Source organism: Nicotiana tomentosiformis, chromosome 6 (genome assembly GCF_000390325.3).
Source record: "Nicotiana tomentosiformis chromosome 6, ASM39032v3, whole genome shotgun sequence".
NCBI classification, from domain to species: Eukaryota; Viridiplantae; Streptophyta; class Magnoliopsida; order Solanales; family Solanaceae; genus Nicotiana; species Nicotiana tomentosiformis.
The window spans coordinates 51,120,978-51,193,066 of NC_090817.1; the positions used below are offsets into that span (position 1 = coordinate 51,120,978).

Below are 72,089 nucleotides of genomic sequence, written 5' to 3' on the forward strand. Positions count from 1 at the left end.
TACCCTTTTGTCCTTTGCCTCTTTTGAACGCTTAGACGTTCCTCTTTTCATGAAATAAAAAGAATCATTTTCTTAAAATATTGCAACTTTGTTTACCGCTTCATATATACTTAGTTTTTCTTTTCAGTAATCAAAATGAAAAAAACCCGCGTTCCGTGATTATGATATGTAACGAAACCGCTAAGCAAAACGAACCAGATTATGAAGAGTATGACGAGAGTATGCTGCCAGAAAATATCCCACAAGAGATCGAATGGCTGGAGAGTCAGAAAAAGCCCAACCTTGAAGAAACGAAAGTGGTCAACCTTTGAAGTAAAGAAGACATGAAAGAAACCAGAATCAACAATAATCTAGAAGCCGAACAGAAGGAAAAACTGGTTGAGCTCCTTCGACAATACATTTATGTGTTTGCATGGTCGTATGATGACATGCCAGAATTAAGTATCGACATTGTCTCGCATCGACTACCTACCAATACTGCCAGACCGCCGGTCAAATAGAAACCAAGAAAATTCAAACCTTATTTAAGTCTGAGGGTAAAGGAGGTACAATTTGAAATTGAATCTGACAAAGTGCACATTCGGGGTCCCTGCTGGAAAACTGTTGGGCTTCATTGTAAGCAGGAAAGGAATAGAACTGGACCCATCAAAAATCAAGGCCATTCAAGAATTTCCACCGCCCTAGAATAAGAAAGATGTGATGAGTTTCCTGGGTAGACTAAAGTATATCAATCATTTCATATCCCAGTGCAAGGTAATCTGCGAACCCATTTTCATGTTGCTGAAAAAAGATGCTGCCACAAAATGGACAGAAGTGTGCAAGAAAGCCTTCGACAGAATCAAGTTGTATTTGTCAAATCCACTAGTGCTGGTTCCCCCCAGCCTGGGAAGCCATTGCTACTATATCTCTCAGTCTTGGATAATTCCTTCGGCTGTGTGTTGGGACAGCATGACGAAACTAGGAGAAAGGAGAAGGCCATCTACTATTTAAGTAAGAAGTTCACGCCATGTGAGGCCAAATACACTTTTATAGAATGCACTTGTTGTGCTCTGACTTAGATCACCTAGAAACTAAGGCATTACATGCCAACATACACTACTCATCTGATATCTCAGCTCGATCCGCTCAAGCACATCTTCCAAAAGCCGATGCCACCTGAAAGCTAGCTAAATGGCAAATTCTCCTCAGCGAATTTCATATTGTGTACATAACTAAGAAATCATTCAAGGGGCAAGCCTTAGCCGACCACCTCATAGAAAATCCGGCGGACGGGGATTACGAGCCACTCACTACGTATTTTCCCGATGACGAGGTATTATTTGCTGGAGAAGATATTGCAGATTCATACCCTGGATGGAGAATGTTTTTCAATAGAGCAGCGAATATCAAAAGAGTTGGAATTGGGGCAGTCCTAATATTAGAATCCGGACAACACTATCCAGCATCGACAAAGATAAGATTCCCTTGTAGTAATAATATGGCTGAATACCAAGCGTGCATCCTTGGGTTCAGAATCGCAGTCGACATGAACGTCAAAGAACTTTTACTTATAGGGGATTCTGATCTATTGATACACCAAGTCAGAGGGGAATGGTCGACCAAAAATGTCAAGATTCTTCCATACCTGCACTGCATAAAATAGTTATGTAAGAAGTTCACAAAGATTGTGTTGAAGCACGTCCCTAGGATTCAGAACGAGTTCGTCGACGCCCTTGCATCTCTATCATCCATGATTCAGCTTCTAGACCAGAACTACATTGACCCTATCGAGGTAGAGATCAGGGATCAACATGCCTATTGCTTCCATGTAGATGAAGAGCCAGATGGTAAACCATGGTATCACGACCTCAGGAGATTCCTTGCAAATAGAGAGTACCCAGAGAATGCTATTAATTGTCAGAAGCGAACCCTCAGGAAGTTTGCGAATCACATTTTCCTTAACGGGGAAGTCCTGTATAGGAGAACCCCAGACTTGGGTTTGTTGAGATGTGGAGATGCCGCCGAAGCAACCAGGTTATTGGAAGAAATACATGCAGGGATGTGTGGACCCCACATAAACGGGTTCACATTAGCCAAGAAGATCTTGAGAGTTGTATACTTTTGGATGACAATGGAAAGTGATAGTATCCGGTATGTACAGAAATGTCACTAGTGCCAGGTTCACGGGGATTTCATCCGGGTTCCTCCAAATGAGTTTAATGTGATGGGTTCACCCTGGTCGTTCGCCGCTTGGGGAATGAAACTGATTGGACCGATAGAGCCCGCTGCGTCAAATGGGCATCGTCTCATCTTGGTAGCTATCAACTACTTAACTAAATGGGTCGAAGCATCTACCTACAAGTCCGTCACAAAGAAGGTAGTCGCAGATTTCGTCTGAAACAACATCGTCTGCAGATTTGGGATACCTTAGTCAATAATCACTGGCAATGCCGCTAACCTTAATAGTGACCTCATGAGAGAAATTTGCGAGAAGTTCAGAATCGTCCACCGCAACTCCACAGCCTACAGACCACAAATAAACATGGCAGTCGAGGAAGCCAACAAGAATATCAAGAGGATTCTGCAAAAGATAGTGGACAATCACAGGCAATGTCACGAGAAACTATCCTTCGCCTTACTAGTTTATACCTGAGTCAATCATCACTGACAATGCGGCTAACCTCAATAGCGACCTCATGAGAGAAATCTGTGAGAAGTTCAGAATCGTCCACCGCAACTCCATAGCCTACAGACCACAAATGAACGGGGCAATCGAGGCAGCCAACAAGAATATCAAGCGGATTCTACAAAAGATAGTGGACAATCATAGGCAATGGCATGAGAAAATATCCTTCGCCTTACTGGGTTATCAGACCACCATGAGAACATCCATTGTGGCAATGCTGTACATGTTAGTATATAGCACTGAAGTTGTAATACCCGCAGAGGTTGAGATACCATCTCTAAGGGTCATTCAAGAGGCCAAGTTGGACGATGCAGAATGGATATGGGTCAGGCAAGGGCAACTCATGCTCATCAGTGAGAAGAAAATGGACACAGTATGCCATGGTCAGCTATATTAGAACAGGATGGCTAGTGCATTTAACAAGAGGGTGAAGCCTCGCTAGTTCACACGGGGGCAGTTGGTTCTAAAAAACATCTTTCCCCACCAGGAAGAAGACAAAGGAAAATTCGCACCAAATTGGCAAGGTCCTTACGTGGTTCACCGAGTATTGTTGGGTGGAGCTCTAATCATGGCCGAAATGGATGGAAGAATCAACACGGAGCCCATCAACTCAGACGCAATCAAGAGATAGTATGTTTGAAGACAAACAGAGTTAGGTTTTTGCTGTAATAGAACTATGTTCAATGTGACTTCCCACAGAGGGATACATAGGCAACCCACATAGGGTTCGATGTTCTCCCTCCTTTCTTTTGTAATAGAAAAACCAAATATCACTTTTGTATATTGCTCTGGAACTATGCCGACTTGACTTCCTTAGGAAGGAATACGTAGGCAATTCTCATCGGATTCAGTCATCTTTTGTAATTGAACTACATTTTGGCCTGATTCTATTTGAATACGTAGGCAGTCTAAATCAGACTCGGCCATTTCATTGTTAATATCATCATTTTTGCATCTATTGTAATCGAACAAACATTAGATGAGGGACAAACATATGTGTATCTATTGCAATAAATGGGTATCTATGTATTTCATTTTTGCAGGACAAAACATCACAACGTGGAACTCTTTCAAAGCAGCAAACCAAACTACAACACTATGAGAGACATCAAACTCATTAGTGGGCCAAGGATCAAAGTTCAGGCACAAAACTACTAGTGGAACTCCGAATCTTCAAATCCTTCAAATCAAGCTGCAAAATTCAAGCTATCATGAGTTCCCGATCCTCCGTCTCACCGTATCATCATAATATGATACTAGGGCAATTCCTGCGAGTATCGCTTCCTAAAAATCTTCACTCCAGAACTACATGAGGCATGATCCTCGTTAAGCGCGATGTATGTAAGCAATTCAAAGCCAGAATTCGGCCCGATTCCCTAAATTTCCTCCAAGGAATTCTCTAAATCTTGCAATTCATAATCATCGTGCCACTCTTGTAATGCATGCCTAAAGTCGGGACAAAATTGGCTTTGGTTCATTTTCTTTGCCCGAAAACTCTTTCATCGTCTCCGGTCAAAGAGGGGCAGTTGTTGATAACCAATTTTGACCCTCCCTTTTAAAATTAATTTATTTATACTTAAATATTTACAATGAATGTTTTGAAAGTATTTTCTATCCATAAATACCTATTTTAAAAAATTGATTAATTATTAGTTTTGAAATTAATAACCTAGTACTAGCATTATGTAATTACAAATATACTTACTACTTTTAATATCATTAGAACAATTTCTAAAACATATCACCTAGGCTTTATAATTAATTTAATTATTTCTCAAATTCCGATTAATTAGATTAATATGTTCAAAATTAGTGTTATAATTTAGAAGACAAAGTATCTTATAAATATTAATTATAATAATTACTAGTATATTTGATGATTATAATTTCTACTACATTTTATTGAAAAATAATTAAGTTTATTTAAATTAATTTCAAAAGGGATTAAAAGGCAAAAAGGCTACAATTGCAAATCTCTAATTAAACACAAGAGGGCCACCTTTCAAATTCATTTTGTCCTAAATGTCAAGCCCAATCCGAAAATATACCCAGTCCAAATGACCCTCTAATCCACTGTGGCAATCCACGTCCCTATCCCTAAACCAATAAGTGCTTTACACATCACTCGTCCCATTCCCTCACAAAACAAACATAAATCATCTCAGTCGTTGATTCATATCATCAACGGATCGAATTTAATCCCATTTTTTATTTATTTTTTAAAGGGCTGTTGTGTTTTATCTCCGCCGTTGGATCACAAGAATCCAACGACCATTTATTTTCCAATTTTTATTATTTATAAAATCCCTAATTATCAAAACAATCAGAGTCGTTGATAAAAAAGATCTAGTGACTCTCGTTCCATCTCCCAATTTTAACTCTGAGACACCCCAAAACCCTACTCATTTCCCATTTGACCAGCCACCTCTCTTTCCTCTTTTCCTCTCTAATCTCTCAAACCCTCCATGCCCATCAGTCAAGAAACCTTGCACAAATCGGCGCAAGGTCATGAATCCGAGCCTTACAACACTCAATTTGTCACATGTTCGCGAATCTCGCATATACCTCCCCCGTTTCATCGCTTAATTTCAAAACGCCTAAAATTTGGAACCCTTGCTTAAGGATGCAACTTCAAATCATTCAAATCCTCTTATGCTCCGTCAAATAGGAGCATGCATGGAGCTTCTTCAGAGATTCATCATGAGAATTCTATACCCAAAGGTCAAACGCAATGACCTCTGGATTTTAGGATTTGTCCATTGGTTCTTTGCCTTCAACGGTCGATTCCTCCTCTTAGGTAAACTTCTTCATCATTTTCCATCTGTTTTCAGTCTGACCCTCCTTCCTATCATTATCCGTCTTTCATAATCTTCCACTATCGATTTGAATCTACTGAAACCCTAATGGCTCAATGGCCACAATAAATAGGGCTTTCAATGCTCTCACCAACCAGACCTAACACACAACAAGATATACCTACCAACTACACTTAGATTATGAAATTTTAATAGTTGTTTGGGAAATCTCGATAAAAGTCTATTTTTTGATCAATTTCAGCTTTTCCTCTCTTTCTGATTCCGATTGTGATACTGATTCAGAGCTTGAGCTCTTGGTTTTCCTAAAGGCTAATTTGAACACTCGATTGGTTTGCTGCCCCCAAAAAGATCTATAAGACCTTGACCTTATTCTTCTTTCACTAGTTCAAATTCCTGAATATGAAATGCTTTACTACCTTTGCCGAATAATGTTATCAAGTAATGTGTTTATTTTTTTTTACTATTTTGTATGTGTACGAATGTTAAGTAGATTCTGCTATTATGAACTTTCATTTTTTTACTATTCATTTTTTTCACTGAAAATGGCAGCAATTTGAGCTGCTGTTTTTGAACCTTTTTAGGGAATGTTTTGGCTGGATTTCGGGGCTAAAAACAATGGTGTTTGGAGCTGATTTTCGAACTGTTTTTGGACGTTTTTGCAGCTGTTTTTGAGGGGGAGGAGCTGCTTTTTGGTGGTGAACTTTATATGGATTATATGGTGTTGTTAGGTATGGAGATGCCTCTGCAATTCTTCCAAGCCCAAACTCTATCCGTTTCCAATCCGATTCGCACCCGAGGCCCCCGGGACCCCGTCCAAGCATACCAACACATCCCAAAACACAATTCAGACTTAGTCGAAACCTCAAACCACATTAAACAACATCAAAATTATGAATTGACGATCAAAAACTCTTAAATATTCTAACTTCGTCGAACGCGTCCGAATCACTCTTAAACTTTTCGGAATGACGCCAAAATTTACGCACAAGTTATAAATCACAACATGAACCTATTACAAGGCTCTAAACCTCAAACGGACATCGATACCACCAAAGTCCACTTCAAATCAAACTTAAGAAATTCTTAAACTTTCAAAAATGTTAACTTTCCATAATAAGCGTCGAAATTCTTCTGGGCGACCCGATACTCAACCCGAACATACGCCCACATCCGAAATCATCATACAAACGTATTGGAACCTTCAAATTCCGATTCCGAGGTCGTTTACTCAAAGTTAAATCATTGAGTATAAGTCATAATACCTGAAGTGAAGCTACTCAAGGCCTCAAACCGCCAGACGACGCACTAGAGCTCAAAACAACCGGTCGGGTCGTTACATTCTCCCCACTTAAACATACGTTCATCCTCGAACGTGATAAGATTTGCCCCGGAGTTGTCCAAAATCATTGTTTAACACCTCGTGCACCTACCCGTTCCATCACAACCCAGCTAAGCACTTTATCTTGAGCCAGACTGAAGATCCTCCTTTTTATTTACTCAATAAGCGTTAGAACCAAATTTCAACCTCCGAATTTCTCTACAAGATCTGATTCAAACATACGAACACCGCATCAGTCACTACACATTGTACCAAAACATGATCATGCACCCATGATGAAGTCACATCACGCACCACATAAGTTGGTTGCCCATAGAAACATCCTCCAACCACAATAGCTGGAAATTTCACGAATCTAGTACCTGCAATGCACCTCATGACGCATATAAGTCCTGTTCCAACTCTCGCAATACTGCCACGACAGAAAAGATGTGTAGAACTAATAACCACCTACCGAAATAACAAATCATGGAGTCTCTCCTCCTGACAAGGACCATTACCTCATTCTGAACTAAATAACGATATATGCTCTTTAATATACCCCACATAATTCCGATCGCACTTATCCCAGGTCCAATAACCTCGTCTCATCCAGTACAAGCTTCTCAGGAAATAAGCCATCTCAAACACTGCCAAAATATCATGTGACCCCAACAATGCGCCAACATGTTACAAACTCGAATGTGATGCATAAGAAAAAAATGAACTCTGGAAAAGAACTACCCAGCCCGCGTAACGAATAAAATGACCGAACAGATGCTATGAACCCTTCTCAGAGAATAAGAAACCAAATACACAAGAATAGATATAGGGAACAGTACTCAACATCTCACTATTGTAGCATGCAACCCGATCTACACATGATACCATTGCAGCGTGCAACCCGATCCAAACATGATACCATTGCAGCGTGCAACCCGATCCAAACAATGTACTCGTGGCGGCGTGCCACCCGATCTACTCATAACAATAAATAAGGACATACCCATCAAGCCATAACACTTCTACCTACGGAACACTGAATATCGGCGACAAGCACGCCAAGTGCTAAAATACAACTTTGGGGAGACGGATAGCGCAACACGCCAAAAAACCCAAGCATAACTAAGGTGCGATAAATGACTTGCATCTCGAGAGCCATCCTGCTCACACAACACCACAAGCTACACGCGACCTCAACACATGCGTGAATAATCAAGCAGTCTCAATTCGGAACAACTCCCACCGTTCACAACCAAATAAATAGAGCGCCTTCCAGGCATAAACTCTCACACTAATGATAGTACCATAATCTCCATGCTTGGTTTCCATCTTTAACAATCAGGTGACTAACATGTCACACTTATATAGATTTCCCCGTGGGATACTCTCCCATGACCTTTCGCACCAGGTATCAAAGTTTGCACCTCCACACCACCAATGACACTAATTCTGCAAGGCCAACCAAGAGTCCGCAATTCAATACACAAAGCCTCTTACAGAGGACACCGTTCTCAGGTGACAGTGAATTGCTACCAACTCTAACCCTCATAGAGGATCATCTTTCTCGAGCCATCAACATTAGAAATACCAATTCGATTCTGAACCGCTTCACCCCGCTATCTCTGACGACTGCTTCGCTAGCGTCCTTTCACAATACCATGCCCAAAGGTGAATTGAAGAAGACCATAAAACATGCAAAATTAATATATTTAAACAAGGACAACGACACCACATCATAGATGAAAATTCCACCACGCTCGAAAATACAAGGTCTTGTTACTCCAACAACCCAAACTTGAACATTCATAGTCCGATTGCCTTTCATTTGCTAGAAATAAACATTGAACCTCTAAATCATGTGCTGAGAAATACTCCTTTCATGTCATTCACTGCCTCGACACATAAACAAATACCCCACCATTACACCAACACTGTGTGATAACAACGTCTAAACATCATAGCAATCTGCGCGTAGCCTCGATCCCATAAAAAATACAGCTACTGAGCAGAAATGACAAAACATCCTTCCGCAAGAAGTCGATCCTTCACGAATAATAACTCAATCATCTCATGATTACCATATACCCATAAAGTGCAACCTAACCCGTATCAAGAAATTCCTTTACTCGAGTTATCCTCGATCTCAACCTTCGTAAGTCACATCTAATTCACAAGTATGCCTCAAACCGAAACCAGCACAACACATAACCATGCAATCAAATCGGTGATAGCAGACTCCCCCACTTGGCTCAAAGCCATATATCAAAATACTTGATAATTCACAATACCCATAATCTATTACTACCATAATACAGCAGGGAGATTCAACTAAATCCTTCATAAGCTCACATAACACAAACCATATAGTACCTCAAATCATCTACTAAGCTCGCATACATCCACGTGACGGTCAGGTCAACTATTACAACCGATCCAAACTCAAATCGCACAAATATACCCCACTGGTAGAAAATAAAGCCTCCATATAACATCATAAGGATTACACATCTGTAGATTACCCCGCAGGTGATAACATATCCCGCTTAGCTTCAAACTAACATCTCTTTATAACCTTTCACAGCCACAACTACTACGCCATCACTTAATCTTCCTGAGTCTGAACTCACAACAAGACATGAAAATCTAATTCGTTCCACAATTAAACTATGAGGCCCCTCAAATATCCTATTAGTCTGAGGCCATAAGCACGCTCACAAGTCGCTCAAATTTCACAAGTGTCGTCTTGCCTTCCATGAGGGGTTTAAGACTATAAAAACATATATGATCATGATATTAAGTGTAGGAGTTGTATTGGATATTGTTGAGGGCCTAAGGAGATCCCTAGAACTAAGCCATGTTGGGAACTATGCAATGGGCTAAAATTTCAGTTAAATTCGCACAAGATCTGGCTTCAAATGTATGCTTCTACCCAACTATAAAGACTTAGGTGGTGATATACAAATCAAATTAAATCCCTTTGAGCTAGTTTCTAACGCATCAAACCGTTTGTCATTTGGATATTTCTACAGAAAGTTATGGCCATTTTACTGGACCTATGAAATATGTGCGGCCGAGCATATTGGTGGGTATTCTGCCTTCTGTGCGCGGCCAGATGCGCAGTCACTTTCCCAGGTGCGTGACCGCGCATGTAAGAATCCTATAACTACCCCCAAGGCCAGGTAGAGAGAGTGGCTAAGTCATTTCTTTGAGCTAGAGCTTGCTCTATCAAGGGGAATCTGTCCTATACTTCCCTCCCATGAACCAAGGTAATGTTTTTGGAGTATTTTGAGTTGATTACTACTCCTAAACACTTACATTAACAAGGATTAATCTTGAAGATCCATAGATTTCCATTCAAATCTGCAAATTGGTCAAGAACACTACAAGTTGGGATTCTCAAGAGTTTCACTATAAGAGGTATGTCTACCATCTCTAACTAATCTATGGTGAAATATGTGTTATGACTTATGGGATGGTGATTGGAAGCCATAAGTGCCTAACCTAGGTTGTGTTGATATTGTAGAGATTGTAAAATTAATTAATTGATAATATTTATGGGTTGGGAGTGAAGTGTTGGGCATGCATGTGCTAATGGAAGTTGTGAGGTGAATCATTGGTGTGGAAGGTGATTATTAGGTGAAGAAATTCCATTGAAAGAGGTTGTAGAAAGATATGCACATTAGATGTTTGATAAAAAGTCTAAATGACTTAAAGTATAGAAATCTTACTAATTTTGGCGCAATTGTGTTGCATTGATGTAGATTGAAGTTGGACCATCGTAGTATTATTAAGGGGCGAATTTCAGGTATGAAGGCTAAACTCTTTTTCTGGTATTTTCTGGTATTGGAATTCCCGTGTTATTACAAAACTCCATCGTGTAAAGTTCGGACATGGAATTCTATTGATGTGGAGTATTCAAACTAGTAGAATTGATGCCCGATTGGCATAACGTGTTAGAACCCTCATGTGTTAATGATTCTCTATTTTTAACTTAATCATGTTATACCCCTTTGGGAAGAAGATCTTGTATGAAATCAATGGTGCTACAGGTATGGATTTGATTTGAGGCAACATTTGGGTAGCGACGAATGAGGAAAGACATAGTGGGAGGTGTCTCGCGGTGGTTGAATTATTAGCAGGTCAAGTATGAAAAGCAGAGGTCGAGAAGTTACTTAAAGAAGATGGTTTAGCCGAAGTAGGATTGATAGAGTAGCACATGGATTCTGTGGTAGGATAGCCACATGACTTGAAAAGTTTAGAGTGATTTGGGATTCATGGTGGATAGTGACGAGGTCTACGGACTTAATTTGGAATGTTGGTTACTATACTGAGGAAGATTGGATACGACAGAAAGGAGTTTGCTTGATATTAAGGGGAATGCAACATGAATTCATATTAGAATGTATTGTCGCACTTTTAGTTGATGTCAATAGGGAGTGAACGGACTTGTACAGTTGGTGAATGAGCACGGACTCGGGAGGGTTTACCCAGTGCAGCATCGTTGGAAGATGTCAGCATGAAATTTCCACAGGTGGGTTATCTCTATGAGCAGGTTAGCGGTTGTGTGGTGTTGATGAAGCTTCTACAAATAATTCTACTAGTTATCCGGTAAGAGGTCGAATATGTGAATGTTTGCTAGTCATTCAGAATGTTCATGAAATGTTTAACATAAGGATTTTGATAAATTTGACGGGTTGATTGTGTGAGATCACGGTAATTGGGAAGGATGAATCTTGGTGGGTTCTAGGGTTATGATATTGTAGCTTCAAGCTAAGTGGGGGAGCCCCACCGTCTATTGTTGGATCACGTGTTTGTCTGCTTGTGTAGTCTCTGGTCATCGGTGTATTGGTGGGTTATTTTGAATAAGGAAAGAAAAATATCAGTGGTAATTCGATAAAAGGATTTGAGGAATGTGTGCTATACTTGGCCTTATCGATTCATGTTCAAGTTTTGGGAAGACACAGAGTTTCTGCTTCTGGCGGGTGTAATGTACAAGGGGAAAAAATTCAGTCAGGTGCTTCTTTGATAAGGTATTCCTGCACTAACAACGCACTAGAGTTTTGGCTTATATTCGGGACAAAGTAAGAGTGCCTAAGGACTTGGGATGTTCTATGTTATCATTGGGTATGTGGTGCAGTATTGGAGTAAATGAGGAAATAGTTTCGGATCCACGGAAGGTCTTGCAGAATGGATGAACTGGTTGGAGATTCTATTGTACGCATAAGGAGAATATGAGATGATTCATGAGTAATAAGACGATGTGGTCTCGTGATGCGGGTCACTCAGGACGAGTGCGGATTTGGTTCGTTACGTTTGAATGGAGCTATTATTATTTCTAAGTCATGTCGAGAATAAATTGGAAGAAGATAGGCTAGTTAGTAATGGTTGAATCAGTATGATCATGGCAGCGATCAGTTTGTTCAGCGTGAAGTTATACATGTAGTTTGTGGTTGTACACTTGGGCTTGAGTGCCACCACAATTTGGTTGATTTGGGGGGTATTTGATTCGAATGGCTTTATTGTGTAAATGGATTTCGGAAGAGTTATGGCAATTTAGATCACGACTCGAAGTTTGTATTTTCTGCGATTTGAGACTTCAGTTGCATGTTGCGTTGGATCTTCTAAAATGAGTTGAGTGAAAAGTTTTCTAGCCAAGAAAGTGTTTATTTTAATAGTAGTTCAGGAGTTATGATAAGTTCTGGTAATCTCGTATAGCGGCATGATTGGTGCAGTAAGTGGCATGGGGATTGGAAGTTGAGAATCAAGGTTGACGTTCATTGCTTACAAGAATGCCACTAGCTCGGATAAGCAGGGGTGAAATTTAAATGTTCAGAGTTAGCTATCATTTTCTTTAGTGTCACCTGAGAATGGTGTTCTGTAGATGAGGTTTTGTTTATTGACTTGCGGATTTTTGAGTCGTTTTACAGAATTTGAACGATTGGTGGTATGGATGTGCGGACCTTGCTACCTGATCGGAAGGTCGTAGGAGCGTACCCCACGGGTGATTTGTATAAGTGTGACATGTTAGTCACTTGATTGTTATAGATTGAAACCAAGTATGGAGGTTATGGTAATATCGCAAATGCGAGAGTTCATGCATGCGAGGCATTCTATTCCTTGGGTTGTGGACCGTGTGAGTTTGTTCTGAATTTGACAGTTGTTCTTACGTGTCATGAATAGGTCATTGTGGTTAATTGAAAGGTTCTCTACACTAAGCCGGGTGGGTTCATTCAGCATAGCGTTTCTTATGGAAGAGTTTTCGGACGTTGGATGTTGTTTTTGTCGTCAGTTATTTCATGTAATACTTTATTGTGCCATGTGTGTTGTGAGACAACTTGATTATTCGCACATGGGTTAAGGTCCCGCGCAGCTATAGTGTTATGTGAGTAGGATGGCTCTCGATATGTAGGTCACATATCGCACCTTAGTTGTGCTTGAGTTTCGTAGCGTATGGCGCTATCCGTCTCCCCAGGATTTGTATTATGCACTTGGCATGTTTGTGGTTGATATTTAGACATTTCGTGAGTATAAGCAATACAACTTGATGTGTGTTTTCTTTAGATTGTCATGTGCGGGTCGGGTGGCACGCCACCACATGTATATTTTTTGGATTGAGTGGCACGCTGCCATAGATATGTTGTGTGGATCGGGTTGCACGTTGCAACATCGTCATGTTTGGATCAGGTTGCACGCCGCAATAGTGAAATGTTAAGCACGATTCTTTATATTCATTTTGGGTGTCCTGTTTCTTACCTCCGAGAACGGTTCATAGTATTTGATGGCCGTTTGATTTGTTACGCGGTCTGGATAGTTCTTTTCCAGAGTTCGTTCTTCCTTATGTGTCATATTCCAGTTGTTTCTTGTAGGCGCATTGATGGCGTCATATGAAATCTTAGATAGTGTTTGTGGTGGCTTATTGCCGGAGCAGTTCGTACTGGGTGAGATGTGATTATTGGACCTGGGATCAGTGCGATCGTATTTATATAAGGCATATTAAAGGGCACATATCGTTATTTAGTTCAGAATGAGGTAATGGTTCTTGTTAGGAGGAGAGACTCAATGATTTTTTGTTTCGGCAGGTGATTATGAATTTCTACATATCCCTTCCGTAGTGGCAATATTGCAAGAGTTGTAACAGGACTTATATGTGTCATGCGGTGTGTTGTGTGCATCAGATTCGTGAAATTTTGGCTATTGTTATCAGAGGATGTTATTATGGTCATGCGAATTATGCGGTGCATGGTGCGAATTCAGTAAGGGTATACAATCATGTTTTGGTACAGGGTGTAGTGACTGTTGTTACACCTTCGTACGTGAAAGTACGCCATACATAAATTGATGAAAGCTCGGAAATGAGATGTTACATCCCACATTTTCGTACGTTAATGTTTCGTCGTAAGTTAATCGACGTATGTTCGGAAATGAGATTTTTTTGAGATTATAAGCATTATGCTATTTCAAACAAGTGATGAGTAAATTCGTGAAGGAGAGAGGGTAAGCAAATCGAAGAAAATAAATTTCGTCGAAGTTTGACATTTTGGGATAAAATACGGCCCGAGCTAAAATGCCCAATATTTATGGACTAATACCATATAAGATACCACATGGCCATGATAGTGAGGTGTATAAAGTGTGTTGAAAGTGAGTAGTATTTTAAATAAATTGAGATAAGTCTTAATTATGTGGATTATTGGTTAGTGAGAGATTAACAAGTTAATTAAGAATTTGTGGATAAGCTTAATTAAGTTATTGGATAATCTTAATAAGCCAAAAACGTGACAGCCACCTAAGACCAACTATGTGACTCTTAAAATCACATAAAAGTTGAAAAAATGTGGAGTAGTCTTTGGCCAACTAGGATACAAAGTGGGGGACCACAAACCTCCAAGATAAGAGGTTATTATAGATAATTCAAGAGGGAAATACATAAGCTAGCTAAGCTTATGGATGAAGCTGCCGAGAAAACCTTACAACAAATAAAAAGGGAATTGTTGTCTTCCTAGTAAATCAAGCCTCCCTAGAAGCTAACCAAACAAAATACTTTACCTTGTATGGAGCTTTGCACTTTCAAATATTCTTTCATGGTTATTTGGAGCTTTACTTGTGGAGCCAAAAATTTTGTAGTACAATAGTGTGGATGAAGCTACAACAAAAAAATCCATACGAGACTACGTAATGTTATAGCAATGTTATTTTACGATTTTAAGAAAGTACGGTGTAACCCTTCTCAAGAACATCACACAGATCTTTCTCTACTCCAGGTATGTTAAGGCTATCCCTTCTTTCTTTTTGCATGATCCAAATGGTACAAATGAAATGAGCGAAATACGCAACTCTCATAAATGACTCTATTCATAAAAATACTAGGGGTGTCTATATTGTTGATTCCCAATGTGTCCTATTATTCTATCATCTGTTCATGGGTCTTAGAAAATACGTAAGTTGATAAATTTATTTTATGACATTAATCAAGGGCATAATGGTCCTATGATGTTTCGAGAGATTTTATTGACGTATTTCATATGCATTTCATTCATTTATACATGTACGTTGACCCATGACTAGATGGCATTATATACGTGTATATGTATGTACATATATGTATAAGGGATATGGGAAAAGGTTACGGCGTTATATATGCACCACCACCTGATCAGCTAGTATACGTTGTTGATGTTGCCCACAGTGGCCGAAATGATATAATGGGATGCCCTCAGAGGCTTGATGATGTTATGAATGCATATACCTATGCATCGTATGACATTTATACGTATACGCATAACATTATAAATATAAAGTGATTTGCAGAATTATTCAGATATACATGTCGAGTCCTTTACTCCATGTTTCTCTCATGTCTATTGTTTACTAATTTTCATTCCTTACATACTCGGTACATTATTTGTACTGATGTCCCTTTTGCCTGGGGACGCTGCGTTTCATGCCCGCAGGTCTCGATAGATAGGTCGAGAGTCCTCCAAGTAGGCGATCAGCTCAGCGGAAAAATATTGGTGCACTCCATTTGCTCCGGAGTTGCTTGTTTGGTCAGTATGATTTAGATATGTATCGTTTGGTATGGCGGGGCTCTATCCCGACCTTTATGACAATTATGTATTCTTAGAGGCTTGTAGACAGGTGTCATGTACGTAAAAGATTGTATGGCCTTGTCGGCCTATGTTCAGTGTACGAGTGGTTATTTTGGTCTTAGAAGCCCATATGTCTGATGTATAAGTTGGTATTACATGTTGTATTCTACCTATCTCACGGCAGCCTATCCGGCTAAGTTATCTATGATAGTATGATATGTTATGTTGGTACTCGGTTGAGTAAGGTACCGGTTGCCCGTCGCGGCCTATCGATTTGGGTCGTGACAGAAGTGCTATTAGAACGGTTCTGTCCTATGGAGTCTAGAAGCCGTGTCTAGTAGAGTCTTGTTTATGGGTGTGTCGTGCACTGCAATTATAAGTAGGAGGCTAAAAGGCATTTAGGACTGTCACTCTTTCTTCTTAATCTAGATCGTGTGGTAGAGCTCAGTTGTAGGAACTCAATTTCCTAAACTCTATCGTATTCATAATACGACGATGTCTGCGTCTAGAAAGTCGGTTGGTAAGAGATTGCATGTGGCTGTGAGAGAGTTGGATAAATGTAAGGTCTTCAGGAGATCATGTCTGTACTAAGACGTGTAAGCTTCTTAATAAGGAGCCTTAAGGAAAGAATGTCTATCCACCCCTATGGTGAAGGGCAATGAGAGATTCATAAGATAGATACAAGTTTCAACAATTAAAAGAAGTAAGGTGAAGAAGGGTACGAGGCGCCCAATTAATGAAGATTATCAGTATTTAGAATTCAAGCAGAGGAATATAAGCATTTTGAGTTACCTTCAATAGTGACGGGGGTATGTACAATTGGCCACACCGATCTCATTTATGCCCTATGAGAGCTAACATATATGGTTTAAGAGAAGGACTGGATATCAGGATCCGGCTGGGATTAGAGTAACCCAAATTATGGATGGATTGTTTGCGTTAGTTGACCTTTCCGAAGGGTATTGCAAATGTGCTAATAGATCTCCTTGTGAGACACCTAGATGGTGCACTCTAAAATAGTACAGTCAGATATGAGTACTACAAAGATAAGCACTGGAATCCTGGAAAGGATAAATATTACCTTAGTGTGGCTCCCATCCCTACTAGAGTGAGAATGTTAAGCAACCGAAAGAGCCACTGGATGGAGCAAGGGGAGCTAAAAGCAAAATAATGTCTTGTTTGAGTTTTCAGAATAAAGTGATAGATATAAATGTTAGCGGAACATAAGAAGAGAGTTAATAAAGCATTATGAGTAAGATATGATACATGGATGACAACAGTAGATCAAAAAGATGACAGTATTACAGAATCTATAGCCAAGTGAAAGAAAAGACAAGAGGTTACAGGCCTTGAGACAACAAAATAGTATAGGCCATAAATTCTTATCCTCATTTCAAGAAATAAGTGCGTGACTCCAGCGCGACTAACAAAAGGAAAAGTTAGACCCCAAAGTAATAGAAATCAGTATGGGCTGGTGAATAAGATAAACTAAACATGAACTATGGACTGAGTAATAGTCGGCATCATGAGAATTTCAGAGATTGTGTTCCGGCGATAATAGAATGGACGACAGAAGAATACCCTTTAAAGGTCATTCGAGAAGACGCTTCCCTAAAGCAAGCAATATGAGCAAAGTTAAGCTTAAGGGACTATATGTGCCAGTTATAGTAAGTGTCACCCTCGCGAGTAAGGAATATTTTTATCCTTGGTACAGAAAGATTACCGCAAGGCGAGTAAGGGTCATCGATGATGTGAAAAGACTCCAAAGATGAAAAGGTAAAACATCTATAGGTAAATCATCGTAGCTCCAACTCTTAGAACTCCCCTAAAGGGGGGAATATGGAGTGATGTGGCATGAAGTCAGAATTAAATGGTTCTAGTAATTATGAAATGGTAAAGGAAGAATGCGATAAAAAATAAAAAAATAAAAAAGGAATGAGCTTGCACTTACCCCAATCCTATAAATATGCTACGATTCCAGAACATTATGTAAGAACGACGTCAAAGAAAGGAAGTAAGGGTTCCTACCCGAGATGTTATTGATAAATAAGGAGCCAGTGCAAGACGTAAGTTAAGAAAAAGGAAATAACCCAAGAGGGATTACGCGAAAATACAGATATGAAAATGAGACCAATGAGTAGTTAGTAGTTGACTCAGGAAGAGCCTAGTTATGGCCAGACAAGAGGATACAGACAAATTAACAGATCGTGCAAGATAAACATAGTGAACCCCAACATGGGGAATTCAATCTCGCAGTAATGTCATTGTAATACTTGAGAAATATTCAGATAGGAGTTGGGGTAGTTAAAGGTACCATGTGAGTATTACGGGAATAAAAGAGAGTACCACTGGAATACAGTTAAAATATCAGTTCAGAACAACCCGACAAGCACAAGGGCGTGGAAGTAAGTAACTACGAATAATTATAGGCAAGGAAGGACATCAAAAGGTCCGTCGAGTACACAATGTAATAAGCCTACAACTTTACAAGAGTTAGAGGATCATCCCTAAATACTACAATGAAAGACTAGCTAAGGAAGTAAGGAAGAAGCCTTCAACCTAAGCTCAGTAACCTAAGGAGGAAATGGTCTTATAACAAGAGTGTCACAAACAACATTGTATGCACTCCAAAAGAAAGTGGCACCTACCATGGCTAATGAGCAGGGAATAAAACCAAAGGTAATATTCAAGACCATATGAGTTGCACAAAAATTTCGGCATGCGTGAGAACTCAGATAAGCTAAGTATGCACCCAACAAGGGGGAAAAAAGACCAGGAAAACCAATTGCTTACGTTTGAAGAAAGCTGAGATGGAACGAAAGGAATTATTCGATTAATGATCAACCGTAGAAAGCGTTGGTATAAGTTAAAAGAAGGAATTGGGTCTAGGTCATAGACAAAGGATTGAATCATTAGAAGATTGTATCATGGTTTTCCATAACGTCCATGAAAGTCTAAAGTAATACCATGAGCAGCAGATCGGAAGATAGCTTGCGCCTACACAAAGGCTGATTAAAAGTAAGAGGAAACTAAAGAGTTACATCAACAAAGTAAATCAGGAGTCTGATTATTGGACCCAGAAAATTATAGAAATCGTGATTGAGGATATTGCAAAATCACTCTTAATATAAGAGGTACAAGAGAGATAGTACAGTAGCCATATTCTATAATGGCTATATGATAAAGCCAGTCAGAAAAGTACCAGCCTTATAAGAAGTCAGTATGAAGCTCTCACCAGATTGTGTTTGCATCAGAGGTGCAAGTATTATAATAGAGCTTCAAGTTGTGAATATAAATTATACCTATGTGAAAGGGAGGTCATGAAAGAGATAGAAGATGTGATGCGAGATTTTAAGGTAAGTAAGGTAAAAGTGAACAACGTACGAGATACTTAAATGCAGAAGGTTGTGAGTAGTCTGTATTGCGGATAGAAGGCTAGAAGTGCGGGGATTCATTATCCATGAATGATAGTGGCGTCGTCAGTGACATATCTTCCAGTCGATGATTTCTAGGTGTTGAGAGGCCTAGTTAAGAGAGTAAAGAAGAGTTTGAGATGATGTGATATCTCGCTTGATGTTTCAGAATAACATAAGGAAATCCAGATTGCAAGCAAGTTGAAGGAAGGTTGCGAGTAGTAATAATAGATATATGTAGATCGCAAGCTAAAGTATGGTAAAACGACATGGTTTTAGCAAGTCAGGAGTAAGGATAAGGAAAGGCGAGTGAAGAGGTGACGAAAATGGATAAGTCCTCGGGATTAAGCCCATGAAAACAAATGAGCTAATGGTTTCTCTATGTTATAGAAAGTTCAGTATAGCCTAAATTAACTCAAAGGAATCTAAGACTAATAGCATCTAGAAGGAATGGAATGATGTCCTGGTAGTGGAATGAGGGTGTAATTATGAAAGATAAAGGATGGCATTTGGGCCTTCGATTGAGTAATGATTTGAAGAGGATTTCGTGAATTGTACGGGATTAAAATACCCACGTAAGTGAATCACATTGGGATGCTAAAAAAATACGGTTATTGAAGTACAATATCACCGCTAAGTGGATCAGGAAAATCACTTCAAATATTCCTCGATGCACGTAAGCCCTAGTGGCAAGGTATTACAAATATTTCAAGTTATTAGTGGTATGTTGTAGATCAATATTGAGGTGAATCAACAATGGAAGGACAAACGTATCAAAGTATGAGATGAGATTAGGTTGTCATTCTTAAACAGTAATTAGGAAGCATTAAAGGACTTAGATTTATACATATGGGATAAGCAACGAAAGTAACCTGGAGTTCAGTAGCAGACTTGAGTAACGATAAATCGAAGTAAGAGTTATGGTATAGGATGACCAACGTAGATGAAGTAAAGTCATACGAACGGATAACCGAATCTATAAAATATTCGTAAGTTCAGCAATGTATCGAGCGAAGAACTTCATTGAACTTATAAATTCCCAAAGAGACATCTTTTCAAGCTCTGTATATATGTTTACAAAGTGAGGTCTAGACATGGGCAAAAATCTGGAGGAAAAAGGAGAGAAGAGTCGCATAGGCGCACTTACAAGGTCAGAATCGTACAGGCTGTATGATAAAAGGTAGCAACAGTTACAAGATTGGAAGGATTCCGACAACGAGTGAATGACTTGGCATTTGGAATTCATTCACCGAACAATTGCCTAGATGGCAAGTGGAGTGCTAAAGTATTTTCAAGAGTTATGGGTTATGAGAATGATAAGTGCATCAGTCAACATTCGAGGACGAATGTTCCAGGGGGGGATGATGTTTCACCCCATATTTTCGTACGTGAAAGTACGCCATAAATAAATTGATGAAAGCTCGGGAAATGAGATGTTACATCCCACATTTTCGTACGTTAATATTTCGTCGTAAGTTAATCGACGTAAGTTCGGGAATAAGATTTGTTTTGCGATTATAAGCATTATGCTGTTTCAAACAAGTGATAAGTAAATTCATGAAGGAGAGAGGGTAAGAAAATCAAAGAAAATGAATTTCGTCGAAGTTTGACATTTTGGGATAAAATACGACCCGAGCTAAAATACCTAGTATTTATCGACTAATACCATATAAGGTACCACATGGCCATGATAGTGAGGTGTATAAAGTGTGTTGAGAGTGAGTAGTATTTTAAATAAATTGAGATAAGTCTTAATTATGTGGATTATTGGTTAGTGGGAGATTAACAAGTTAATTAAGGATTTGTGGATAAGCTTAATTAAGTTATTGGATAATCTGTATAAGCCAAAAATGTGGAAACCACCTAAGACCAACTATGTGACTCTTAAAATCACATAAAAGATGGCAAAATGTGGAGTAGTCTTTGGCCACCTAAGCCACAAAGCGGGGTCCCACAAACCTCCAAGATAAGAGATTATTATACATAATTCAAGAGGGAAATACATAAGCTAGCTAAGCTTATGGATGAAGCTGCCAAGAAAACCTTGCAACAAATAAAAAGGGAATTGTTGTCTTCCTAGTAAAGCAAGCCTCCCTAGAAACTAACCAAACAAAATACTTTACCTTGTATGGAGCTTTGCACTTTCAAATATTCTTTCATGGTTATTTGGAGCTTTACTTGTGGAGCCAAAAGTTTTGTAGTACAACAGTGCAGATGAAGCTACAACAAAAAAATCCATACGAGACTACGTAATGTTATAGCAATGGTATTTTGCGATTTTAAAGAAGTACGATATAACCCTTCTCAAGAATATCATACGGATCTTTCCCTACTCCAGGTATGGTAAGGCTATCCTTTCTTTCTTTTGGCATGATCCAAATGGTACAAATGAAACAAGCAAAATACGTAACTCTCATAAATGACCCTATTCATAAAAATACTAGGGGTATCTATATTGCTGATTCCCCATGTGTCGTATTATTCTATCATTTGTTCATGAATCTCAGAAAATACGTAAGTTGATAAATTTATTTTATGACATTAATCAAGGGCATAATGGTCCTATGAAGTTTCAAGAGATTTTATTGACATATTTCATATGCATTTCATTCATTTATACATGTACGTTGACCCATGACCAGATGGCCTTATATACGCGTATATGTATGTACATAAATGTATATGGGAAAAGGTTACGGCGTTATATACGCACCACCGCCTGATCAGCTGGTATACGTTGTTGATGTTGCCTATAGTGGCCGAAATGATATGATGGGATACCCTCAGAGGCTTGATGATGTTATGAACGCACATACCTATGCATGGTATGGCATTTATACGCATATGCATAACATTATAAATATGAAGTGATTCACAGAATTATTCAGATATACATGTCGAGTCTTTTACTCCGTGTTTCTTTTATGTCTATTGTTTACTGATTTTCATTCCTCACATACTCGGTAGATTATTTATACTGACGTCCCTTTTTCCTGGGGACGCTGTGTTTCATGCCCGCATGTCTCGATAGACAGGTCGAGAGTCCTCCAAGTAGGCGATTAGCTCAGCGGAAAAATGTTGGTGCACTCCATTTGTTTCAGACTTGCTTGTTTGGTCACTATGATTTAGATGTGTATCGTTTAGTATGGAGGGGTTGTGTCCTGACCTTTATGACAATTATGTATTCTTAGAGGCTTGTATACAGGTGTCATGTACGTAAAAGATTGTATGGCCTTGTCGGCCTATGTTCAGTGTACGAGTGGTTATTTTGGTGTTTGAGACCCATATGTCTGATGTATAAGTTGGTATTACATGTTGTATTCTACCTATCTCACGGCAACCTCTCCCACTCAGTTATCTATGATAGTATGATACGCTATGTTGGTACTCGGTTGAGTAAGGTACCGGGTGCCCGTCGCGGCCCAGCGGTTTGGGTCGTGACAACTGTTATATTGTTCGTATGTTGAAAGCAGGCCTAGTAGAGGATTTCGAATGTTGGAATTTGGCTCTAAGGCTTATTTTACTAAATAATAGGGAGGATCATAAAACTGGCTCTAGCTAATGTGCTCAACTAGGTTTTGGTGGCACGGGTAAGTGCACGAGGTGTTAAACAGTGATTTTGGACAACTCCAGAGCAGTTCTTAGCATGTTCGAGGATGAACGTATATTTAAGTGGGAGAGAATGTAATGACCCGACCGGTCATTTTGCGATCGTTGTTCGGCGGTTTGAGGCCTTGGGTAGCTTCACTTTAGGTATTATGACTTGTACGTGTGGTGGATCATGAGTCGCATTTGAGGATCGTGCTATAGACCATGAGGGAGAATAAGATATGTGCAAAATTCTCAAAGTGTGAGTTCTGGCTTGATTCTGTAGCGTTTATGGGTCATGTGGTGTCTAGTGAGGGGATCAAGGTAGATCCGAAGAAGATGGAGTCAGTTCAGAGTTGGCCCAGACCGTCTTCAGCTAATAAGATCCAGAGTTTCCTTGGTTTGGATGGATATTATCGTCGTTTCGTTGAGGGTTTCTCATCCATTGTTGCACCTTTGACTAGATTGACCCAGAAGGGTTCTCCTTTCAGATGGTCTGAGGAGTGTGAGACGAGCTTTAGGAAGCTCAAGACTGCATTGACTTCGGCCCTAGTGTTAGTGTTACCTACGGGTTCAGGGTTTACATGGTGTATTGTATTGAGTCGCATATTGATCTTGGCATGGTGTTGATGCAAGTTGGTAGGGTGATTTCCTACGCATCTCGGCAGTTGAAGGTACACAAGAAGAATTACACTATGCACGACTTAGAATTAGCAGCTATTGTTTATGCAGTGAAGATTTGGAGGCATTATTTGTACAATGTTCCATGTGAGGTCTATACCGACCAGCGGATTCTCCAACATCTATTCAAGGAGAAGGACCTTAAATTGCGGCAACGAAGTTGGTTATAATTGTTGAACAACTATGATATCACTATTCTGTATCATCCCAGGAAGGCTAATATTGTAGTCGATGCCATGAGTAGAAAGGTTGAGAGTATGGGCAGTTTGGCATATTTACCGACAGTAGAGAGGCCACTGGCCATGGATGTTCAGGCATTGACCAATCAATTTGTGATACTAGATGATTCTGAGTATAGACGGGTTCTTGCTTGGGTGGTTTCTCAGTCTTCTTTGTATGAGCGCATTAGTATGACGACCCTCATGTGCTTGGGATTAAGGATATAGTGCAGCACGATGATGCCAATGAGGTTTCTATTGGTGATGATAGGGTGTTGCGGATGCAGGGCCATTTCTGTGTGCCCAATGCGGATGGGTTGCATGAGTTGATCCTTGAGAAGGCCCATAGTTCGCGTTATTCCATTCATTCGGGTGCTGCCAAGATGTATTAGAATTTGAGGCAGCATTATTGGTGGAGAACAATGAAGAAAGATATACTATAGTATGTGGCTTGGTGCTTGAACGACCAACAGGTGAATTACGAGCATCAGAGGCCGGGCGGTTTGCTTTAGAGATTTGAGATTCCCAAGTGGAAATGTGAGCGTATTACCATAGATTTCGTTGTTGAGCTCCCACAGACTTTGAAGAAATTTGACGTAGTATGGGTTATTGTGGATATGCTGACCATGTAGGTACATTTCATTCTGGTGGTGACTACATATTCTTCAGAGCAGCTGGCTCAGATCTATATTTGAGAGATTGTTCGTCTCCACGGTGTGCCGGTGTCCATTATCTCCGATCTACGCACGCAGTTCACATCACATTTTCGGAGAGCCGTGCAGCGTGAGTTAGGCACATGGGTTGAGTTGAGTACAACATTTCACCCCCAGATAAACGGACAGTCCAAGTGCACCATTCTGATATTGGAGGATATGCTACGCGCATGTGTTATGGATTTTGGGGGTTCATGGGATCAGTTTCTACCACTTGCAGCGTTTTCCTAGAAAAATAGTTTCAAATCGAGTATTCAGATGGCTCCTTATGAGGCCTTATATGGTAGGCGCTTTTGTTCTCGAATTGGTTGGTTTGAACAGGGAGAAGCTAGGTTGTTGGGCACTAATTTGGTTTGTGATGCCTTGAATAAAGTCACGTTGATTTAGGATCGGCTTCATACAACCCAGTCTAGGCAGAAGAATAATGCAGATAGGAAGGTTCGTGATGTAGCATTTATGGTGGGGGAGTGTTTGGCTGCGAGTTTCACCCATGAAGGGTGTGATGAGGTTCGGGAAGAAGGGCAAGTTGAGACCTAGGAATATTGGTCCTTTTGTGATCCTAGAGAGATTTGGCGAGGTGGCCTACAAACTTCATTGCTGCCTAGATTATCGACATTTAACCCGGTGTTCCATGTTTCTACGCTCCAAAAGTATTATGGTGATCCGTCCCATGTATTAGATTTCAGCTTAGTCTAATCGGACAAGGTTTTGACTTACGTTGAGGAGCCGGTGGCCATCTTGGACAGGCAAGAGCGGAAGTTGAGATCAAAGAACATTACTTCATTGAAGGTTCAATGGAGGGGTCATCCGGTCGAGGAGGAGACCTAGGAGACTGAGTCGTTATCCTCACCTTTATGTCACTTCAAGTATGTCTCTATGCACGTTCGAGGATGAACGTTTATTTTAAGAGGGGAAGAATGTAACGACCCGACATGTCATTTTGTCTATTTGAGCCGTGTTTCACCTTTTGATTCTTCACACATGTGTATTTGTGGATGTATGACTTGCGAGGTTGGTTAGTTTCATCCCGGGAAGGTTTTAGCGGATCTGGACTCTTTGGTTATTTGTTTAGAAGCCTAAGTTGAAAATGTTGACCGAAGTTTGACTTTTGTTAAAACGACCCCAGAACGGTGTTTTGATCGCTCCTATAGGTTCTTATCGTGATTTTGGACTTGGGCGTATGCCCAAAATGGAATCCGGAGGTCCCTAGGTTGATTTACCTTGTTTTGCCAAAAGTTGGCAATTTGAGGTTTAGAAGCTTTTCCAAGTTTGACCGTCGATTGATGTTTTGGCTATCGGATTCGAAATTCTATTTTGGGACTTGGAATAGGTTCGTTTTTCTATTTGGAACTTGTCTGAAAAATTTTGGTGTCATTTGGAGTTGGTTTGATAGGATTCAGAAGCTTGGTTGAAATTCAAGACATTTATGAGTTTTAATTTGAAATTCATGCATTTTGATGTCTGATTCGTAGTTCTAGATGTTATTTTTGTGCTTTGATCGCACGAACGAGTTCGCATGATGTTTTTAGACATTTGTGGATTTTTTGTTTTGAGCCCTAAGGGCTCAAGTGAGTTTCAGATGTGTTTTAGAATTGTTTTGAGCTGAATCGAGTTGTTGGTGTTCTCGTGTCTCTGATCTCGCAATTGCGAACACCAAAACTGCAATTGCGATCATAGCAAGGGGTATCAGTTGTCGCATTTGCGATGCCTAGATCACAATTGCGAAGTAGTACCTGGGTTGGGTAGGTTCACATTTGCAATACATTAGTAGCATTTGCGAAGGGAGCAAGCTTCGCAATTGTGAAGCCAATGTCCCATTTATGACTTCCCACATAGGCTATCAGTGCAGCATTTGTGACAAATTCTTCGCAATTGCGAGGGTTCGCAATTACGAGCCCAGTGTCGCAATTGCGACATCTGAAACTAAACAGAAGGTTGGAATGTCAGGATTCATCTCATCCTCTCTCATTTTAGAACCCTAGGCTCTGTAGGAGGCAATTTTGAGAGGGGATTTTCATCTAGAATCATTGGGTAAGTAGTTTTAATCAATTTCCAACTATATTTCATGATTATATATAAGATTTAACATCCAATTTATGAGAATCAAAGATATATTTTTGGGATTTTTGTCTAAGTTTTGAAAAATAGAAATTTGGATTTTGAGAGTCGTTTTGGACTCGGATTTGAAAACAAAACACATATATAGACTTGTGGGGTTATGGGTAATCGGAATCTACACTTGGACTGGGTTATGACCTGGCGGGTGCGGGATTGACTTTTGGGGAATTGTGTAAAGATCATAACTTTATTGATTGAAATTGGTTTCCCTTGCATTGTTTGACGATATTAAATCGTTTTTGGTTATATTTGAGCGGTGCAGAGGCAAATTTTAGGGGAAAAGTTATTTTTAAGAGTTGAGTTGGCCTAGCTGAGGTAAGTATCTTGTATAACTTTGTGTGGGGGAACTACCCCTTAGGATTTAGGTTGATTGTGTTATTTGTATTATGTGGAAGACATGTACACGAGGTGATGAGTGTGCACACGGACTTATATGCGGTATTTTGACCGATTTAGAATTTTAGACTTCTTCCATGCATGTAAATGAATTTATTTTAACATGTTATATCTTTTATTTTTGAATTTGTTCTCAAATGCTCTATTTGATGTTGTTAACATAGGTTCTATCTTTTACTGTCATGTTTGTTCTTATATACTTTAGTTGATGTTTTTACCTCACATATTGTCTTGTTACATCTTTATTGTTGAATTATTCTTATTTGAAGTTGTTGATTATTAATATATCTTTCCTCGTTGAGAGTTCCTCATTCATTTGTTATTATTGAGATTCTTGTTCTTGGTTGAGCAGTGGGCTATATGTTGTAGTAACATTGGTATTGTTGATTTTTGGCAAGTATTGTGGCATATGGGAACGTGTGGTGCGAGTTGACTGTTGTGTTGTGATATTGATACACATGTGATGGTATAAGGATAGGGGTTGAAACGCATGCGTTGAGATAAGGTGAGATTGATACGCGTGTTGCAAGTAAGGAAATTACTTAAAGCCACGCGGTGAGATAAGGGGCTAAAACGCGTGTAGCTATTTCGGGAAAAATGCTTTCAAAATATAAATGCAAGGCTCACACGGTGATATAAGGAAGATTGTGATTGTGACTTGTAAAATGAGATTGTGAGGTGTGGTACCTCGTTGTGATTCTTGTTGTACATTTTTTGTTAAAAAGTCTAAACAATTTTTTTTATTTCTTCATTTGTCATACGTGTAATTGCCCGTATTCATTACTTGTTTTTCATATCATATATTCACTCCTTGTTTCCTTTATTGCCTTAAATTCATTTGTTCGTCTTCATTATTGTACTGCTTTGTTATCACTCATTTCCTCGCTTTCCGTTATTGCTTTATTTAATACTCTGTTGAGTTTATCATGTCCTAGTAGGTGTCTTGACATGGCCTCTCCATTACTCTAATGAGTTTAGGCTTGATACTTATGGGGTAGTGTTGTAGTGTACTCATGCTATGCTTCTGCATATTTTTGTGCAGATCCAGGTACATCTGCTTGTGCCGGATGCCGGTGATCATGCAATTATTTTTCCAGATACTTCAAGGTATACCTGCTCGACGCTCGCAGGGCGTGGACTTACCTTCCATTATTTCCTTTACTACTGTTTATCCTATTATCAAACATTATTGTATTAGAGATTTTTGTACATTTCGGTAGAGCTTATGACTTAGTTCCACCGATTTTGGAAATTTTGTTACTGATGTTTTGTTCTGGAGTTATTATGAGCTTTAACGATTTATTCTATTATCTTAGTTTGTTATTTCTGTTAAGCTGTCAATGAATGTTAGGCTTACCTAATCTTAGAGACTAGGTGCCATCTCGACATCCTAAGGTGGGAATGTGGGGTCGTGACAAGTTGGTATTAGAGCTCTAAGTTCATAGGTGTTACGAGTCATAAGAAAGTTTAGTAGAGTCTTGTGGATCGGTACAGATACATCTCTAATTATCTTTGAGAGGCTACAGAAATTTAGGAAATTCCACTTCTTTGATTCCTTTAACGTCTGAATTTGTTGATTTCGAAATTTGAGTCTTTATCTTCTATTCTCTCACACATGATGAGGACACGCACTGCTGGATAATATGATCAGATACCCGCGTCCCCTTCTAGAGCCCCGTGAGGTCCGCGCCAGGGCAAAGGCTGAGGAGGGGCACGTTCTGCAAACAGAGCACCTGCACGAGCAACAACTGAGGAGCCACCCATAGCTCTGGTTGGGGGATATGCACTCGAGATGCCTGTTGTTGCCCCTGGACTTCAGGACCCTAGCATAGTTTTTGAGCATGTTCGGCACTCTAGCTCATGCGAGATTGATTCCCCTTGTACCAGCTACATCTCAGGCTGGGGGAGGAGCTCAGACTCCCTCGGCATGTACCCCAAAGTAGCGGGTCCACACGGATCAGGTCCCTGGTGTCATGCCAGCATAGCCCATTATACCGGTTTAGCCTATGGTCGGGTAGAGGCATCGGAGGAAGAGTATAGGAGACTTGATAAGTTCAAGATGTATGATCCTCCTACTTTTAGTGGCACAACTACCGAGGACGCACAGAGTTATGAGGCTTGACTATCGGACCAGAATTATGAGGCTTGAGTTTCCTATAGAGCCAACCGTTGAGTGGGGGGGGGGAATAATGTTATGCCAAAAGGTAGGATTATTTCTTACCTTAAAGCCACAAAGAGGATCAGGAAGGGGTATATTTATCATTTGGTCCGAGTGACGGACACCACTGTTGAGGTGCCTACCCTTGAATCTGTACCAATTATGAATGATTTCCTCGATGTCTTTCCGGATGAGCTCCCTAGAATGCCTCCAGACAGGGAGATTGATTTTGGGATTGATATGATGCGAGGCACGCAGCCTATATCCATTCCACCTTATAGAATAGCGCCGGCAGAATTAAAAGAGCTAAAGGAACAACTGAGGGATTTGCTAGAGAAAGGTTTCATCTGACCGAGTGTGTCACCTTGGGGCGCACCAGTTCTCTTTGTCATAAAGAAAGATGGATCACAGCGGATGTGTATTGATTACCGGCAACTCAACAAAGTCATAATCAAAAACAAATACCCATTGCCTAGAATAAATGATTTGTTTGACCAATTACAAGGTGCTAAGTTCTTCTCCAAAATTGATTTGCAGTCCGGGTACCATAAATTGAAGGTAAGGGAGCAGGATATTCCGAAAACAGCTTTCAAAACACGGTATGGGCACTTTGAATTTTTGGTAATGTCTTTCGAGATAACAAATGCCCCGGCAGCTTTCATGGATCTTACAAATCGAGTCTTCAGGTAATGTCTTGGGTGTTTATTAATGCAATATGATAAGGTCATAGTATATGCTTCAAGGCAACTTAAGAATCATAAAAAGAACTATCCAACTCATGATTTAGAGCTTGCGGCTGTGATTTTTGCATTAAAAATTTGGCGTCATTATTTGTATGGAGTCCATGTAGATGTATTCATGGACCACAAGAGTCTTCAATACATTTTCAAGCAGAAGGAATTGAACTTAAGGTAGAGAAGGTGGCTTGAATTGCTCAAAGATTTTGACATCGACATTTTGTATCATCTGGGGAAAGCTAATGTGGTAGCGGATGCTCTTAGTCAGAAATCGATGGGTAGTTTGGCTCACTTGGAGGCATGTCAAAGGCCCTTGGCCCGGGAGGTTCACCAGTTGACCGGTTTGGGAGTTCGTCTTACGAACTCTAGTGAAGGGGGGTGATTGTGCGGAATAGGGCAGAATCATCGCTTATGACGGAGGTTAAGGAGAATCAATACAGTGATCCTGTGTTGGTGCAGCTGAAGGAAGGGATTCATAAACATAAGACTATGACTTTTTCTCTTGGCATGAATGACAGTACATTACGGTACCAAGGACGACTATGTGTTCCAAACGTAGATGGTCTTCGGGAAAGAATCATGGCAGAAGTACATACTTCTAGATATTCCGTGCACCCAGGCTCTACAAAAATGTATCATGATCTCAAGGAAGTTTACTGGTGGAATGACATGAAGAGGGGTGTGGCGGACTTTGTGGTAAAGTGTTCAAACTGTCAACAAGTGAAGGCCGGGCATCAAAGGCCCGATGGGTTAGCTCAGAGTATAGAAAAATTTCAATGTGGAAATGGGAAATGATCAACATGGATTTTGTGGTAGGGTTACCGCGCACTCCGCGTAAGTTTGACTCAATTTGGTGATCGTGGATCGATTAATAAAATCAGCTCACTTTTTGCCGGTTAAATCCACCGACATTGCGGAACAATGTGCTCAATTGTATATCAAGAAAATAGTCAGGCTTTATAGCACTCCAGTTTCCATCATTTCCGATCGAGGAGCCCAATTCACAGCTAATTTCTGGAAGACGTTTCAGCAAGGTTTGGGTACGTAGGTAAATCTTAACACGACTTTCCATCCAAAGACTGATGGGCAAGCAAAGCAGACTATTCAGACACTTGAGGACATGTTGCGTGTGTGTGTGCTTGACTTCAAGGGTAGCTGAGATGTTCATGTGCCGCTCATAGAATTTGCTTATAACAACAGCTTCCATGCCAGTATTCAAATGGCGCCGTTTGAGGCCTTGTATGGTAAAAGATGTAGATCGCCTATTGGGTGGTTCGAGGTTGGAGAAGCTGAACTAATAGGACCAGACCTTGTGTATCAGGCTATGGAAAAGGTTAAGATCATAAAGGAGCGGTTGAAAACTGCTCAGAGTCATCAAAAATCCTACTCGGATGTTCATCGCAGAGACTTAGAGTTCAAAGAAGATGATTGGGTGTTCTTGAAGGTATCTCCCATGAAGGGGATCATGCGGTTTGGAAAGAAAGGGAAATTAAGTCCGAGTTATGTCGGGCCGTATAAAATCATTCAAAGGATAGGTCAGGTGGCATACAAGCTTGAACTACCACCTGAGATGTCATTAGTACACCCGGTATTCCATGTGTCCATGTTGAAGAAGATAGTTGGAGATCCGTCCGCTATTGTGCCGGTTGAGACCATCGAGTTTAGTGAGGAATTGTCATATGAAGAAATTCCAGTTGCTATTCTTGATAGACAGGTCCGAAAGTTGAAAAACAAAGAGATTGCATCAGTAAAGGTATTGTGGCGAAACCAGCAAGTCGAAGAAACTACATGGGAAGCCGAGAATGAAATGAAAATGAAGTACCCTCATTTGTTTGAATAGCCATGTAATAGCTCAATAAAGTTGTCCCACGAATGATCTTAAGTGGATAAGGATGTAGATTCCTGCGTTACTATAGTAGAAATTCTTCGCGACGATCTTGCTTGCCACAGTTCGGACCTTTTTGGATTGAACAGTACCCTACGGACTGAGAGGAAAATGTTTCGTAGAAGAACGCATTTCTGCGGCCTATTATGCGGCCGCATAATCACTCTGCGGACTGTATAATGGCCGCAGAGTGAAGTAGTAAGTTTGGCCAATTTGAGGTCAGATTTGCGGTCGATTATGCGACCGCATAATCGATATGCGGACCGCATAATCGATATGCGGACCGCATAATCGATATGCGGACCGCATAATCGATATGCGGACCGCATATCGGTCGCATATTTCCTTTTGGGTTTCTGCTGAGGGGGTTTTGCGGTGCATTATGCGAATGCGAAACAAGTATGCGGACTACATACTGGTCGCATACCTGAGCCGAAAGTTTAGGCCCCTGAGGGCATTTCTGCAGTCACTTTGCGGACCCGCATAACCATTATGCGGTCGCAGATGCGACTGCAGACCTTTGTCGGGACACCATTTTTCTTAATTTAAAACCCGACCCCTATTCCATTAAAGCACCCATTTAGTCTATTTTGAAGCTCATTTCTGATATTTCTAGAGTGAGAGAGAGAGAGAGGGTTCTAGAGGGAAGGCCTAATTTTCATCAATTAATATTCAATCATCACTCAAAGCTTGGAAATATTCAAGTAGAGCACCAAATTCTTCATCCTAAAAGGTAAGGCTTCATCACCCCGGGAAAAAGTGAGTTAGAACTACCCACAATTGCAAAGCATTCAATTTAGGCCATTATTGAAAACGTCAACAAAAGTTAACCCCCGGGCTTGCTTGGTCCAATTCCAAAATTCGGACCAAAACCATATTACCCATTCGCCCCCGAGTCTAGTTATGTAATTTGTTTTGGAATCCGACCTTTATTTGGGGTCTAAATCCCCATTTTATAAAAAACCCTAATTCTACCCAAACCCCAATTTCCACCATGAATACACTAGATTTTAGGTTGAAATCTTAGGAAATGTAGTGAAAAAATGAAAGAAAATGGATTAGGATCACTAACCAATGATTTGGGAAAGAAGAGTTCTTGGCGCCACTAGGGTTTTCTTGTTTTGAACATTTGGAGAATGAACAAAAATCCCGTCTAACTCCCATTTTGACCAGTTGCAGATGTTGCATTTGCGAACTTGGGTTCGCAAATGTGAGCCCCCGCAAATGCGAATAAAAAATCGCAAATGTGAGGTCCCTTCCATTCCTGCTGTCATCGTATTTGCGAAGATTTGTTCGCAAATGCGAACTTTGACCTTCCGCAAATGCAACCGTTTGATCGCAATTGCGATCACTGTACCCCCTGACCCACTTCGCAAATGCGAACTTGAGGTGCTTCAGCTACTCTTCGCAAATGCAATGAGTTGCTTGCAAATGCGAACCAATCAGAGGTCGCAAATGCGAAGCCTGACCTCGCAAATGCGAGAATAGAGGCCTGCACCAGAACTGAAACACACCAGTAATATTTCTAAGTCCAATTTCACTCTGTAGCCTATCCGAAATTCACCCGAGCCCTCGGGGCTCTAAACCGATTGTGCACACAAGTCTAAAAATATCATACGAACTTGCTCACATGACCAAATCGCCAAAATAACACCTAGAACTACGAATTTAGCATCAAATCAAAGGAAATTTGAAAGAAAACTCATGAACTTCTAATTTCACAAACGGGCGTCCGAATCACGTCAAACCAACTCCGTTTCTTAGCAAATTTGACAGACAAGTCATAAATGTAGTATTGGACCTATACCGGGTTCTGAAAGAAAAATACAGACCCGATATCAATAAAGTCAAATATTGGACAAACTTTCAAAGTCATTAAGCTTTCAAACTTTCAAATTTCAACAAAGTCCAGTAACTCAGGCTAGGGACATCCGAATTCAATTTCGGGCATACGCTCAAGTCCCAAATCACGATACGGACCCATCGAAACCGTCAAAATACGAATTCGGGTCTGTTTGTTCAAAATGTGGACCAAAGTCAACTCAAATTGATTTTTAAGGCAAAAATTTCATATTTTCTAAGTTTTTAACATAAAAACTTTTCAGAAAAACACTCGGACTATGCACGCAAATCAAGAAAGGCTAAAATGAGGGATTTAAGGCTTCAAAGAGCAAACTTAAGTTCTAAAATATAAGATGACCTATCGGGTCATCACAGCGTAACACCGATCGGTGGTTACCGATCGACACACCCTTTCATCCATTGAGATTAAAAGGCGAGGGTAGTGCAGTAATGAGTAAGTATAGGAAAGTCACCAGTGCTGCTGGACTAGAGTCCTCCTCACAGGCAGCCCTGCCTCAGGGACCATTTAGGATGTTGAACTCACAGCTTGTCTCCATCCGTGACTTAGTGTCACAACTCCTTAGTGGGCCCTCACACTCCCAGCCTACGCCCAAGTATTTTACCGGGGAAGAAATGAAGACCTATCTGGAGAACCAGAAGAAGCAAGCAGAGTCATAGGAGAAGTTGGCAGCTTCTGTTAGCAGGCTCGAGGCAGCCTATGGCAACATGGCCAAGGCACATGTAGATCTTCAGGCAGATTTCCACAAGGCGAAAGAGAAAAATAAGAAGAATAGCAAGTTCATGATAAATATGTGGAGAGGCATCAAGGCCGTCTTCAAATGGGGGTAGCCGAACAGAAAGATACCGGTCGAGGACAAAGATGATAGTGAAGAATATTCCTTCCTATCGTGTGCTGCTGATGATGATACTGATGCTACCAATGATGATGAGGCTGAGAGCTCCACACGGCAGTGATTAGCTTTTCCCCGCAGTCTGCTAGTCTGATGCAGATATCAGGGAGACCCTAAAACTACTCTTATTGTATCTTGATATTTTACAGTGAAGGCACTGGAATGTTTTTAATTGGGGGTGGCTTTACGGAATATACTTTATTTGCACATTGATGCTTAACTTGTGCCCATGTGGAGCTTATGCTTTTGTATGGATATTGTGTTCCCTTGCCGGGCTTTTATATGAATATTATGTGCCTTTGCCGGGCTTGTTCTACTATTGTTTATCATGTGCCTTTGCGGGGCGTAGTGTGTGATTGATGATATAATTGCGGATTAGTCGCTTTTGTTATTCTATTTTTTTTTTCTTTTTACTTATTTTTTTGTCTTTAGTAGTTTTTAGTTTATGTTATTTTTGTTTCTTTAGTATTAGTTGCTTTTATTATTCTATTTTATTTTATTTTATTTACTTATTTTCTTTAGTAGTTTTTAGATATTTTATTTTTATCCCTTTAGTTTTTATTCTATTTTCTTTAGTAGTTTTTAGTTTATATTATTTTAATCATTTTAGTAGTAATATACTTTTCAATAAATTTCCTTGTATTTTCTTTATGCTACGGTTCTTTCCCGAGGAATATTTTTGTGTTGAATCGAGTGACTTTTTCCTATGATGGATAGCGTGAAAACATTCTTAAGTGAATTAGTCTTGTTTTGGTATGTAGAGACTTTTGGATTGTCTGGTACTAATAAAATTAGTCTCTTGTATGTGAAGTGTGAATTAAGAATACCCCTCCGAATTTTGGTTGTAACTTGAAAAAGTAAGTTGCATGGGGAAGAATAAGTTTTGTGATAACTTTTTGGGCTTATTTTGTGACTCTTTACCCACTAGTTGGCATGATATTGCTCAAATTGTTCTTATTAAGAAGTGAAATTGATCCGTCCTGATTAGTTCATGTGCCACGTGTGTTAGTTTTTGTTAAAAATAATTCTTGTATTTACTTTTATCATCTAGAACTTGCCCGGTTGGTCTTTCAATGCTAATGTTAATTATGTTTGGTTAGAGGTATGACCATAGGCATTCTTTATGATCTTTGAAAAAGCCTCTTTAGCCTTTCGAGCCTACCATTGCATAAATACTATTAATAGTTAACCTAATTTGAGCCTTTAACCATTTCTTTGGCTACCTCATTACAAACCTTTACCCTTTTTGTGAAATAATTCCCTCTTTTGAACTCGTCCCTCCTTGAATGTTAAGAATGAGGCTAAAAGCCTAAGTTGGGGTGTTGGTGTTAATTGGAAAATGGTTAAGATGTACATTATGTGTAGAAACATATACCTCAAAGTTGTTTATATGAAGATACTCAAGATCCAAAAGAAAATAGTTGTATAAAAGAAATATAGAGTCTTGAGAAAATTATAGAGGTGCTTTAAGGCGGTTCTATGTTGGTAACTAGATGTCAATAAGGGCTATGTAGTTTAAAAAGAAGCAAAGTGCAAAAATAAAAGACAAATGTGAGTAGTGTTCAAGGAGGGTGTAGTCACTTGTATCCCAAATATTTATCCTACCCTTCCTTAAGCCTACATTACAAGATTAAAAAGTCCTTATGGGATCTCCAACTGAATGTTCTTGAATAGGCAGCGAATTAAAATAAGGGCAAGCTTATGGTATGATATTTTGTAACACTTAAAATTCTTTGTTGAGAGTAAGTGTCTTTGTGCATTTGTCCTTTGTGTTGTTATTATAAATATGGTGATTTTTTAACTTTCTTTATTGTGAGGGCACATGGATTATAATGGATTGGTGATAGTGATAGATTCTGAATTGAGTAAATTGAACATATGCAGTAGACTAGTGCTTTTGAGTCACTACTTGAGGCTTGGTTGTTGTCACTTAATTATTTTGAAACTCCATTGCATTCTTGAGATTGTTCTAAATGAGGTAGTTGTTTGGTTGAAGTTCACATGCTTGAGCATAATTATTAGTACCAACCAAAACCATAAGTGTTGTGCTTAATTGGAGAATGTGATTTGAAGATGATAGCGATGCTAGTTGAGCTTTAAATGTTAGAGCCTCATTGAATTTTTGGTTTTGATTTGCTTGAGGACAAGCAAAAGCTTTAAGTTGTGGGTGTTGATGAGTGGTGAGTTTACCACTCATCTTAGTCTCTTTTCTTTAGTTTTTGTGTCGTTTAATTATAAAATGAGGTGATTTGTTGATTGCATTGCTAGATTTTCAGGTACCATGAACCTTGAAGAGAGTTGAGATCAAATAAAGTGAAATTGTGCAAAAAGAGTAAAAGAAGTGAAAATATTTCCAGTGAAATCGCATCTACGCAGGCAGGTCCGCATCTGCGTTAAAAGGTCTGCATCTGCGGAATGAGACTTGCAGGACAGAAATCGCATCTTCTATAGATAAACTGCTTCTGCGGTTGCTCTTCTATGCTTCAAGACTGCTTCTACGGTCGCTCTTTTGCGCTTGAAGACCGCTTCTGCGTCCTTTTGGCCGCTTCTGCAGAACAACCATTCTCCACCAATCATCGCTTCTGCGAGCAGGCATCCACATCTGCGAAACTGCACCTACGAGGATTCTTCTGCAGGTGCGGCCAACGGGCTTCAGCTCTGGACAGATTTGGCAATTCACATTTTCCCTATCCCAAACCCACAAATACACGACCTAGATTATTGGAAACACATCTTTTGGCTTATTTTTAGTCTCTTGTCTAGAGAACACAAGTTTTGGAGCTAGGGTTCTTGCACACACACTTAAGACTTGAAGATTTGAAGCTTTTGGTTGAGAATTTCATACCCATTTATGTTCATTTCTTCATTTCCATGCTTTGCATTGTATATCTAAGTGTGTAGTATATTTTCCAACACTTGAATCTTGTTTATGGAAATATTCGTATTTAAAGTGTGGATTAAATATCTTGTTGTGCTTGTGTATTGAATGATTTTTATTTATTATGAAGTAAGTTATTATTTCTTTAATTATTCTTGTTCTTTAATGTTTCCAAAGGGATTAGCTAACCCTAGGACTCGTCCATTCACTTAGAATTAATTTTGGGAAAGATAATTTGGGGTTGGAAAAGATTAATTAACAAGAACTTGAGGCATTAACCCTCACTTTACAGATTCTGCCTAAAGATAGGATTGAACTACTTGTAGCCGCATCGGGTGTCCTTAATCTCTTAATTGTTTTAGGGATAATTCAATTAGGAAGTCTTGTTAGTCTTAGGAAGAAGCTAATATAGAATTATTACCCGAGGCTAATTAACATAAACTCGCTCATATTTATAAAATCATGAAATACATCGGATCATTACTTGAGTGTAATTCCCAATGCATCCATGCTTGTAGCCATTGATCATTTTACTTGCTTTCTAGATTAGTTTATATTTTCGCAATTAGTTATAAATACTTTCTCAAAACCTTTCTAAGTGTTTGGCTTAGCATAATAAGTGATAATTCTCTTACACGCCTAATCGCCTACATATTGTTCTATGTGGTATTCAACCCCGACTCATTGTTGGGTAAATTATATTGCATGCGACAGTGTCCATTTACTTTTTAGTAGTGGATTTGGACGTCATCAGCATGTAGCCCGATAGGGATGTTGATTTTGATATTGACCTGGTGTCGGGCACCCATCCTATTTCTATCCTACCATATCGTGTGGCACTAGTGGAGTTGAAGGAGTTAAAGGAACAACTTCAGGAATTGCTCGATAAGGGTTTCATCCGGCTGAGTGTTTCACCTTGGTGTGCTTCGGTTCTATTTGTGAATAAGAAGGATGGTACTATGCGTATGTGTATTGATTATAGACAGTTGAACAAGGTTACAATGAAGAATAGGTACACACTACTACACATTGATGACTTGTTTGATTAGCTTCAGGGTTCTATAGTGTTCTCGAAGATTGATTGGAGGTCAGGGTATTATCAGCTAAAGATTCGAGATCCGGACATCCCGAAGACTGCTTTCAAGACTCAGTATGGTCACTACGAGTTTTAGTGATGTCATTTGGGCTGACTAACGCCCCAACAACATTTATGCACCTGATGAACAATGTATTCTAGCCATATATTGATTCATTCTTCATCGTATTCATTAACGACAGTTGTATTCTCATAGCCGAGAGGATCATGAGCAGCATTTGAGGATCGTGCTATAGACCTTGAGGGAAGAAGTTGTATGCAAAATTCTCAAAGTGTGAGTTCTGGCTATTCTGTAGCATTTTTGGGTCATGTGGTGTCTAGTGAGGGGATCAAGGTAGATCCGAAGAAGATGGAGGCAGTTCAGAGTTGGCCCAGACCGTCTTCAGCTACTAAGATTCGGAGTTTCCTTGGTTTGGATGGATATTATCATAATTTTCGTAGAGGGTTTCTCATCCATTGCTGCACATTTGACTAGATTGACCCAGAAGGGTGCTCCTTTCAGATGGTATGAGGAGTGTGAGACGAGCTTTAGGAAGCTCAAGACTGCATTGGCTTAAGCCCTAGTGTTAGTGTTGCCTACAGGTTCAGGGTCTTACATGGTGTATTGTGATGCGTCGCGTATTGGGCTTGGCGTGGTGTTGATGCAAGTTGGTAGGTGATTTCCTACGCATCTCGGCAGTTAAAGGTACATAAGAAGAATTACACTATGCACGACTTAGAATTAGCAGCTATTGTTCATGCATTGAAGATTTGGAGGCACTATTTGTACGATGTTCCATGTGAGGTCTATACCGACCAACAAAATCTCCAACATCTATTCAAGCAGAAGGACCTTAAATTGCGGTAAGAAAGTTGGTTAGAATTGTTGAACAACTATGATATCACTATTCTGTATTATCCCGAGAAGGCCAATGTTGTGGTCGATGCCTTGAGTAGAAAGATTGAGAGTATGGACAGTTTGTCATATTAACCGACAGCAGAGAGGCCACTAGCCATGGATGTTCAGGAATTGACCAATAAATTTGTGAGACTGGACAATTCATAGCCTAGCTGGGTTCTTGCTTGGGTGGTTTCTCGGTCTTCTATGTATGAGCGCGTTAGCATGACGACCCCCATTTTCTTGTGCTTAAGGATACAATGCAGCACGGCGATGCCAAGGAGGTTTTTATTGGTGATGATGGGGTGTTGTAGATGCAGGGCTATTTCTGTGTGCCCAATGCGGATGGGTTGCATGAGTTGATCCTTGAGAAGGACCATAGTTCGTGGTATTCCATTCATTCGGGTGCTGTCAAGATGTATTAGAATTTGAGGCAGCACTATTGGTGGAGAATAATGAAGAAATATATACTAGAGTATGTGGCTCTGTTCTTGAACTATCAGCAGGTGATTTATGAGCATCAGAGGCCGGGCGGCTTGCTTCAGAGATTTGATATTCCCAAGTGGAAGTAGGAGCATAGTACCATGGATTTCGTTGTTGATCTCCCACAAACTTTGAATAATTTTGACGCAGTATGGGTTATTGTGGATAGGCTGATCAAGTAGGCACATTTCATTCCGGTGGTGACTACCTATTCTTCAGAGCAGCCAACTCAGATCTATATCCGGGAGATTGTTTGTCTCCACGGTGTGCCGGTGTCTATTATCTCCGATCAACGCACGCAGTTCCCATCATATTTTTGGAAAGCCGTGTTGTGTGAGTTAGGCACACGGGTTGAGTTGAGTACAACATTTCACCCCCAGACAGACGGACAGTCCAAGCGCACCATTCAGATCCTAGAGGATATGCTACGCACCTGTGTTATGGATTTCGGGGGTTCATGGGATCCGTTTCTACCGCTTGCAGAGTTCGTATATGGAAGGCACTGTAGTTCTCCAATTGGTTGGTTTGAGAGGGGAGAAGCTAGGTTGTTGGGCACTAATTTGGTTCGGGATGCCTTGAAGAAACTCAAGTTGGTTCAGGATCGGCTTCATATAGCCCAGCCTAGGCAAAAGCGTAATGCAGACAGGAAGGTTCGTGATGTAGCATTTATGGTAGGGGGAGGGTTTGGCTGCAGGTTTCATCCATGGAGGGTGTGATGAGGTTCGGGAAGAAGGGAAAATTGAGACCTAGGTATATTAGTCCTTTTGTGATCCTTGAGAGAGTTGGTGAGTTGGCATGCAGACTTGCATTGCCTCTTAGCTTATCGGCAGTTCACCCAGTGTTCCATGTTTCCATGCTCCAGAAGTATTATGGTGATCCGTCCTATGTATTAGATTTCATCTTAGTCCAATCAGACAAGGATTTGACTTATGTTGAGGAGTCGGTGGCCATCTTGGACAGGCAGGTCCGAAAGTTGAGATCAAATAACATTGCTTCAGTGAAGGTTCAATGGAGGTGTCATTCGGTCGAGGAGGAGGCCTTGGATACCTAGCAAGACATGCAGAGTCGTTATCCTCACCTTTATCTCACTTAAGGTATGTCTCTATGCACGTTTGAGGTCGAACATTTGTTTTAAGAGAGGGAAAATGTAACGACCAGACATGTCATTTTGTGTATTTGAGCCTTGTTTGACCTTTTGATGCTTCACACATGTTTATTTGTGGATTTATGACTTGCGGGGTTGGTTAGTTTCATCCCAGGAGGGTTTCTGATTTGGACCTTTTGGTTCTTGGTTTAGAAGCCTAAGTTTAAAATGTTGACCGAAGTTTGACTTTTGTGAAAACAAGCCCATAATGATGTTTTGATGGCTCCGATAGGTTCTTATCATGATGTTGAACTTGAGCGTATGCCCGGACTTGAATCTGGAGGTCCCTAGGTTAATTTATCTTGTTTTACCAAATGTTGGCAATTTGAGGTTTAGAACTTTTTCCAAGTTTGCCCGTATGTTGATATTTTGGCTATCGGATTCAAAATTTGGTTTTAGGACTTGGAATAGGTTCGTTTTTCTATTTGGAACTTGTCTACAAAATTTGGTGTCATTTGGAGTTGGTTTGATAGGATTCGGAAGCTTGGTTGCAATTCAAGAGGCTTTTGAGTTTTCATTTGAAATTCATGCATTTTGATATCCGATTCGTAGTTCTAGATATTATTTTTGTGATTTGATCATATGAGCGAGTTCACATAATGTTTTTAGACTTGTGTGAATGTTTGCTTTGGAGCCCCGAGGGATGCTGAATCAAGTTGTCGGTGTGATCGTGTCTCTGATCTCGCGATTGCGAACAGCAGCATTGCAATTACGATCTTAGAAAAGGGTATGAGTTAACGCATTTGCGATGCCTGGATCACAATTGCGAAGTAGTACCTGGGTTGGGTAGGTTCGCATTTGCGATACATTAGTAGCATTTGCGAAGGGAGCAGGCTTCGCAATTGCGAAGCCAATATCGCATTTTAAGACTTCCCACATAGGTTGCCAGTGCCGCATTTGCGATGAATTCTTCACAATTGTGAGCCCACTGTCGCAATTATGACATCTGCAACTGAAAAAAAGGTTGGAATGTCGGGATGTCATCTCATTCTCTCTCATTTTTGAACCCTAGGCTCAGTAGGAGGCGATTATGAGAGGGGATTTTCATCTACAATCATTGGGTAAGTAGTCTTAATCAATTTCCAACAATATTTCATGTTTATATATAAGATTTAACATTTAATTTATGAGAATCAAAGATAGATTTTTGGGATTTTTGTCTAAGTTTTGAAAAATGAAAATTTGGATTTTGAGAGTCGATTTGGACTCGGATTTGAAAACAAAACACATATATAGACTCGTGGGGTTATGGGTAGTCGGAATCTACCCTTGGACCTGGGTTTTGACCAGGCGGGCGCGAGATTTACTTTTGGGGAATTGTGTAAAGATCATAACTTTATTGATTAAAGTTGGTTTCTCTTGCATTGTTTGATGATATTAAATCATTTTTGGTTAGATTTGAGCCGTGCGGAAGCGAATTTTAGGGGAAAAGCTATTTGGAGGGTTGATTTGGCCTAGTTGAGGTAAGTATCTTGTCTAACTTTGTGTCGGAAAACTACCCATTAGGATTTGGGTTGATTGTGTTATTTGTATTATATGGAAGACGTGTACACAAGGTGACGAGTGTGTACACGAGCTTATATGTGGTAGTTTGACTGGTTTAGACTTTCAGACTTCTTTCATGCATTCAAATGAGTTTGTCTTAACATGTTATATCTTTCATTGTTGAATTTGCTCTCACATGCTCTATTTGACATTGTTAGCATATGTTCTATCTTTTATTGTCAAGTTTGTTTTTATATGCTTTAGTTGAAAATGTTACCTCTCTTATTATCTTGTTACCTCTTTATTTTTGAATTATTCTTATTTGAAGTTGTTTATTGTTAAGATATCTTTCCTCGTTGAGTATTCCTCATTCGTTTGTTATTATTGAGATTCTTGTTCACATTGTTGGTTGAGTCGTGGGCTATATGTTGTGGTAACAATGGTTTTGTTGATGTTTGGCAAGTGTTGTGGCATATGGGCATGTGTGGTGTGAGTTGATTGTTGTATTGTGACATTGATACGCATGCAATGGTATAATGATAGGGGTTGATATGCATGCACTGAGATAAGGTGGGTTTGATACGCATGTGTAATGAGCCAAAATGTCATCTTATGTTTTAGAACTCAAATTTGCACTCTTAAGCCTTACAAATCTCATTTGTACCCTCCTCGATTTGCGTGCGTAGTCCCGGCAGGTTTCCAGAAAGCTTTTATGTTGAAAACTAATCAAAATAAGAATTTTTTCCTTAAAAGTTGATTTTAGTTGACTTCGGTCAACATTTTTGCTAAACGGGCCCGGATACATGTTTTGACAGTCTCGGTAGGTCCATATCGAATTATGGGACCTGGGCGTATGCCCGAAATTTAATTTGGAGGTCCCTAGCTTGAGTTATGAATTTTTTATGAAAATTAAAAGTCTGGAAATTATTTATTTTTAAGAATTGATTGATATTTGGCATTATTAGTATCGGGTCCAAATTTTGGTTCTGGAGCCCGGTACAGGTTCATTATGATATTTAACACTTGTCTGTGAAATTTTGTGAGAAACGGAGTTGATTTGACGTGATTCAGACGTCCAGTTGAGAAAATAGAAATTTTAAAGTGTTCTTGAGAATTTCATTTGATTTGGTACAAAATTCGTAGTTCTAGGTGTTATTTTGGTGATTTGATCGCGCGAGCAAGTTCGTATAATATTTTTAGACTTGCGTGCATATTTGGTTTGGAGCTCCGAGGGCTCGGGTGAGTTTTGGATAGGCAACGGAGTGATTTGGACTTAGAAAAATAGCTGGTGTGCTTCAGCTATCTTGCAGGCCTCAGACCTCGCAAATGCGAGGTCAGGGTTGGCATTTGCGATCACTGTTGAGGTCACATTTGCGAACTTCTCATCGCAAATGCGAAGAGAAGCTGGGCCAGCCTGTGTTCGCAATTGCGAACTTTTCTTCGCATTTGCGAAGGGAGTCTAGGAGGGGTATGAATCGCAAATGCGATCTTTTGTCCGCATTAGTGAGGTCAGTGATCGCAATTGCGACACTTTCCCCGCATTTGCGAAGGGCATCGGGATTGTGAAGGCTTCGCAATTGCGATAGCCCCTTCGCAATTGCGATGTTCAGGTCAGTCACAAATGCGGCATCTGCAGCTGAACAAAATGACTTTTGGACGGGAATTTTCATTCATTTCCCAAATTTTCAAGGCCTAAAACACAAGAGGCGATTTTTCAAAGACCATCTCTTCTCCAAATCATAGGTAAGTAATTCTAAACTGGTTTCTTTCAATCTTTCACTACATTTTACAAGATTTCAACCTAAAATCTAAGGTTTTCATGGTAGAATTATGGGATTTGGGTAGAAACTAGGGATTTCGAAAATTTGGGGATTTAGACCTCAATTTGAGGTCGGGTTCCAAAACCAATTATATATTCGGGCTCGGGGGTGAATGGGTAAATAGATTTTGGTCCGAACCTCGGGTTTTGACCAAGCGGGCCCGGGGTCGATTTTTGACTTTTTGGAGGGAAATTTAGGAAATTTAATTTATGTAATATAATTGATTCCTTTTGAAATATTTGATATTATTGAGTCATCTTTGAGTAGATACGAGTGGTTTGGAGGTGAATTCCAAAAGAAAAGTTGTGATTGAGAATTTAGTGGCCTTCAGAGTGAGGTGAGTGTTGTGTCTAACCCTGACTTGAGGGAATTAGGAACCTTAGATTACTTGCTAAATGAAATTTATGTAAGTGGCGTATATGTGAGCTGACGAGTACTTATGCGCCGCCAATTTACCTATTTTTCATGTTTCTCAGTTTTTCTTATATTGTCTCATTCCTATGCCTAATTGCGATGTGTTATACAAGTGTTGTTCAACTGATCGTCATTATCATGTTTACGGATTTTCTGGTGATAATTGAGTTTTTATTTCAAATTTGAGATTGATGTTATGGAACCAAATGTGGAAGTAAGGGTAAGCACCGACATCTATTTAAAGATGCAGCGCCCCCGGCAAAAAGGATGTTATTTCTGCCGAATAGTACTAGTATGTATAAATAAACACTATCTCAATAGAATGAACAATAATACATGGGGAGACAGTCAAAAATGTAATATGAGCTTTAAATAACACTAAAACATCAAATTAAGGATCACATAGATTTTTAATTTAATTCTTGCATTATTAGGTAGGATGGTTTTTAGTACCAATATGCCACAATCCAGAATACCACCGTGTTCTTACACGGAGTCTGATCTCTGCCCGATCGGCTAAGCCATATCATTTAAGACATCAACCATATTCACTATTTCATTCAAAATACCACTGTGTTATTACACGAAGTCCGATCTCGGCCCGATCAGCTAAGCCATCTCATTTGAGACATCAACCATGTTCACAATTTCACTCACAATACCAGTGTGTTCTTACACGGAGTCCGATCTCGATCCGATCGGCTAAGCCATCTCATTCGAGACATCAAACATTTCAATCGATCATCTTACTTCATATTTATTTCCCATCTTTTCAGCACATTGGCACAAACGACTTTAATTATAAAGTCGTTCTTCGCACTTGGTCTTATTTCACAATTTAAGTTTTGTTCCATAATAAAACATTATTATTATCATCGATAACAACACGGTTTTCATTCAAGACTCTTGATTTCACATGTGAGCAATTTAGAATTCAAGGCACATAGAGGCTTTTCACACAATTTGGCATAACAATCTTTAATTGAATTTGACGTGAAGTCTAGGTATATTAGCACATATTCTAAGTCTTGAAAATTTCCTCAGATGACGAGATAGCATGATGAAAGCATGGGAATACATATTACACATATATTTGCAAAGCAAGCACATTCAGGATAGCAATTTCTAGGACGTTCAATTTGGGACTTACGTCAATTGCATAAATATTGTGGGAGAAGAGGGAGTTTAGCCAACATACCTCAATTGAGCCTCTTAAAACTCTAAGATGTTCTAGAATATTAGCAACTTCAATCTACTTTAGCAATATAGCAAAATTGAACCCAAAATTAGGAAAACAATTATAATTCTAGCTCACTTGAGCATTCTATCAAACACTATGTGTGTATTAAGGTTTCATAGCCCCTTTTTATGAAAGACTCCACTAACCCACACCCCATTCTTTTCTATCTTTAACTCCCAAACTCCCCACATACCTTAGGAACACATGTATGCAAGGTAAGCACTCCCATCCCCATGAATTTCCTTACTAATGGCCCATTCTAGTTACATTTTGAAATTAAGAGTTTGGGTGATAGAATCTTACCTCTTAGGAAGAAGACCTAAGTGCCTCTCTTGATAATCTTCAAGGTTTTAAGTGATAATTGAAGAGAAATTTGATGAAGATCGCTTCCTCCCTCTAGGACCCTCTCTCTCACTCTAAAAATATCAGAAAATATGTTCAAAATGGTCCATGGTAGGTGTTTTAACGAAATAGGATCGGGTTTAAAAACCCCAAAAATGAAGCTCCAGAATAGGTTCTGCGGTCGCATATGCGACCGCATAATGATTATGTGGTCCGCAAAATGACCGCAAAATTTGGGTGCCAAAACTGGATAGGAACTTACCAGGTCTGCGGTCACTATACGGCCCGCAAACCTGTTCTGCAGTCGCATAATGCACCGCAGAACGGTTCTGTGACAAAATTCCAAAGAGGTATATGCGACAAGAGTGCGGCCCGCAAAGTTGTTATGTGGTCGCATAATGGCCACAAAATTTAAAATCAAGATGACCCATAAAACTGACCCACTCTGCGACCATTCTGCGGTCCGCAGAGTGGTTCTGCGGTCGCAGAATAGGCTACAGAAATGCCTACTTCTGCCCAACATTTTCTTGAACTCTTCAGCATGTTGTTCAATCCAAAAAGTCCGAACCTCGGCGAGCTTGCGAGCCGCGAAGAATTTCTACTATTATTAACCTTTACGCCTACATCGGCATCATGGAAATCCGGGTTTTTTAGGAAACATTTTACGGGGCCTTACATCCTCCCCCACTTAAGATCATTCGTCCTCGAATGAAGGTCAGGGTCCATTATTAGCACCTTATACAATTTAGGTTTTCATACCCCACACCAGTAGCCCCAAATTTAACTAACTCCCAAAATTTCTAAACAATTCGCTAGAGTTTCCTTTGTAACTAGGCCTATCCACCTGTCAGAGAGCCCCAGAATCACATCCTAAAAACGTGTACGCAATCCAACGATATAGCATAACTCATAACAATACCAACCGTGGCCTCATGTAAATAACATATAATCAAAAGGAACACCTTTACATCAATTGAACAAGTCATATAAATATTCATAGACAACAAGTTCATAAAAAGAAAGGATTACACAGCTATTCAAACAAGTAAGGATACTTCTTCTTCATTTCTTCCTCGGCCTCCCATGTGGCCTCTTCAACCGGCTTGTTCTGCCATGACACTTTCACGGAGGCAATCTCTTTATTCCTCAACTTTCGGACTTGTCTATCAAGAATGGCAACTAGAATTTCTTCATATGATAATTCTTCATTGCCCTCAATGGTCTCAACCGGCACAATGGCTGATGGATCCCCAACTACTTTCTTCAACATAGACACATGAAATACTGGGTAGACTAATGACATTTCGCGTGGTAGCTCAAGCTTGTACGCCGCCTGGCCAATTCTTTGAATGATTTTTTACCGCCCGACATACCTCGGACTCAATTTCCCCTTTTTCCCAAACTGCATAATACCCTTCATGGGGGAAACCTTCAAGAATACCCAATCATCTTCTTTGAACTATAAGTCTCTGCGACGGAAATCCGAATAGGATTTTTGGCGACTCTAGGCATCTTTCAACTACTTCTTTATGATCTTAACCTTCTCCATAGCCTGATGCACGAGGTCTAGCCCTATCAACTCAGCTTCCCCCAATCTTGAACAACCCAATGGGAGATCTACATCTCATACCATACAATGCCTCAAATGCCATCTGAATACTCGCATGAAAGCTGTTGTTATAAGCAAACTCTATAAGTTGAAAATGGTCATCCCAGCTACCCTTGAAATCAAGAACACAAGCACGCAACATGTCCTCAAGTGTCTGAATAGTCCGCTCTGCTTGCCCGTCGGTCTGTGGGTGGAAGGCTGTACTAAGATTTACCCGAGTACCCAAACCTTGCTGAAATTTCTTTTAAAAATTGGCGGTGAACTGAGCCCCTAAATCGGAGATGATAGAAACTGGAGTGCCATGCAACCTGACTATTTCCTTGATATACAATTGAGCATACTGTTTCGTTGTGTCGGTAGATTTAACTGGCAAGAAATGTGCTGATTTCATGAGCCGATCCACAATCACCCAAATTGAGTCAAACTTGCGCGGAGTGCATGATAATCATACCATAAAATCCATATTAATCATTTCCCATTTCCACATTGGAATTACTATGTTCTGTGCCAACCCACCAGGCCGTGGATGTTCGCCCTTCACTTGCTGACAATTCAGACACCTTGCCACAAAGTCCGCCACATTCCTTTTCATGTTATTCAACCAATAGACTTCCTTGAGATCGTGATACATCTTTGTAGAACCTGGATGCACGGAATACCTAGAAGCATGAGCCTAGGTCATGATTCTTTTCCGGAGACCATTTATATTTAGAACACATAGTCACCCTTGGTATCTTAGTGTACCATCATCCATGCCAAGCGCAAAAGCCATAGTCTTATATTTATGAATCCCCTCCTTCAACTGTACCAACAATGGATCGTTGTATTACTTCTCTTTGACTTCCACAACAAGCGATGATTCAGCCTTATTTTGCACAATTACCCTTCCTTAACTAGAGTCCGCAAGACGAACTCCCAAACTGGCTAGCTGATGAACCTCCCTACCCAACGATGTTTGACATGCCTCCAAGTGAGCCAAACATCTCATAGATTTCCGGCTAAGAACATCTGCCACAATATTGGCTTTCCCATTAAATACGAGGAGGAACAACGAGGTTCGAGGTTTGGCTGGAATTATTCAAGAATCCATCAACGGTCTGAGCATAGTATTTTATGAGGTTATATATCCTAAAAGACATGAAGGTTACTACCAACAGTGCTGACATTGTTAATCATTGTGATGACATCATTGATTCGACACATCAGGCATAGAGCTGCCTAGTAGGCATTGATAATGTAGGAACCATGTTCATGATTCTAAGATGTACTAGAAGTGAGTCATTTTATACATGTGACATATGAGAGGCATAATCGGAAGGATGAAGACATTGGTGTCAATTATTCTTGGAAGGCTATAAGTCATGAAGAGGACAACAACAATTGTTTCATTCCATACGTGCCTTATTTGGTAATAATAGGCCTCAAAGAGAGATAGCACTTATGTGACACCAGTCGCCTCTTGGAATGTAGGGAAAATTAGTTTAACTCGTAATGAGAATATTTTGGCACCCCGAATGTGATATGGGTTTCAAAATACATGAAGTTGCATTATGCTCTTAACAGTACCTAGCACAAGGAATCTATGCCACAAGCCTACGAGGATGAAAAAAAATTGAACACTTTTGAGATTATTATCATTCTAACAGATTAATGTTTAGATGAAATAATGTATTGGTTAGTGAGAATGTACACTTTTCTATGAGCTAGACATGTTTCTGCCATAATAACTCTCAGGATGCAATACCAGGCCACTTCATGGAAGACTACAATACTAGGTACAAAGTGAGCTACTTACTGTGAGGCAATTTAGGTGAACATGAAAGTCATACTGAGATGGGTAAGCAACAAGATCTTCCTGTGAAGAATTTGTGATAAATCTCAAATTTCTCAGAAACTTTATGCGGACTAGTGGCCCCTTTCAATTGACATGTACGCGCATGATAGGTGCTGGGATATACTCTTATGATACTAGATAGTGGAAAGGTTCCATGATAATACTCACAAAGGAGTAGGGTGACTGTTCAAGACATATGAGCCACATACGTGAGAGAGAGAAAGAGTGGCTTAAGAAGGATCTCAACACTAGGCTTACTTACGTTGGATATGATATCACATAGGTAAATATTATGATGGTGCGTGCATAGGCACAAATGACCAGATGTTATTCATTCGAATCAAAAGGTTCCGTAAGAAATTTATCAGGTATATTCCCTTGTTGAGATTTTAGGGAAGCAGTGGGAAGTACTAACCTAAGGTTATAACCCAATTCAAGGAACTTATTATAGAACTCAATTTCTCAAGAGGTTATAAATATAAGGAATTGTGATAAAGAGGCTTCCAGAATACAGTGTCTCGTTCAAAGAGTAGATATAGAGAACGACTGATAAAGTTATTCCGGTTCTATCTCAACTTTCGTAGTAGCATAAGGAGTGACGTATGACAAAGTGGAACCGGGATCAATAAGAGCATACACATCATGAGATTGGACAGTCAATATACCTGTAACCACATCTGGAGAAGCCGCAAAATTTTGACATCTCCTCATAGCATAAAACCTGCTGGGCCCTCCTGAGCTCTGAATACCACCCCTAGTTGCTCCACACCCTGCAGGCGGTATAGTGCCTCTAGCTGGGGGAGGCGCAGTGGATGTAGTAGCTACATAACTGGATAGTTGTGTCGCACCCCCACCCATGCTTTGGCGAAACGAATGACAATTTCTTTGAATGTGACCCCACCTACCACACTTATAACCTACATTGGTACCAAAGTGACATACTCCCTGATGATATCTCCCACACTTCACACAACGGGGGTGAGGTCCGCTAAACTGACTCGTCCCACTGACCGGATATTTATCCTTTTTGCATACATCATAAGAATCCCCCTTATCCTCTCTCAAAGATTTCAATGCAGTTGTAACAAACTCCGTACCGGTTTGCTGTGTGGGCCTTTGGAATTTCCCAAACCTGCCACCCCTAACATGCTGCTGAGCATACTCACCACACAATGCCAAATGTTCCTTCGCGCACATCGGGCAGACCAGGATGGGTGTACCCAACCTAGGGCATTTGTTCTTCTTATGCCCCCTCTTTCCACAACTGTAACATATTTAAAGAGTCATCTAACATCTCCCCAAGTGATGTTTCTTGCAAACCAAACAATCCGGTTCATTAGTACCAACAACCCTTTTTCATTTCTCAGATACACTCACCACACGATCCGGTGGTGCGGTAATAATGGTATGAATAATGATACTTCCCCTAGTAACAAGTTCTTCCAATCCCTCCACGGATCGACGCATTCTCCCAATGAACTCTTGTGTAATCTCCACTAGATTTAATGGTGTGGTCATTCCCTTTTCGCTACTTCAAACTCGTGGATTACTCATCTAGAAAATGAGACATGGCGAGGAAATTAGCTTCCTATCTTGAGCTCTATCGCACGATATGGAGTATCAAAGAAGCGTGAAATTCCTAAATGTCCAAGTAGCCTCCTCATTATAGATGTGGTCGACAACACACCGATTAGAAGGAATCTACTAGACATAGCTCCGAGACATCCTAGGACACTTTAAAACCTTAGGCTCTGATAACAAGTTTGTCACGCCCAACCTCGGGAAGCATGACCGACGCTCAATCAAGTGAACCCGGCCGAGCAAGCCTGTTATATACTTTCTACCCAACTCACCCATGATCAAGAAAAGACGGGATTTCATTAATTATACAGTAGGAAGCTCATTCATGAAATACTAAATTGTTTCATTAGCTATTTCTCCTTTCAATCTCAAAATACACATATTCTTATAGTCTGAGTGGAACAAGCGATGAAACACAACATAACTTTCTTAACATTCCCAACTCCCATATACAACCTACATAGTGTCTACGAAGCCTCTAAAGATACAAAAGAGTGTAAAGAAGGTGCCGGCAACAAGGCCCCGGCTATACCTCAAAAAGTATAATAATATAAGAAAAAGGTACAATACATGACCCCGAAATAAAATAGAACTCACCGAGTCTGCTGAGAAGAGGATGCAACACTATCTGTGATCAACATTGTCTGCTATGTAACCACCTGCATCCATTTAAAGATGCAGCGCCCCCGGCAAAAGGGACGTTAGTACTGTTGAATAGTACTAGTATGTAAAATTAAACACTATCACAATAGAATGAACAATAATACAGGGGGAGACAGTCAAGAATGCAATATGAGCTTTAAATAATGCTAAAACATCAAATTAAGGATCACATAGATTTTTAAGTCAATTCCCGCATTTTTAGATAGGATGGTTTTTAGTACCAATATGCCACAATCCACAATACCACCGTGTTCTTACACAGAGCCCGATCTCAGCCCGATCGGCTAAGCCATCTCATTTGAGACATCAACCATATTCACTATTTCACTCGCAATACCACCGTGTTATTACACAGAGTCTGATCTCAGCCCGATCAGCTAAGCCATCTCATTTGAGACATCAATCATGTTCACAATTTCACACACAATACCACCGTGTTCTTACACGGAGTTCAATCTCGGCCCGATCGGCTAAGCCATCTCATTCGAGACATCAACCATTTCAATTGATCATCTTGCTTCATATTTATTTCCCATCTTTCCAGCACATTGGCACAAACGTCTTTAATTATAAAGTCGTTATTGGCACTTGGCCTTATTTCACAATTCAAGTTCTGTTCCACAATACAACATTATTATTATCGTTGATAACAACACGGTTTTCATTCAAGACTCTTGATTTCACATGTGAGCAATTTAGAATTCAAGGCACATAGAGGCTTTTTACACAATTTGGCATAACAGTCTTTAATCGAATTTGACGTGAAGTCTAAGTATATTAACACATATTCTAAGTCTTGAACATTTCCTCAGATGACGAGATAACATGATGAAAGCATGGGAATACATATTGCACATATATTTGCAAAGCAAGCACATTCGGGACAACAATTTCTAGGACGTTCAATTTGGAACTTACGTCGATTGCATGAATACCGTGGGATTCAATTCTAAGAAGAGGGTGTTTATCCAACAAACCTCAATTGAGCCTCTTAAAACTCTAAGATGTTCTAGAATATTAGCAACTTCAATCTACTTTAGAAATATAGCAAAATTGAACCCAAAATTAGGAAAACGATCATAATTCTAGCTCACTTGAGCATTCTATCAAACACTATGTGTGTATTAAGGTTTCATGGCCCCTTTTTATGAAAGACTCCACTAACCCACACCCCATTCTTTTATATATTTAACTCACAATCTCCCCACATACCTTAGGAACACATGCATGCAAGGTAAGCACTCCCATCCCCATGAATTTCCTTACTAATGGTCCATTCTAGTTACATTTTGATATACGACAAGAGTGCGGCCCGCGGAGTGGTTATGCGGTCGCATAATGGCCGAAAAATTTGACATCAAGATGACCCAGAAAACTGACCTACTCTGTGACCATTCTGCGATCGCAGAATAGGCCGCATAAATGGCTACTTCTGCCCAATATTTTCTTCAACTCCCCAGCGCACTGTTCAATCCAAAAAGTCCGAACCGTGGCAAGCTTGCGAGCCGCGAAAAATTTCTACTATTATTAACCTCTACGCCTACTTCGGCATCACGAAAATCCGGGTTTTTAAGGAAATATTTTATGGGGCCTTACAGAAGCTACTGGCGGCTCCTCAACTGATGCTCTGGCAGGTGCTCTGGCTGCGGTGCGTGCCCCTCTTTCGCCTCTACCTCAGCCCCGACCTCTCACTGCTCTAGCAAGGCGCGCAGATGTCTGCTCAACTGATCTGGTAGTGCACGTCCTTACCATATGTGAGAGAATATAGATACAAAGGATCAAATTTCAAAATCAACAAATCCGCATGACAGGAATGAAAGAAATGGAATTTTTCTAATATTTCTATAGCCAGTCAAAGATAAGTACAGACGTATCCTTACCGATCCGCAAGACTCTACAAAACTCATCCGTGACTCGTAGAACGTATGAACCTAGAGCTCTGATACCAACTTATCACGACCATCATTTACGTCTGTAGGATATCGTGATGGCACCTAGTCTCTAAGACTAAATAATCTGATTACTTACAATAATATAAGGCAATTTAACAATGACAATTTGAAACATAGTTTAACATAAATACCAACCAGAAGCGAAATAGGCCTACGCGGCAATAATCATAATGACCTCCCAAGATTTTTTGTAATACAAAGTCACAAACTCTAGCTAAGTACGTGGAAAGATCTCAAAGATCAAAATACAATACAGTTCAAATAAAAAGCTGACAGTACAATGAAAGGAAAGAACTCTAAGGGACTACGATGACTAAGCAGCTTTACCTCGAATCCTCGCGACCAATAAACTAACTCTGCCCGAGTCTGATATCTCCAATACCTGGTTCTGCACAAAAAATGTTCAGAAGTATAGTACTAGTACACCACGGTCAGTACCCAGTAAGTATCAAGACTAACCTCGGTGGAGTAGGGGGGAGGTGCAAAGAAAGTCACGTGCCAATATCTGAATCCCCTCGGCATGATCACATGCTCACATTCACAATCCGCCCGTCATGGTCACTCACTCACAATCACAATCTGTCCGGCGTGGTCACAGGCTCATAATCACAATCACATGAAAATAGATAATACAAGGACACATGGGCATGATCAATAAATTTCAAGTTTCATACTCCTGAACTAGTATAAGTGGCATTCTACGGTGTATGCTTGTGTGAGTGTACTACTGCTACCAAAGTCAACAAGCAATATCAAATACATTGAGTAGTTTGTAACGACCCGACTGGTCATTTTGAGTATTATTGTAAGGCCCCGTAAATTTGCATATTTGACTCGGGCTATTTATGTAATTAAGTTTAAGAGGGTAATAGAGTCAATCTCGGAGTTCGTGCGAACCCACTAGGGGATGGTGGTGATTAGATCATGGTAATGTATGTAAAGTTCATGTTGATATGGTTGGGAGTTTCAAAATAGCAAAAGGAAGTAAAAATATTAAGTTTGAAAAGTTGGTTGAAATTGGTAAAAACAACGCATTTAGGCCCTAACGTGCGCTCAACGCATGAAAGAAAAACAGTGTTGCAAGGAACAAACTAGTGCATTTAGTTTGTAATGCGTGCTTAGCGAGCACTAGGAAATGTTGCCTGAGCAGTGATAGCACACGTTACGCGCGCGCTGCATGCCTGCCGTGGGGTTCCCTACAATATAAAAGTACATGAGCAAGTGAAGAGTGGCTAAGTCATTTCTTTGAGCTAGGGCTTGCTCTATCAAGGGGAATCCTTCCTATACTTCCCTCCCATGAACCAAGGTAATATTTTTGAAGTATTTTGAGTTGATTGCTACTCATAAACACTTATATTAACAAGGGTTAGTTTTGAAGATCCCTAGATTTCCATTCCAATCCCCAAATTGGTCAAGAACACTACAAGTTGTCATCTTTAATGAATGCAAGTGGTTCTACAACAAGTGGAATTGATCAGTGATAGCAGTACACCCTCTTCCCCAGCAGATAATGGTGAGCCTGCTATAGTTCTAGTAGGTATTCAAGTCTTGTTTGTTTTATGTACTTAGGTATCTATTGTCATAGAATCTCCATATAATTAAAGATTTGAGTTTTGTCATGTATTTATGTTCACAGTATTTATGAGGCTACGCACCCATCATGAGAATGATTGTAGGCCATTGAGCCAAATGTATTCAATTTAAATGTCATGATCTAATGATGTTTTGATAAATCATGAATGAGTTATGATGAGATGTTGATATAAAGTAGGTTGGCTCGACCGGGTTTACTCGATTGAGCGCCGGTCATGCTCTCCAAGTTTGGGGCATGACAATTGGATCCCCGTTCCCCCATTTATTGCTTATTATATACTGATTTGTTGTTATGTGACTTATTGGGGTAGTTGGTTTTGTTCCAGGGATGTTTCGAAATGAACTAGGACACTTAGTCCCAAGGTTGGAAGCCTTAGTTGAAATAGTTGATCGGATATTGACTTATGTATAAATAACTCCGGAATGGAGTATTGATTGTTTCGATAGCTATGTATGGTAATTTTGGACTTATGAGTGTGTCCAGATATTGATTTGGAGGTCGGTAGATGATTTTGGCTTGAATTGGCGAAAGTTGGAAAAGTTTAAGTTTGGATAGTTGAGAAGTTTGACCGAGATTTGACTTTGTGGTTACCAGGCTTGGATTTTTGTTCCTAGTGTTGGAATAGGTCCGTTGTGTCATTTATGACTTGTGTGCAAAATTTGAGGTTAATTAGAGTTGGTTTGATAGGTTTCGGCATCAATTGTAGAAGTTGAAAATCCATTAAATTCATTAAGCTAGAATTGGGGTGCGATTTGTGTTTTTTGATGTTGTTTGATGTGATTTGAGGCCTCAAATAAGTTTATATGATGTTTTTGGATGTATTGGTATGTTTGGACGGGGTCCTGGGGGCCTCGGGAGTGATTCGGGTTGAAATCGGAATGAGTTATGGACTTGAGGAATTTCTAGTGTGCTGTTGGTCTGGTGCGTTCGCACCTATGAAGAATTGATCGCAGGTGCACGACCGCAGAAGCGAGCATGGCACAGCATGTGCGGATTTCATAGGGGTTGAGGGGATGCAGAGGTGCAAGTTTTGTCCGTATCTGCGGGATCACAAATGCGGGAAGTGTAGGACAGGTGCGAATGTGGCAAAGGGAAGGAGTTTCCGCAGAAGCGGAGCGGAGGTCGCAAGTACAACTCTGCAGAAGCGGGTCAGTCTGCAGATGCAGAGGTAGGGGGCCTTCATGGAAACAGCAGAAGCAGAATTTTTGGTCGCGCCTGAGGAACCGCAGATGCGGTTAAGTGAACAGTAGGTGTGAAAGCACTGGCAGTGTATTAATTAGAAAGGGTTTCGAGATTTCTTCATTTATGGACTTTGCAAGCTCGGCTAGAGGCGGGTTTTGAGAGGGGTTTCACTAGATTTCAAGAGGTAAGCAACTTTTGATCTTTTTTATTCATTAATATTGAATACCCATTGATTTTCCCCAATAGATTTGATGTTTTTGAGGTGGAATTTGGGGGATTTTGGACTAGGGATTGGAGAGTAAGATATGGAGATTGGGTGACGATTGTTTTGTCAAAATTGGATGATTTTTAGTATGGTTGGACTCGTTATTGAATGGGTGTTTGGATTTTGTAAATTTTGTTGAATTCCGAGACGTGGGCCCGAAGTTGACTTTTTTACTTTTGTTAAAGAACATAGATTTATCATATGGAATTGATTCCTATATCTTATATTGATTGTATTAAGTCGTTTGTGGCAAGATTCGAGTCGTTCGGAGACCGATTCGCGAGGCAAAGGCTTGTTAGAGTAGGGATTTGCACGATTTGAGGTAAGTAACACTTCTAAACTTCATATTGAGAGTATAAATCCCTAAACTACGTGTTATGTGGTGGGTGTTGAGGTGACGCACATGCTAGGTGACGGGCATGTGGGTGTGCACTGTAGTAATTATGACTCCGTTGATTCCATGGAACTGTGTAGTTACCTGATCTTGTTATTATTCATGTAATCTCCATGATTTAGAGAAATTGAGTTGTGATTCATGTTGGTAATAATGTTTAGGCTATATGCGGGTACTGTTGGGACCCAGAGAGGTCGTTTCTATTGTTGAGTTATTTGCTTAAATTACAGTTATGTACTCAGTGGCATCTATCATTTGCATATCATATCTCAGTCACTGTTGCCATTTGTTGTTACATCATATTATCATTGTCTGAGTTGATTATCATGAGATTTGTGAGCCCGAGAGACTGGAGAGATTGATGACTGAGTGAGGCCGAGGGACTAATTGTGAGTGATATTTATTGGATCGGGTTGCACGCCACAGCAAGCTTTATTGATTCATGATGGGATCGGGCTGCACGCCGCAGCATACCATATTGGCTTATATTAGTGCGTTGGCAAGATCCGCCCTACCGAAGTCTGAAATACTAGCAGTGAGCCCTGGTACCGTTGAGTGCTGAGTGCGAGTGTTGAGTGATTGAGAGTGTTGAGTGATTTTGAGTGCTGAGTGATTGAGCATGCTGAGTGAGGTTGAACTCAGACTACACTCTGCACTTCTTGTGCAGATCCAGGTGCATCCGGACACGGCGGTTGCTAGATTTGGAGATTCATCTGTTTGGAGACTATTTGAGGTAGCTGTTTTGGTGTCCGTAGACCTCAATTCTTATTCTTTTCTGTTTATTTAGCACTATTCTATCTTTCTAGATAGTTGTATTAGTAGTTTGACTGTGTTTAAATTTTAGTAGCTCATGTACCTTGTGACACCCGAATTTGGGGATTTTGTATTGTCGTGGTATTTTTTTATCAGATATTTATCTAAATATGTCACTGTTAAACTTATTTTACCATGTTTTCAATACAAAATGCATAGTACATTGTGATTGTCATCTTGCCTACTTTTGTGATAGACTCCATCACAATATGTAGAGTTTTGGGTCGTGACAAGTTGGTATTAGAGCCTAGGTGACATAGGTCTCACGAGTCATGAGCATGTTTAGTAGATTCTTGCATTTCGGTACGGAGACATTTGTACATATCTTCGAGAGGCTGCCGAACCATTAGAAAAACATCACTTTCTTGTATTATTGTCGTGCAAATTTGTTGATTCCAGAAACTAAACTTCTATAATTCTATTCTCTCATAGATGGTGAGGACACGTGCTACCGGATCAGGCAGATGGCCACCAGTACCACCATCTAGGGCCACGAGAGGAGGGGCCCAAGGTAGAGGCTGAGGTGCAACTCGTACAGCAGCCAAAGCAGTACCTGTGGTGCCACTAGTTGCTCCAGCTCAGGAGTAGATTCCATATGAGGTTGAGCCGGTGGGACCAACTCAGGCACCAACTATGCCTATTGTGATACTAGGCCTTTGGGAGGATTTCACGCAGATATTGACTGTATGCACTAGCCTTGCTCCGACGGTTTCAATTCAGTAGCACTAGCTACTTCTCAGGTCGGGGGAGGTGCTCAGACTCCCGCCGCCCGTACTCTAGAGCTGGTGGTTCAGGGACTTCAGACATCGGGGGTACTACCAACCTAGCCGGTTACAAGTGCTCATGCCCATGTGGGTCTACCTATGAGTGACGAGTAGCAGAAGAGGCTAGAGCAGTTTGGGAGGCTCAGGCCTTTATCATTAAGTGGCGCTGAGTTAGAGGATGCTCAGGACTTTTTAGATAGGTGACAGCTGATTCTTCACACGGCGGGTATTATGGAGACTAGTGGGGTCTCATTTATTACTTTTCAGTTAGCATTCAGATGGTGGGAGGCTTATGAGTTGAGTAGGCCAGCCGGCGCCGCACCATTTATGTGGCACGAGTTCTCCGTTCTCTTCTTGGAGAAGTTTGTTCCACAGACCCACAGGGAGAAGTTGCGTAGGTAGTTTGAGAAACTACACTAAGAGGGTATGTCCGTGACCCAGTACGAGATGAGATATTTAGAGTTGGCTCGTCATGCAATTTGGTTGGTTCCCACAAAGAGGGAGAGGATTAGGAGGTTCATTGATGGCCTCAACACTGGACTTAGCTTTGTCATGACTAAGGAGATTGCGTCAGGTGCTAGGTTTGACGAGGTGGTTGATTTTGCTAGGCGGCTAGAGCAGGTCCATAGTCACGAGCGTGAGGAAAGGGAGGCCAAGAGGCCTCATGTTTCCGGTGGTTTCAGCGGTATGGTTTGTCTGGTTCATCATGGTGCGTCAGCTAGTCATGGTTCATACAGTGCTTGTCTGAGTCAGTCATCTCTCAGTGCCCTCCCAACTCAGAGTTCATCTCGTGCTCCATTAGTGCAGGGTTCATCTGTACCAGGTTCATCTAGCAGTTATTCTTGTTCTCGGGGTCCAATTCAGTTTCCACCACCTTTGGCGGATCGGAGTTGCTTCGAGTGCGGGGAGTTTTGACATGTGTGGATGCAATATCCCCATCATTTTGGAGGTCCAGTTCAGCAGAGGGGTCAGGTTATGACTTCCGCACCAGTTACTTCACACCCGCTCAGCCAGCTTGGGGTAATGCTCAAGCAGCTAGAGGTCGCCCTACAGGGGGAGGCCGATCATGTAAGGCCCCATAAAAATTTGCCAAGGATTTTAAGGTTTTGTGGTGCCGAGGTAGGCTTATGTGTTTGAGGATTGTAGAAAATCTTTACGGCGAGCTTGCTCGCCGCGGTACGAACTTTTTGGTTTGAAGAATGCATCGATTTTTTAGTGGGAAATATTTGCTAAAGAGCCAATTATGCGATCAAATTTGCAACCGCATATCCATTCTACGGGCCGCATACCCGTCGCAGAGTTGAGCAAAAAAATGGTTGAATTTTGAAGGTCGTTTTGCTGTCCATTTTGCGATCGCATATCCATTTTGCGGTCTGCACTTCTGTCGCAAATTTTGTATGAAGAATTTTGTTGAATGATTCTGCGGTCCACTATGCGGTCTTCTATGTGGTCTGCAGACCGCAGAATTGTCACAGACCGGTCAAGACCAGCCCAGTTTTTGGCATCATTTTTGCGGGCCGCATATTTGTTATGCGGTCCATTCTGCGACCGCAAACCTGAGTTTGGAGGGTCTATTTTCCTATTTTTATAACCCGACCCAATTTTGATAAATAGCCTTATGGGTTTATTTTGAAGAAAATGTCTGATGATTTTAGATAGAGGTAAGAGTATTTTAGAGAGAGAAGGAGGAAATATAGTATTCTAATCACCCATTCTTGCACCAATCTTTAAGAATCAAGGAAGCCAATCACTAGATTATCATCTATCTAGGTAAGTCCTACTCCTAAGCTTTCATGCAAGAGGTTATGAGTTCAAGTATATTGTGGGGTTGGAAATAGGCTATGCATATGACAATAGGTTGTAATATGTGGGGTTAATGAACCATTTTGGTTAGTTTCTTGTTGAAATTGGTTGAGGGAGGAAGGGATTACCATTGTAGAGCTTTGTAATCTATTTTGCATACAAGGTGTTTGACAAAATTCCTAAGAGAGTTACACCATTAGAATCCTTCTAATTATTATCCGAGTTTTGCTATCTTCCTATAGATTGTTATTGCTAGAAGTGTTGGGCGTTGTAGTAACCTAAGGAAAGCTCAAACAAGGTATGTTGGCTAAAAATACTCTTTTAGAATTAAATTCCATGATGTTCCCGTATGTTTCAAGTATGGTTGGCTCAAGTTCCTTATTCCAATGTTCCGAGGTGTGCCCAATAAATTCGATTGTCCCGAGTAAGCAAGTGTCGAGAATTATGTATTCAAAATGTGTTTTGAATGTTCTTATCACATTATCTTATCCTTCGGGAGTGTGTTCAAGAATGATATGTGTATTAAAATGTTATGGCTTGAGTCGTGTTTCAAATGAAAGTCCATTATGCTTAACTTGGAAAGAATACTCCATGCATCTAAAACTCCAATTGCTTATATGTTTACCTAAAGTCTTGATTTGAAACGCGTTGTTGTTGAAAATCTATAAGGATGGTTGTAAGTGAAAAAAGTGGTTTGGAGACGTAAAGAGTGGCCACCGTGCCAATAATGAAAGTTATACTTGTGGCCAATGGTACCAAGGAAATGAAATAATGTGAGAAAGGTTATGAAATGAGCCTTGATTCAACTGTTCCAAATTAACTTTGAAAATAGATTTGCCAAAAAGCTTATGTACTCAAGTCATGCCCAAATGTGGCTGTTTTAACCAATGCTTTGCTTTGTATGTATTTCCAATGTGTTTTGAGCTCTTATATCTTCATGAGTTGAAATTGTGTATTCCCCTTTTGGGGAAATGTATTTCAAGAATAAATGATGTGTTACTCGTTTATGATTTTACTTGTGCTTCGATTGCCAATCATTTTACTCCATTTCTTGTAAAGAAATCCATTGTTTTTAAAGTCTTCATTACTAATAAACCTAAAGTTGTGATTTCTGGAATATTCTATTTGTTGATATTTATGATGATGATCCATGAAAGTACAGAAATGAAAGTGTGGAATATGAGATACGGCCACCGCGCCATGAATTAAGAATCATAAGTATGGCCAAAAGAGCCAAGGAAATAACGGTGTTGTGAATGGTTGAAAGTTGTTACAACCCATGTTTTCGTACGTACGAGTACGTCGTAAGTCAATTGATATAAGCTCAGGAATGAAATCATATTTTAAAAGTATATAAAGTAAGATAATCATGTTACCTCTGAGGTTACAAATATTTAAGATCATGAACAACAAGTACAAAGAGGGTTGGACGGTTCAGAAGCTAAAGCAATTGAAGAAAATAATGTTTCGTCGAAAGTCGACAAGTTGGGAATGTTATAACATGTACCTTTGGGGTGAGACTAGGGTGCTTAACATGATAAGGAGATTATGTTATGATTTATATTAGTCGTATGACATCCGTGTGTTATGTTTTGAAGTCAAGCGAGTTGTGGAACAAAAGTCGATGAAAGTCATCACAAGTTACATTCATAAGTTTTACTGAAACTTTGGGTCCAATGTAACTGCAATTTTCTCCCAATATACTTAGAGTTATGGGGTGTGCTACCCATCAAATTAAAGATCTATGAGTCTATTTTCCAACTCATTAAACCGTTGGTCAATACGACATCGGAGTAGAGAGATATGGTCATTGTTGCGATACTGCGCAAGCTGCTAGGTGACAAGTAGGTGTGTCACCTACTTGCTTAAATGAGAGCTTAAAAATGGGCCATTTTGGGTCGTCCAAAGAGGCCTTTTAAAGGCCTATTTTCTTCATATATTAGACTTAAAACAGAGCATAATAACCAGACATAAGCTCTGCAAAATTCCTGCCAAAACTTTCCCACAAACCCTAATTGATTTTCTCTCCATTTCAAGTTCTAATTGGAGGTAAAACCTAGAGTTTGAAGAACCAAGATAGGAGCTGAGTTATGCAACAAATAAGATTAAGGTGCAAAGAGGTGAGTTCAACTTGGTGATTGGAAAGATTGTGATAAGGTATGTTAAGGCTAAACCTTTCTTCATTTTGGCATGATCTTGTAACTACATGAGTTTGATAACGAAGCATAAAGAGAAGTTTTTATTCCTGAATTTATTCACATTATCCTAGTCTCAGAAGTTATAGTATTCTCCCTTATCGGGACTTCATATTATGTTTAGTATTGGCTTATTTCAGCCAATAGAGCATAGAGTGTATATATATATACAGTGTTACAATATTTTTACCACCATCGAGTTATAATCGGTGGGCAGGCCCCTATTGGGCAACCTCTGATCAGATGGTAAGTTATATACAGAGCCTACTGTGGCCGAGCGCCTATGAGCGAGCCCAGAATGGCCGAGATACAGAGCCTAGTATGGCCGAGCGCCTATGAGCGAGCCTACTATGGCAGGGCAGTTACACATACCGAGCCTTATAGGGCCGGACAACTATTTTACATACTATATGGAGAGAGTTGAGTCAGTATCAACAGGTAAGCATATCTTCATATTATTTTTGAATCCCAGTTACATTCAGTTATTATATCATCAGTTCAGTTTTAGCTTTCAGTTATTCTGTTGCCTTACATACTCAGTACATTATTTGTACTGACGTCCCTTTGCTGGGGACGCTGCATTTCATGCCTGCAGGTCCTGATAGACAGCTGGATAGACCTTCCCAGTAGACAGAGCTAAATGACAGCTTGGTTGGTAAGCTCCACTTCCCCGGAGTTACCAGGTCTAGACCTTGGAGTCTGTTTTATATATACAGGTTTGATGGGTAGGTCGAGGCCCTGTCCCGACCATGATACAGTTCAACTATCTCTAGAGGCTTGTAGACAAGTCCTGTATAGTTTGTATATCAGTAGATATTCATGACGGCCTCGTCAGCCTGCATATTTATATAAAGATATATATATTTAAATATATATGAGTTTTTGGGTATGTTTACCCCTCAGATGAGAGAGACGATATTTTCAGATGATTTAGAATATTGCCTCATCGACCTAGGTTGAGGGTTACCCCTCTAGAGTTCATAGTTACAGAGTGGTACACTCGGGTCGAGTATGGTACCGGGTGCCGGCCACGTCTCTTCAGGTTTAGGGCATGACAAACTTGGTATCAGAGCAGTTCTATCCTAGGGAGTCTACAAGACGTGTCTAGTAGAGTCTTGTTTATCGGTGTGTTGTGCACCACACTTATAAGCAGGAGGCTACAAGGCATTTAGGAGTCTGTTACCCTTCATTCAAATCCAAATCGTGCTATAGAGCTGAGTCATAAGAGTTCAAGCCAAAGCTTATGTTTGCTAATGATATAGCGATGCTTTCAATTAGAATAATTATATCTAGCTAAATGTCTAATACAACAACAGGTAAAAGCATTAGTAGAGAGAGAATTCTTGACTACGTGGCCCTGTTTGAAACCCTATTAGATTGTGCTTACCATATGTGCGAATTTCCCATTTACCCTAAGACAGGAATATCTAACATACCCCATGAATAGCAGGCCATGGGAGTATCATAAGGTAAAACTATAAGTTTCAACATGTAACAGAAGCATGGTGAAGAAGGGTACGAGGTACCTAGTTAATTAAGACTGTCCGAATTTCCACATCAGGCAGAGAAATAAAAGAATTCTAAGTTACCTTCAACAGAAATAGAGGTATGTACAATTGGCGACACACATCTCAGTTATGCCCTATGGGAGCTAACATATAAAGTTTAAGAGAAGGATGGGATATCAAGATCTAGCTTGGGTTAGAGTAACTCGAAATGGTGGATTGAGCCAGGGGAGCTAAAAGTGAAACAATGTTTTGTTGAAGTTTTCAAAATAATGCGATAAACAGAAGTATTAGCAAGAGAATAAGAAGAGAGAAATGAAGTATTATGAGTAAGATGTGATAAATGGGTGATAATGGTAAATCAAAATATGATATGATGACAGAGTCTATAGTCAAGTAAAAAAAAAAACAAAAAAAAACAAGAGGTGACAGGAGGTCTTGAGACAATAAAAGAGTATAGGTCAAAAGTCATATTCTAATTTCAAGAAATGAGTTGGTGCGTCCAACGTGATTACCAAGACAAAACAATTTAGACCCCCGGAGTAATAGAAATTAGCATGGGCTAGTGAACAAGATAAACTGAATATCAATTAGGGATCGAATGAGGTGATGATAGTCGACATCAAGTGAATTTCAAAGATCGCATTCCGGCAATAATACAATAGACAACAGAAGAATAACCTTTAAAGGTCACTCAGGAAGACGCTTCCCTAAAGCAAGAACTTTGAGCAAAGTTAATCTTAAGGGACTAAGTGTTCCAGTTACACTAGGTATCTTATACCGTCGTGTGTAAGATATTTAATTATCCTTGTTACATAAGGGTTACTGCAAGGCAAGTAAGAGTCAATAAAGACGTGAAAAGACGTCGAAGATGAAGAGGTAAAATATTTATAAGTAAGTTTTCATACCATTACATGTTAATACTCCCCTAAAGGGGGAAAGATGGTGTAATATGGTATTAAGTCAGAGTTAAGTGGTTCAGGTAACTATGGAATAGTAAAGGAAGAATGCAGTAAATGGTGAAAGGAATGATATTGCATTTATTCAGATCCTACAGACATGATACGAGTCCAGAACATTATGCAAGCACGACACCAAGGGGAGGCAGTAAGGGTTCCCACACTAGATGTTATTGATAAATAAGAGCGAATGAACACTTGATGCATTAGGAGCCAGTGCAAAAGTTAAGTTAAGGTAGAAGACATAACCCAAGAGTGGTTACCCAGAAGGTAAATATGAGCATGGACCGACGAGTAGTTAGTAGTTCATTCAGGAATTCAGGAAGAGCCTAGTCATGGCTAGACAAGAGGTTTAGATAAATCAGTAGATTATGCAAGATAAACGAAGTGAAACCCAGCATAGGAAATTCGATGTCGTATCTATAAAGCCAGATTAAAAAAAAGTACCAGTCTCATAAGGAGTAAGTATGAAGCTCCCACCAGATTGTGTACGCACTAGAGCTGCAAGTTTATAGTAGAGCTTCAAGTTGTGGATGTGAATTCTACCTATGTGGAAGAGAGGTTATGAAAGAGACAGAAGATACAATGCGAGATTAAAAGCTAAGTAAGGTAAAGGTTAAGACGGTACGAGATGCACAAGTGTAGGAGGTTGTGAATAGTCCATACATCAGATAGAGGGCTAAAAGCACCGTGATTCAGTATCCACAAATGATAGTGGTGTTTTCAGTGGCATATCTTCTAGCCTATAGTTTTCAAGTACCGAGAGGTATGGTTAAGAGATTAAAGAAGAGTTAGAGATGGTCTGATGTCTCGCTTGAAATTCCAGAATAACATAATGAAATGTATGGTGCTTGAAAGTTAAAGGAAGGTTGTGAGTACTATAAATAAATATGTGTAGGTTGCAAGATAAAGTATGGTAGAGCAATAGGGTTTTAGGCGGACATGAGTAAGGATAAGCAGAGGTGATTGAGAAGCTAACGAGAATAGGTAAGGCCTCGGAATTAAGCCCATCAAAATAAGAGAGCTGATGGTTTCCGTAAGTTATAAAAAAAAAACTCAGTATAGCCTGAATGAACTTAGAGGAGTCTAAGACTATGAGCAATTTGAAGAGATGAAATGTTGCCCTGGTAGTAGAATAAGGGTGTAATTGTGATAGATAAGAGGATGACGTTAAGGCCATTGATTGGTTAATGATTCAAAAAGAAGGGATTTCATGAATTGCATGAGATTAGAATACCCCTCATAAGATGAATCACGTTGGGATGCGATAAAATATGGTTATTGAAGTATAGTATCGCCCCTAGGTGGATCGAGCAAATAACTTCAGATGTTCTCTGATGAGACGTGATCCCTAAGGACAATGTATTACCTAAGAGGTTTCAATTTATCAGTGGTAGATTATAGATCAATATTAAGATGAATCAACAATAGGCAGATAAAGGTTCCAAAGTATTAGATGATATTAGGCCGTCATTCTTAAGATGAACAGTAATGAGGAAGAACTAAAGGACTTAGATTTATACATATAGGATAAGCAGCGAGAGGGTAACCTGGAGTTGGGTAGCAAACCTCGACAATAATAAAATGAAGTAAGTGTGATGGTGTAGTATAACCTACCTAGATGTAGTAAAGACATAAGGATATATTTATAAGGCTACAAAACAAGATATCGCAACAGTCGTAAGTTTGACAAAGTACCGAGCAAAGAACTTAACTACACCTATATATACCGGGGGGAACAACTTGTCATAGTTCTATATATGTTCCCAAAGTGAGGCCTAGAGATTGGCTAAAAGCTGGAGGAAAAGAACAGAAGAGTCGCATAGGCGCACATACAAGGATAAAGTCGTACAGGCTGCATGACAGAATGTCGCAATAATTACGAGGTTGGAAGGATTCAGACCAAAAGTCGTGGTGTCAGAAAGAGGCCTAAAGTGGGGAATGCCCTGGCCTATGGATTTATTCATAGAATAGTTGCCTAGATGGAAAGGCCAGCAATAAAGTATTTATGAGAGCTATAGTATATGAGACTGATAAGTGCACCAGTCAACATTCGAGGACGAATGTTCCAAAGGGGGGAATGATGTTACAACCCATATTTTCGTACGTACGAGTACGTCGTAAGTCAATTGATGTAAGCTCAGGAATGAAATCATATTTTAAAAGTATATAAAGTAAGATAATCATGTTACCTCTGAGGTTACAAATATTTAAGATCATGAACAACAAGTACAAAGAGGGTTGGACGGTTCAGAAGCTAAAGCAATTGAAGAAAATAATGTTTCGTCGAAAGTCGACAAGTTGGGAATGTTATAACATGTACATTTGGGGTGAGACTAGGGTGCTTAACATGATAAGGAGATTATGTTATGATTTATATTAGTCGTATGAAATCCGTGTGTTATGTTTTGAAGTCAAGCGAGTTGTGGAACAAAAGTCGATGAAAGTCATCACAAGTTACATTCATAAGTTTTACTGAAACTTTGGGTCCAATGTAACTGCAATTTTCTCCCAATATACTTAGGGTTATGGGGTGTGCTACCCATCAAATTAAAGATCTATGAGTCTATTTTCCAACTCATTAAACCGTTGGTCGATACGACATTGGAGTAGAGAGATATGGTCATTGATGCGATACTGCGCAAGCTGCTAGGTGACAAGTAGGTGTGTCACCTACTTGCTTAAATGAGAGCTTAAAAATGGGCCATTTTGGGTCGTCCAAAGAGGCCTTTTAAAGGCCTATTTTCTTCATATATAAGACTTAAAACAGAGCATAATAACTAGATATAAGCTCTGCAAAATTCCTGCCAAAACTTTCCCACAAACCCTAATTGATTTTCTCTCCATTTCAAGTTCTAATTGGAGGTAAAACCTAGAGTTTGAAGAACCAAGATAGGAGCTGAGTTATGCAACAAATAAGATTAAGGTGCAAAGAGGTGAGTTCAACTTGGTGATTGGAAAGATTGTGATAAGGTATGTTAAGGTTAAACCTTTCTTCATTTGGGCATGATCTCGTAACTACATGAGTTTGATAACGAAGCATAAAGAGAAGTTTGTATTCCTGAATTTATTCACATTATCCTAGTCTCAGAAGTTATAGTATTCTCCCTTATCAGGACTTCATATTCAGTTTAGTATTGGCTTATTTCAGCCAATAGAGCATAGAGTGTATATATATACAGTGTTATAGTATTTTTACCACCATCAAGCTATAATCGGTGGGCAGGCCCCTATTGGGCAACCTCTGATCAGATGGTAAGTTATAAACAGGGCCTACTATGGCCGAGCGCCTATGAGTGAGCCCAGAATGGCCGAGATATAGAGCCTAGCATGGCCGAGCGCCTATGAGCGAGCCTACTACGACAGGGCAGTTACACATACCAAGCCTTATAGGGCCAGACAACTATTTTACATACTATATGGAGAGAGTTGAGTCAGTATCAACAGGTAAGCATATCTTTATATTATTTTTGACTCCCAGTTACATTCAGTTATTATATTATCAGTTCAGTTTTAGCTTTCAGTTATTCTGTTGCCTTACATACTCAGTACATTATTTGTACTGACGTCCCTTTGCTGGGGACGCTGCATTTCATGCCTGCAGGTCCTGATAGACAGTTGGATAGACCTTCCCAGTAGACAGAGCTAAATGACAGCTTGGTTGGTAAGCTCCACTTCCCCGGAGTTACCAGGTCTAGACCTTGGGGTCTGTTTTATATATACAGGTTTGATGGGTAGGTCGAGGCCCTGTCCCGACCATGATACAGTTCAACTATCTCTAGAGGCTTGTAGACAAGTCCTGTATAGTTTGTATATCAGTAGATATTCATGGCGGCCTCATCAGCCTGCACATTTATATAAAGATATATATATTTAAATATATATGAGTTTTTGGGTATGTTTACCCCTCAGATGAGAGAGACGATATTTTTAGATGATTCAGAATATGGCCTCATCGACCTAGGTTGAGGGTTACCCCTCTAGAGTTCATAGTTACAGAGTGGTACGCTCGGGTCGAGTATGGTACCGGGTGCCGGCCACGTCTCTTCAGGTTTGGGGCGTGACAAAAGTACTAATGAAGATATATATAGTGTGAAAGATAATGAGGTGAATATAAAATATATTTATACATTTGTTTCCCTTATGAGCAAAACAAAATGTTTTTAGGAGTATCGTTAGCCACCGAAGAAGGGTAGGTTGAAATAGCCTAACCCTGAAACAACATGTGCCGATGTAGGAGTGCGTTGTGATTATTCCCCTTATTTGGGATGAGATTGATGTGATGAGAATATTCCCCTTAGTTGGGATGAGATGATTTCTAGAAAAGGGTGATGTCGATCCACACGACATTATGGTAAGATGGCCTAGCCGGTAGGGTCGTGATCGGATGCCATGCTGCACACATGGTGGTTATTGTGCTGAAAATTGTAACTGAAATTGTGATTGAGATTGTGATTGTGATTACACCTCCAACCGCACACATTGGGGTGAGGTGGCGGGATCGCTTTGTATAGATCGAATGTCTTTGGGTGAGATGGCCTAGCCAGTCGGGCGGAGATCGGACTCCGTGCTAATAACATAATGGTATATCGGTGCTAATGATCTCCCAACCAAACATATATATTATATTCTTATTTTTTTTAAATTGTTATGTTTTAAACTGGACATTTGGAAATCATTGATTGTTACTTTTTGCTTCCATGGTGTTTCCCCTTCTTATATTGGCATTTTATTCCGAAATAGGACATTTAGCTTCACATACTAGTACTATTCCACATGTACTAACGTCCCTTTTGCCGGGGGCGCTGCATCTTCAATGGATGCAGGTGGTTCGTCAGTGAGCAGCTTTGATCCTCGTTAGCAGTTACTCTATACTCAGCGGGTTTTGGTGAGCCCTACTCTATTCCGGGCCTTATGTCACTTGACGTTGTATTTGTATTTTGAGGTATAGTTGGGGCCTTATCGCTGGCATTTTCATAATACTCTTCTGTTGTACTTAGAGGCTTCGTGTACATGTTGTGGGTGGTGTACGATGTTGGGTAAGGAGTTAGAAGTGTTGGTATTTGGAAAATATGTTTTTCCTTGTAATTATGAACTTGTAATATTTTGGAAATTGAAAAATGAATATCCTTTGAGTAATTGAAAAAGAATGTGGAACATTTTACCCTTCTCATGCTTATCTTTTGTTAAGGGTCCTCTTATTGTTATTGGGTAAGGATGGGTAGAATGCATCAAGTAGGCTTGCTTGACCAAGGTATCTCGATTGAGCGTCGGTCGCGCTCCCGAGATCGGGGCGTGACATATCAGGTGGCGGCTAGGCTCGTTGCTATGCTTTCCTTGCCAAGTTAGAGGCTATTTCTTCAGATACAGTGATCACAGAGATTGTCTCAGTATGCCACATGGTTGCTTCCACATTATTTGACCCTGGTTTGACTTATTCATATGTATCATCATATTTTGCTCGTTATTTGGAGATGCCCCGTGATTCCTTAGTTTCTCATGTTCATGTATCTACATTGGTGAGAGATTCTATTATTGTGGACCGTGTGTATCGGTCATGTGTGGTGACCATTGGGATTGGAGACTAGAGTTGATCTCTTATTGCTTAGCATGGTTGATTTTGAAATGATTCTGGTAATAGATTGGTTGTCCCCATGTCATGCTATTCTGGATTGTCACACTAAGACCGTGACGTTAGCGATGTCGGGGTTACCTAGGATTGAGTGGAGAGGTTCTCTGGACTATGTTCCCAGTAGGGTGATTTCATATTTGAAGGGCCAATGGATGGTTGGAAAGGGGTGTTTGTCATACTTAGCTTTTGTGAGGGATGTTAGTGCTGATACTCCTACTATTGATTCTGTTCCGGTAGTGCGAGACTTTCCAGATGTGTTTCCTAGAGACCTGTCGGGCATGCCACCCTATAGGGACATTTATTTTTGTATTGACTTGGTGTCGGGCACTCAGCCCATTTCCATTCCTCCATACCATATGGCACCAGCGGAGTTGAAGGAATTGAAAGAGCAGCTTCAGGAGCTTCTTGATAAAGGGTTCATTAGGCCTAGTATGTCGCCTTGGGGTGCACCGGTTTTGATTATGGAGAAGAAGGATGGTACCATGCAGATGTGCAGTGACTACAAGCAGTAGAACAAAGTTACAATTAAAAACAAGTATCCTTTTTCGCGCATTGATTACTTATTTGACGAGCTTCAGGGAGCTAGAGTATTCTCTATAATTGATTTGAGGTCTGGTTATCACCAGTTGAAGATTCGGGACTCGGATATTCTGAATACGGCATTCAGGACCCACTATGGTCACTATGAGTTCCTTGTGATGTCTTTTGGGCTGATCAACACCCCAACAACATTCATGCATCTGATGAACAGCTTGTTCCAGCCATATCTTGATTTGTTTGTCATAGTATTTATTAATGATATTCTGGTGTGCTCACATAGCCAAGAGGAGCATGCACAACACTTGAGGAATATACTACAGACGTTGAGGGGGGGAATCTTTATGCTAAGTTCTCCAAGTGTGAGTTTTGGCTCAGTTCAGTGGCATTCTCGGGACATGTGGTGTCCAGTGAGGGGATCAAGGTGGATCCAAAGAAGATTGAGGCGGTTCAGAGTTTGCCCAGACTGTTTTCAACTAG

General features: G+C 40.1%; 3 protein-coding genes across 3 annotated transcripts; 2 read left to right on the plus strand and 1 right to left on the minus strand.

Annotated features, from left to right (window-relative positions):
- The first annotated feature begins 40,322 nt into the window (after positions 1-40,322).
- Positions 40,323-40,933, plus strand: LOC138893980 (uncharacterized). The gene is made up of 2 exons (XM_070178652.1): positions 40,323-40,576; positions 40,684-40,933. Exons 1-2 carry the CDS (start codon positions 40,323-40,325, stop codon positions 40,931-40,933), a joined length of 504 nt encoding a protein of 167 aa, XP_070034753.1.
- Positions 40,934-47,360: 6,427 nt separating this feature from the next.
- LOC138893981 (uncharacterized) lies at positions 47,361-48,708 on the minus strand. Its single transcript, XM_070178653.1, has 5 exons — positions 48,681-48,708; positions 48,388-48,578; positions 47,958-48,048; positions 47,701-47,756; positions 47,361-47,588 (listed from the first exon to the last, which is right to left on the minus strand). The coding sequence occupies exons 1-5, from the start codon at positions 48,706-48,708 to the stop codon at positions 47,361-47,363; spliced, it is 594 nt and encodes a 197-aa protein (XP_070034754.1).
- Positions 48,709-59,425: 10,717 nt separating this feature from the next.
- LOC138893982 (uncharacterized) lies at positions 59,426-59,893 on the plus strand. The gene has a single exon (XM_070178654.1). The coding sequence runs from the start codon at positions 59,426-59,428 to the stop codon at positions 59,891-59,893; it is 468 nt and encodes a 155-aa protein (XP_070034755.1).
- The last annotated feature ends 12,196 nt before the right edge of the window (positions 59,894-72,089 follow it).

Bases quoted from the DNA above. Each gene is read 5' to 3' on its own strand.
- LOC138893980 (XM_070178652.1), top strand. From the start codon at position 40,323: ATGGATTTCGGGGGTTCATGGGATCCGTTTCTACCGCTTGCAGAGTTC. The intron at 40,577-40,683 runs GTTTCATCCATG...GTTGGCATGCAG, and splicing joins GGGGGAGGGTTTGGCTGCAG to ACTTGCATTGCCTCTTAGCT.
- LOC138893981 (XM_070178653.1), bottom strand. From the start codon at position 48,708: ATGGCTTTTGCGCTTGGCATGGATGATG. The intron at 48,049-48,387 runs GTATGATTATCA...CTTGATTTCAAG, and splicing joins TGATTAATATGGATTTTATG to GGTAGCTGGGATGACCATTT. The intron at 47,589-47,700 runs GTATGTCGGGCG...TCTATGTTGAAG, and splicing joins AAGGGGAAATTGAGTCCGAG to AAAGTAGTTGGGGATCCATC.
- LOC138893982 (XM_070178654.1), top strand. From the start codon at position 59,426: ATGAGATATTTAGAGTTGGCTCGTCATGCAATTTGGTTGGTTCCCACA.